The 72,089-nt window shown below is 36.4% G+C and overlaps 1 protein-coding gene and 1 long non-coding RNA gene across 2 annotated transcripts; both read left to right on the top strand.

Annotated features, from left to right (window-relative positions):
• The first annotated feature begins 4,907 nt into the window (after positions 1-4,907).
• LOC113345334 lies at positions 4,908-6,584 on the top strand. The gene is made up of 3 exons (XR_003358082.1): positions 4,908-5,284; positions 5,704-5,908; positions 6,370-6,584. It is a non-coding gene; the product is annotated as an uncharacterized LOC113345334 (long non-coding RNA).
• A 19,494-nt stretch (positions 6,585-26,078) lies between these two features.
• On the top strand, positions 26,079-29,182 carry LOC113345539 (aquaporin NIP2-1-like). Its single transcript, XM_026589301.1, has 5 exons — positions 26,079-26,473; positions 26,584-26,808; positions 27,682-27,876; positions 28,620-28,681; positions 28,761-29,182. The coding sequence occupies exons 1-5, from the start codon at positions 26,237-26,239 to the stop codon at positions 29,020-29,022; spliced, it is 981 nt and encodes a 326-aa protein (XP_026445086.1). The 5' UTR covers positions 26,079-26,236; the 3' UTR covers positions 29,023-29,182.
• The last annotated feature ends 42,907 nt before the right edge of the window (positions 29,183-72,089 follow it).

The raw sequence follows: 72,089 nt of genomic DNA, 5'->3' as shown, positions 1-72,089 counted from the left end.
CGTTTACTGAGCTTCCCCCGTCTAATAGGTGAGTCCAGCCACTGGTAGTGTTAGGACCAAGGGATCGTTATGATCTTCCATATCTTCTTCGATATCTTCAGCATCGATTCTTCGTGCTCATCCATTCTTCGTGCTCATCCACCTCTACGCCATCAATCTTATATAATTCGCAGTGGTCTTCGAACTGCTTCCGTAGCCTCTTTCCTATCTGTGCTGTGAGTGAGGGCCCTGCGACTTCAGAACACGAGATGGTGTTGATTGTGCGGTTCCCCTCTGGAAGTTGGACTGGCTTGGTCCGTTTGGATCTATCCTCGGCGACCTCCTTTCGTATGTAATGTTGGAGTTCGCCAGCATTAATCAGTTTTTGGATCATTATTTTGAGGTTTTTACATTTCTCGGTCTGGTGTCCATTGAAGCAGTGATATTCACAGTAATCTTTAGACTTCTCGGTTCTTGGGGGCTGTTTTCTCTTAGACCACGACCACTCCAAATTTTCCCTTCCTTTGGTCTCTCGCAAGATCCGAGCATAGCTAGCATTGAGCTTCGTGTAAACTTGATCTTCGAATTTTTGATCATCTTTTCGTCGTTCATCCCTTCGTTCCTTCCTATCTTCGTGAGGCCGTTCCACTGAGCTATTCCTTTTGGCCCCACTGGTTTGTTCTGCGGAATTGGTACGGTGAGACCTCTGTGGGTATGCCCTCGGGTTTTCACGCTGGATTTCTTCAAGATGAGCGTGCTTTTCAATAATTATTCGAAGATTTCCTTCTGTCTTAGGCACGCTTCCATGAATCTCAACAAATAGTGGACTCATTCGGTCTAATCCCCACTTGTAGCAGTTGATACTCACCACTGGGTCCACACTTCCTATGGCTTGGCAGATCTTGTGCCATCTGTTAGTGTATTCCCTCATGTTTTCCTTGTAGCCAATTGCCAGCGAAAAGAGCTTATCCATTCCGGTGTTAACAGCCTTGTTGTACATGTAAGTTCTTAAGAACTTTTCTGCGAGTTGATCGTAGGAGTGGATGGAGTCAGGCGGCAAATTATCAAACCAAGACAATGCCGATCACTTCAGGCTTGATGGGAAGTATCTACAGAGTACGGCGTCGTTCTGACTCCATATGGCTAAGACACGGTTATAGTACCGAATATGTGCAGCGGGATCACTGGATCCGTCATAGCATTCGAAGGTCGGGACAGGGCACTTCAGCGGAATAGGGGTGTTGGCCAGGCGATGGGTTAGGGGCGTCGAGTTAGCCTCTCTCATGACCTCGTCTAACCTTCCCCCGCCTTGTCTAGTTTTTAACTGCTTGATCTCATCCATCATTTCATCACGCAGCTCTTCCATCGCGCGGTGGTGCCCTACGCTCTTCTGCTCGTGATAGTCTGACTCTCCATCATTATAATCCAGGTCGGATGCGCTACTTCCCCTATCCGCGTCTCCATTAGCTGCTACGATGACTCTTCGGTCTCGATTAGGTTCTGGTGTCTTTGAATTTGCTTCACCAAGTTGTTGGCTGGTCTTCGTGCTTAGGGCAATCCGGTCTTTTAAATCTTGATTTTCTCTGGCCAGCAAAGCTACGGCATCTGCGTAAACCTGCTGGCTCTTCTTTAATTCTTCAAGCTCAGCCATCAATCAATGTGATTGGTTTGACCCCTGATTAGGAGTCCCAGCTCGTGCTACTACGGCCATGGTGCCGCCTTCTTCTACGGTTTGCACTAAAGGTGGTAGAGGTTCAGCTTCGATTGTTGGCATTTCCAAATCAGGCTGAGTGCCCATCTGCGGTGTTAGAGCCGCCGGCACAGTTTGATTCTGATCGTTTGTTGATGGCATTCCGAAGGTTGGCGGGTGCGCGGGTTGATGTGTTCTGGATTCATCCACCCTTTCTTTTGGTTGATGAAATTGATTCGTAGCCAAAGATTTGCTGGTTTCTGCAGCCGTACTGTACTTTGTCGCCGCTGCTCTGAGAGCCGCGGCTGCAACGGAGTTAGCGTTCATAGGCGAAGTGATTTCCGCAGTATCCTTCCTCTGACTAGTCATTTTGGCTTTGTCTCCTTTCTGCTTGCTTCGGGTGGTGACCGGGGTTGTCCTTGGTGCTTCCTTTGACGAGGCTTTGGATTTTCCTTCTTCCTGTGTCTTTTCCATCGTGGGTCCTTTTGTTGCTTTCTTTCTGCACAAGGGAATTTCAAACAGCGAGAAACAGAAATGTCCGTGCGGATCGGGTTAGTTCGCGAAATACCTTACTCCAAGATGGGGAAAAACTGCCCGAGGGCCACAGAGAAAACTTTGGGGAGGCTCATTTGATTAAAACATATGAGTTAAAATACATGGGTTAAGGTCTTATTAAAAGTGCGGATCCATTGAAAATACGTGAAAACGCGTGAAGATCCCTTGGAAGATGCATGTAGATCCTTTGAAAATGTACGAAAACCCACCGAAAAGACAGGTCCGTACGAGATCTAAAAAATGTAAATCCATGGATCTAAGCAATAAATCTTTTAACCAGTTTAAACTGCTTCGATAGATACTGCCGTAGCTATTGAAGATAATGGGTGTGTTTTTGAATATAGTAAAGTTAACAAAAAATAAATACTGCTAGAGCTAATGAAGCCGAGCAATCATATGCTAGTTTAAGATGAAATCAAAGGATAAGATAAATCTTTTACCGGGACGAAGTCCCTGTTTCTAGCGCCAAATTGTGAACATGTAAATCACGAAGGAATCTATATGTTCACAAACAATGTTCACATTCTATACACATGCTCGCACTGATGAGACAATTGCATTAATTCCTTGGCTCAAAACCTTCGGGTTTATCATAGCCTCATCTAATATCATCACCAGAGGCGTTCACATAGAGGAAGATAAAGGAAACGAAGTGTAAAAGTAAAACTCGTGGATTATGAAATGAATGTAAAGTGCTGAAGTGTAAATAAGACTGAGATTTACGTGGTTCAGCACTAAGGCCTACATCCACGGGGTTGTCGTTTTCACTATGCATTTGATGATTACAGAGGTAATCGAATGACTTTGGAGTTTACATAGATCTGCGAATTGTAAAAGGTAAACTTACACTAACAATTCTTCTCTCTCGACTTCTCTCTAAACCTTTTCTCTCTTTTTCGATCCCCCTCTCTTTTGGTGGAGGGGGGTATTTATAGGGTTAGAGTGTGGGACCCGTTTCTGAGGGCCATTGGAACCTTATCTTCTTGTGCTTTGTGTCCATCACGCAGAGGTCTTCGTTCATTGCTTGATCACGCAGAGTCATCCTCGTTCGTTCCACGGGTTGATCGACACGTACACTGCTCAGAGTGTTTAATGCGGGTAGTTGAGACGCATGCTCGTGTCAGACAAGTGTCTTCTGCCCCTGTCACGTCCATGTCAGTCAACCTTCTCTTCACCGTTGATCTTGGCTTCTTTTGGGATGAGATAAAGTAACTCTTCGAGAGTTATTTGGTGCTCCGCAGTACACCGTGCTTTTGGTACATCTTATAACTTCTGCCCTTGGATTTGTTCGGGCAAAGATCCGACATTGACGGATGGGCTTCTGGCTGTGGGCGTGTGTCATCATGTTTTGATGACTTGGTCCGCATGCTCTCCAGTGTCTTCTACATACACGTGTTTGATGATGAAATATGCACACACTTTATTTAGCATGCAAATGTCAATTGGATGATTCACTTGAAGTCGTAGGAGAAAGCTGATGAGAATCAATTGTTCATCTCAAGATTAAATCATTGAAATCTATTGGAAAGATAAGTTTATTCTCTCCTCTTATTTTAATTCGTCTCTGTTTGTTTGAGTTATATATCGATTCCGGAATGTAATTTCAGGAAAAAAAAATTGGTTCATAAAAACCTAAAACAATTGATTTCAATGAGAATCTATTTACTGACTCTTAATCGGAGCTCAAATCTGTAGCAGTTTGATTATTATTCTCGTTTTGAGTAAATAATGTCATCAATTTGTTTTTAGAACTTATCTCTGAAAATCTTAATTTGATTCGATTTTTGACCTAAATCGAACATATATTTGTTCTTGAATGATTGTACTTGCTCCGATCAAAAGATTGCTTGCAGAAAAACAATAAGGTTTTTAACTTTAGATTTGTAATTACTAACTGAGAAAATCTGGTTCTCTGTTTCCTTAAGTTATTAATCAAGGTCGATGCAGTTTTCCAATTTTGTAAGGTGATCACTTGACTGGTATCCCTTGTAAGTTGTACTTTATTGCCTAGATGTGTTAAAAAAGGAAGCCATTTTTAGATGAATGGATTCATATGAATGGGAATTAGGTTGGTTGGGAGTTTGTGGTGTTTCTAACTCTACTCATCCTTGAATGGATTCAAATGAAATTGGAAATCATTTGTATGCATGATTTGATTGAGGTTAATTCTAAATTAGTGAATGTTAAGAGACTAAGAAAATTCACACCAGATATTTGATTTCGAAGTTTTTTATTTGTGCAAATGGTAAAGATGGTTCACTTTTTTGTGCTGAAATTTACAGTTTTTTAATGTGTGATTAGGTGGTTCTTGCTGCTTCCATTGTTAGTAATCTGGTAAAGGTGAGATTGCTTTTATTTGGCTAACTGTTAATTAGTATTCTATAATGAGCTGATACCATTTGAGTTACACTTGTTAAAACTGATGGTGTTTTTTTTTCAGTCCTTGTCTCAAGGCAGTTTGTGGATATGACTCGTATAACAATTGAAGGCTTACTTGATGCATTTCCCAAGTTGGTTGGTATAGGAAAACAACATACATTTGGTGAGATTGAAAATGTCAAATATATCTACTAACCAATGGGTGCTCTTTATTTGCTACTTGTAACAAACAAACAGAGCAACATAGTGGAAGATTTGGAAACTCTGCGAATGCTTTCCAAAATCATATCCTTTTTGGCCTGTCTATGTGCGCAGCTGTGTCAATGTTTATAATTTTATTTTTTTGTTTAGGCTCCTAGAAAACAGTAAACATGCTATCTAATCTTTCTTTTGATGAAAAGCTGATAAAGATTGCACAACTTGTTTCCTTAATTCTATTCAGGTTCCCGAATATTGCCCCGCTGTAGATGTAGAAGGAATTTTCCAGTCAGGGTTTGAGTTGATAATTTTTGCTTTTGATGAAGTAATTTGTCTCGGGCACAAAGAAACCGTTATTATTTCACAGGTTGAACAATATTGTGAGATGGAAAGTAAGAAAACTTGCATAAGCTGTTAAGGCAGAGTATCGACGACACCAAGGATGTTATGAAGCGTGAAGCTAGTGAGATTGAAAAAATCAAGGTATAATATAAACATTGGATCCACATATTAAGATCTGTTGTGCTTGTCATGTTTATGCAATCTTCTTCAAGTTACTCATTTGTATTCCTTTAGTTTTACAGTAATGTGGTAACATTTCATGTCCATATGCATCTTGAGAGGGGCAGGGAAGGGACGGAGGGCTTGGTTCTATGCAGTCACATCCAAACATCAACAAAGAACTATTTTCGAATGAAAACATACTAGGCCTGAAAGATAAAAAATAGACCGTTTCCAACCTGTCCACCTGTGATGCGGGTGTTAGTCTCTTGAGGTGGAGACTGCTGAGTACTGACGAGTCTTTAGTGCCCCTGACCAATGAGTTTTGATTCTGGAAACCATTAGTAGTTAAGTAATTTTTTTATTCTGGTACGTGTTATTAAACTATGTTGTGTTTGCAGTCAACTGCTGGCCGTCTGTATGTGGAGGTGACAGTTATGTTAGCATGGAATATGAGGCATCAATGATGCTTGATTTGCACAATCTTGTGATCTCGGTCCCCCTTCCTGCACTTCAAGATACACCAAATGTGAGCCAGGTTGATGGTGATTGGAGGCAATTGGTTCTTTTTTTGTTGGAAGTACTGTGCCAGCAACAATAAAAGTGGTACATCTCAACCCCTCTATTGTTTTTTCTACTTGAGTTGCGGCTGGAAAATTTGCCGATCTTAAAGTTGCATCTCCTTTATACTGATTCTTCTAAATGAAATCTTTTGTATAACATGAGAATAACTTGTAGATACCTAATTGAGATAACTAAAGTGATTTAAGTTAATCTGAAATGTTGATGGCTTGAGCTTGTAGTTTGTGTTGAGCACTGAAATTGGTGTCAATGATTTCACTGTTGAGTCGTTGACCCACTTGTCAGTAGCACTAGGCAGTATATATGCTTGTACATCCAAATAAGGGGAAAATAATCCTTGTCAGTATTTTGATTTGTGGAACCTTTTTATTTACTACTCGTGTGTATTCAGTGGAAGTAATCTTTCATCTTGCCCTCGCATTTTGCCATTTTGCAGAGAGTCTTGAGTTTGAGTTGCTAACTAGTCGTTTTCTCCTCTCTCGCAGAGAATTGCAGTGCTGAGGCTCAACTTACCGAGTCGAAGAAAGAGAAAGACTAACTGAAGGATACCAGCATTGATCGCAGCTGCTTGAGACATCTGTTGTCTTTTGTTGTTTTTTTTTTCCTTGGATGTTGTCTCCTTTCTTTAATGTTACTTGAAAAAAGAACACTCGTGAGATTGGGTTATTATAATATATGATGATTTGTTTTGAATTTAAAATGTTCTTAGTTTTTTAGATGACTTTTATTTACAGTTAAAGCAATGAGAGAACTTTTTATACGATTGAAAATGTATACTGGCAATTGAATATTAAAATTTATTGACAAGTAAACCCCATCAAGCATTTTGGACACTTAAAGTTCGTCGTTTACGGTTGATTGTTATTGACAGTAGACAGGTTTACCATCATTTAAGGTTTTTGACACCTTAAATAACGACAGGAAATCTGACAGGCAGGGTCTGTCAATAATCTCTATTATTGACAGATCTGTCCCGTCGGAAATGGTTCATTCTGGCGTAGTGTGTCAGCTTAATGACATGTCATCCCATGTGTCACGTCAACACGTGTCAGCGTCATCTTCTGCCATGTCAGCAATCGACTTTCACACGCATAGTGCCACATCAGCCCATCTGGTTCCACATCAGTAATTTTGTCCAATCAGCATGGACATGTCAGCCGCCATATCAGCAACTGTGAATATCTTTTTTCCACGTCTGCGATAGCACACACGCATCGTGTAAATCTTGTTTCGTCAACAACTTTTTCGTTTTAAGTCCGAATTGAGTGATTTTTGGCTCGTTTGAATCGTCTTTCAATGACCTACAACCTAGAAGCAAAAGTTTCCATGTTCAAGAAACTTTGTATGCACTTGAGACAACGACATGATCGAGTTCGAGGTTCGTGGATAATGACATGATCAAATTCAAAGTTCGTATAATTTTTTGCTTGAGGTTTGTTAGCAATATGATCAATTGAAGATAAGCAAAGAAAGAAAAGTTTTCAGTACGACGAAAGGGTCCGGAACCGAGGGACACGCCACACCAAGACAACATTTTAAGGGTGATTCGGAAAAAAAAATCACGATGGACACAGAAATAGGGATGGCAGCGGAAAAGATACTTGATCATGAGCCCACAACCATCTAACAAGTGAGGATCGAATATAATAGATCTATTTATCATTTCACCTGGGGGTGTCTTTGCAATGTGGAAATAATTCCTGCATATATTGGGGGCGGCTAAAGTGTCGCCAAGCAGGCAATCGAAAGCAACTTGTTTAAAGAAGTCGAATAATAGAAGACATCCGTTTTAGTATCATTTCAAGTAATGGGGGAGACTAGGGTTGAACGAACAAACGCCCGGGGAGGTAATTCCTCACAAATTGTTACATTATAAATAGAGTTTATAATCACAATTGAGAACACTTTTGCATGTATTTATTATAGAAATACTTGCAATGTTTTTCTAAAAAAGAGAAAATCACAAACAAAGTGTTTTGCGTGTCAAGGAAATAGTTGCAATGTTTTTCTAGAAAAGGGAAAAACAAAGATGAAGTATTTTGATAGAAGTACTTCAAGAATAAGAGTAGAAATGTTTCAGTAAAAGATGAAACAAAAGGAGAAAACGAAAAGCGTCTGGTAAAGGAGCTGGAGCGAAAGAAAGGAAATGTATGACAAAAAGCTAGAGACAGTCAACCTGTACACCAGAGATTGTCGTACATTCATTATTCGTAGACACAAGGAGGTTGAGTTGGCAAGTTCTAGTCCAGTACGGGAGCATATTGGAAATCAATGTGCCTAGCAAGATCCGGGGCAACTTGCATTCGAGTGAGTTATGTTCTCGAAGTCGAAATTGATTTATTAATATAATCCAGACGCCGAATATTCATATAAAATGAAAAATATTCTTGATTGTTCTTCTATTAAGGCTAAGTCTTATGGGCTAGATTGGAGGTGCTAGATTAGCACTTAAGTGTTGCAATTCAAAAAAAAAAAGTGTGGCAAAAAAGTTAACACTAGTTATTTCTCCTACCAGTTGCTAGCATGTGAACTAGCATGCTATATATTTTCACTGAATGATTCAGCGCTGGGAAAAGTACCTTTCGGGGAACGAAACATCGCTAGGAAGAATATTCCAACGCTACATCATTCAGCGCTTGACCTTTTTTTTTGTACTTTTTACTCCATCAGTATCAGTAATTAAATTTTATAGTGTTTGCATTCTTTGTTTTCTCACACTCATGTTACACCACCAGATAGGTATATTTTCAAATTTTGAATTTTGAAAAGTTTGACAATTTTTTCCAACGGTTGTTTGTTTCCAAATTTTAAAATTTGGCAAACTAAGAAATTGTTTCATTACATTGAAAAACAATGTTACAATGTTTTTTGAAATTAAAAATATATTGAAATTAAAATTCTACTTCTAAAACTTAAAAAAGTACATTAAAATTAAAATTCTACTTCTAAAAATTAAAAAAGTACATTGAAATTGAAATCCTACTTCTAAATTAACTTCTAATTCAAACTTAAAAATGAACTTCTAATAACTTAAATTATCACTCATATTTTAGGGGATTGGTTCTAAGCCATTGCGAACCAAAATCTCGTTCCTCCATTTCTTGTAAAGGGGTATCTCCCATTCTTCTACTTCATTCAAATTTTGGCGTAGGATCTTCAAGTCCGATTCTCTTTGTTGGATTTGTGCCAAGATTGTAGTGTTTTACATATTTTTATTAAGGAACTCTTCCTCGGTTTCATACTTTGAAATCCTTTGTGCTTGTGCATTTTCAAGAAGTTGTATGAGCTTGTCCATTTTATCATCTGCTCTCTCTGATGCTTTAGCCTCATGAGCCTTTTTCATAGTCTTATCTCTTCCTGTACTTCTAACATCATCCGTTTGTTCGAAATAGCGTCTTCTACGCGATATGTCTGAGGTATCAGAACTTTGAGTAGATGGAGAGTTACCAAACCTTGCCATATCCTCCAAATCCTCATCCATAGTTACCGGAGTGGAAGTACTAGGTTGAGTTGCTTGAGTAGGTTGAGTTGCTTGACTAGGTACATTATCATTATTCACCTCTGGATTATAATCTGGTTAATAGGTCTTTAGGAGCTGGAAAACCGATTCATGTATCCAACGTTTGCCACTTGCTTCTTCATAATTATGTCTTCCAAAGCGGTACTGTGGAAAAAAATGGAAAAAAATGTATTAGTGTATTATGAATGAAATATATTTGGAAGAAAAAAAAACATCAATTTTTTTTGCGGTACTTACATAATCTTGTTCATTCACTCCCGAAGGTCTATTGCGTAATTAAGGTCTTACGAACGAAATATATTTCCTCACTTCGCCTCTCAACGTGTTACACCTTGATTGCAATGCCTTCTTTTCCCCATTCCTACCTTCCGGCCATCTTTTAACGTACTCTAGGATAATTCTCTTCCAAAGTTGTGAACCTTTTTTTATCTTTTCCTCTAATCGAATCATTACTTGCTATCATCGGAAAAAAAAACCCCTAAAGTTTCACAATCTTACCCAAATCGATTTCGTGGACGGATTCGCTCCAAACCAATCTCAAATGATTCCAATGGTGTTGTTGTTCAAACCCACGGTGCGATTTGTGACGAAAATCCCTATCCTGCTTGATCTACTACATGCATTTTGGAGGGTTTTGGGGGTGAGGAAGAAATGAAATGAGGAAGAAGAAGAAGAATGTCGACCTTCTGTTGGGTTAGATCGATTTATGCAACGCTAAATGGTGCAGCTTTAAGCGCGGCATGGTTCTGCGCTTTGATTGAGTTGACTGTTCAAGCGCGGGATGGTTCAGCGAAAGGTAGTAACGCCGAATGGTTCAACGCTTGGCGATGTTTTGTTTCAGCGACTAGCATGCTAGACTAGCACTCTCATAAGACTTAAGTGGTTTTGCTAGCTGACGTGGATTGTTAATCTAGGTGCTAGACTAGCACCCCATAAGACTAAGCCTAAACAAATAAAAAAACTAATAAAGTGAAGCGTTTTTCTATCAAAAAGAAAAACTAAGGAAACAAATTTTCAGGCAGAATCAAATAATTTTGGCAATATCCTATAAGAAATGTGAGCTAAGAAATGAAAGTAAGCATCCTGCCTCGCTACGGGATAGTCGTCAGTAAACTAAATGCGTTGGGTACAAAAGACTTTGGAGTTAAAGTTTTTATAGGATTCTTGCGAAATGTTTCGAAGTAAGGGGAGTAGCCAACATAACATTGAGTAGTTAGTTTGATGGAACAAGTTAATTATCCCACAATGGCACGTGTCCCTCGACACACAAACATCACTCAACAAAACATTTTGGTAAAATTCCGTCTCTCACGTAAAATACACGTGGACTCGCTAAAAAGAAGTGCGTAATATTTCAGATGTGAAATATTTTGGTACTTAAATATTGAAGCAAGACAGCCTTGGTCATATATTGTGGTTTAAAGCTAATATTGTATTTTCCTTAATCCATCAACAAGTTGAGAATTAAGAGGGGGCGACGTTTGTACCCCATTAAAATGGTGCATGTGTGTACCGCACAAGCTATTGCATAGCGGTGAAACACCGTTTATTGAAGAAACCTATTTTGTTTATTATGGAAATTCGGTGGCATATTAAAGAAACCAATTCTGGCTTATTGAGGAAGCGCAGCTGGACTTATTAGAAAAGCCCGGTGGTTTATTAAATAAACCAAACTCTGGCTTATTGAGGAAGCCCAACCGGACTTAATTATTAAGGAAGCCCGGTGGATTATTAAAGAAACCCAAGGATTGTTAAAGAAGCCTAGTTTACTTATTTTAGAATCCCAGAAGATTTATTAAAGAAACCAATGGATTGTTATAGAAGCACGGTCTAGCTTATGATAGAAGCCCAAAAGACTTATTTTGGAAATCATTTTGAGATAGACACAAATCTTGGAAGATATATGAATTTTCCACGATAGATACAAGTCTTAATAGATAGACATGGATCTTTCAAGATAGACACGAATCTGGTGAAAATATACAAGGATTTTTCAAAATAGACTCTAATCTTGTCAAGATATACAAGAATCTTTCAAGATAAACATAAATCTGTGAAAGATAGGCATGGATATTTTGAAGGATAGATACATATATTAAAGGATATGCACAATTCTAGGTGGTTATTTTGGATAACTACAAATCTAGGGTTAACTACAACTAGGTTTGATTTTTTCCTATAAATAAAGGCCAAAATCCAACTCAAGGGACATGGAATTCTAGGTTTACTAACCATTCAAGAATTATTGTAATCATCATATCAATGAATTTTTGCCCTCCGGGATTCCATGTGTGGATGTAGCCACAACTTGCTGAACCACGTTAAATTCTCGTTCCTTTTATTTTTCTTCAAATTGCTGTCTAACCCTAATTTCGCATCATCATCATCATCGATCAATCAAGTTTTGTGCCTAAAAGTAATTTTTGGTAGAAACAATTACGATCCTCATTTTTCACCTTTGCCAATTTTTTGTCAAAAAGGGGGAGAATTAGTAAGTTTTATCCTATTAAATAGGGTTTATGGATCACTGTAAGAGGGACTGGATTTATAGTCAGAGTTTCTACGTATTATGCAAAAGATATAAGTATTGACTAAGGGGGAGAAACATAGCATCTCAGTATTACTTCGAAGTTGTGGTACAATTGAACTTTGAGGAAGGTAATAATACTACGTTTCTGTATAACAACCATTGAGTTGATTTTTATCATTCATAGAAGTCTCGCAAGAGTATCCTCATAAGTTGTTATCGCGTATCTTTAACAACAACGGTTCTCACTTGAAGTTGCATAAAACCATTGAAGAACTTGAAGTACGATGAATTCATGACGATGTTGAAGAACAAAGGAAACTAAGCATGATGGATTTTGTAGCTGAAAGGTTTATTTATTTTGAGTCCATATGTATTGATAGTTTTGTCATTAAATTGGCAAAATGGGAGATTGTTAGAGCACTGCTCGGTCGAACTCACAAGTTTTGGTATCTCAAGCTTGTTGTTAACTTTGTTTACACCAAAACTATATCTTGATTTTAGGCTACATTTAGTCAAAGACATTTGGAGAACTTCATCAATAAAAGGTATGTGAATACTGAACCATTCTATTTACTCACATGATCACCATTCCATCTCTTTCATACTAAGTCGTATGACTAATGAAATTTAAACAATGCACAAAATGAGTTTATAGTCAAGCTTGTCTTGTTGACATCTCAAAATATGATTCAAGCAATAGTCATATATTCATTGACTTGATGAATTTACTTAAAAATAATTTATTGTTTATGAACTAAGTTATCATTCAAGTTGATCATTTGAAGTCGGTGTCACTGTAGTACAATGGTAAAGTCATTAGGTGATGATATCAGTGACCTGAGTTCGAGCACCAAATTCTTTACCGATAAAAAAAAAGTTGATCATTTGAAAATTGCCCGAGCAATGATATTTGTCATTGATGTCATTTTGGAATGTTTCGAATTGAATATAAGAGAGATATAGAACTACTAAAAATCTGGATACAAGATGGGACACACACCGGCATAACTGTAATGGTTTCAGATCAGTGGTACACATACCCAGTACATGTTTCAGTGGAGCTATAGTTCAGTAATATTTCATGGCACATGTACCCAGTAAGCATACCAAAACAATCTAAGTTCATGAATTGGCATATGGTACACGTAACCAGTACATATACCAAAACAACGTGAGTTCGGAAACTAGATTACCGCACACGTGCCCCGTATGCGTACCAAAATAGTTTGTTTGGAAAATTTCCTTAAGGGTACATGTACCTTGGTAGTAAGGATTTATAGATCAGATTAGTACACATACCCGTATGTATACCATCCCTGTATAATATTTCAAATACATTCAAACTATTTTCTATGATGCGTTTGGCATTTGATTAACTCTCTAAACACCTCTGAGACATATTTGATCACTTAATTACTTGTGATTGTCCATCGATATTAAATTCTAAAGTGCTAATGAATATGGCTAAGCTTATGGTTCAAATGGTTAACCGACCATGAACAATCATTACACACGATTTGGTTACAACTAACCATACTGTATATTTCTACTATGTGATTTCAAGTCGGATTCTTCACATGCTTACGTGAAACCCTAACCAGTGTTTCATCTAAATAAATAAAGTGTTAGCTTGATTCCCAAGCTACCTTAGATTGAATCTTAAGCGACCTTATATCTTGAAAGTCTTTAATAGAGAGACTCAAACAACTGGAAAACTCAATCTTCGACACTTTTGTTTGTACTAGTTGTACGATAGATTCTACCTATATTAACCCAGCTTTCCTCTGAGAAACGTAATTAGGTTTATGACTTAAAGACTTCACTTAGGGATTCATGAATCCAGGTCCACCTATATTTTACCTTGATAGTTCGTGTATCCTGATCTTGCTTTTTTATTATCGAGGTTTTCGTAATCTTTTTTAGGCGAGATAGATAGAAATCACAAATTTCTCTTCGTCTCAAACTTTGTGATTCCATGTATATGATAATGATTCCTAAATGATCTTGTCTAAGATTGTTCTTATGAGGTGGTTAATAATCTAGGACACTCTTCGGGAGTCATAAGTACCAGATTTATAAGGTTTGGTATCTTCGCTACTGCAAACAGATTTCCGCACGGAAATCAAATTGGCTTATCGGTTAGAGGCGGATTGGTATATCAAGTCTTCACTTAAGTTGAAGAAACTCTTAGGATGTAAAGCATGTTAGATAATTAGGGAATCAACTACGTAGAACTTTGCGAGGTTCAAGAGACGTCAGTGTTAGAGTACTGCTCGGTCAAACTCGCAATTATTGCTATCTCAAGCTTGTTTGTCAATATTAGTGATCAAAACTATAAGTCTTGATTTCTAGTATACTTACAGCGATGTCTCGGACTAGGATAGATTGTGTAGTTGAGCATAGACTTCACGTCGTTCATCAATTCAAGACGAAGAACTACTAAGTAGATCTTATGGAACTTCATCAACAAAAGATATGTGGAGACTGAAACTCATCTATCACTTGGAAAGTCTATTTCTACTCTATTTCCTATATTGAGACAAAAGTCGTATTGCTATATAGTATTCGATTATACACATTTGATATTTCGAGATGAGTTTAACTCGCTTACATATTTCTTGAAGTATTTGTTGGTAAGCTGTCGCTTCGACCAAGTTCATCTTATATTCTTGACGAAAGTCAAAAGATGATCATGTGAAAATCGCCGAGTAACATCTTATATGATTTGTGTAATACAATCATTTGTTTTAGACTTGGAATGTTTCGTAATGATTATTTCAATAACTTGAAAATTGCTTTGATGCTAGTAGTTCGTGAAAACAACTATTGTCATCCTCTAAGAATGTTTCAATGATTGAAATGGAGTTTAGAACACTTAACCATTATTGGATTATAGATATAGTATGTGTACTTGCATATATGTTTATCCAAGACCGGTATAGTATGCATACCCGTATGCGTACTGGCGAGGTCAGGTAAAGTCTGGGAGCCTCGGTATGCGTACTCGTAGGCGTAGTGACGAACTCAGTTGAAGTCCGGGAACTATAGTATGCGTACCCATACGCGTACTGATTTCAACATATGTTTTGGATGTGTGATAGTATGCGTACCCGTACGCGTACTGTCGGACGCAGTCCAAGTCCGGCTACTTAAGTATGCGTACCAATTTGTCCTAAACTTTACTTTGAACACATGTAATTTGGAAGTTGTCTGTAACTTCCTGTCTTTTTATTTTCTTTATTTTCTTTGTATCCTTGAGGGTGGTACAAACCTTTTGTGCCCTCACCTTTTTTGATCAATCAATTCTTCTTTACCGATCAAAAAAAAAGAGTGGGTTAAAGTTCTAGAATCGGTTGTGACATGAACTAATACATTTATATAATAACGAACGCAATCTTTGCAAACTGTGGGTATAATGTTCATGAATTGATTCGAGTGAATCAAACCGATTTTGCTTCAATTGTGTTCTTGTATACTTCTATGAGAATATCGAAATTGAACAACTCTATAACTAGTTTCATTTGAGTCATTTGAAATTGTTGTGGTTAAGATGAATAAGGTTGATATGAAAGTGTCCATATGGCTAACTTCGGTTAACTATTGTTGAACCAACCTATTGTACACGTTTAGGTACGGTTACCCATATCTAAATGAAGGTACATTTCTTTTATGTGAAACAAGCTAAGTTCGATCTAACAATTTAAAGATATTAGTTTGAATCTAATTAGGTTTTCGTCTAACGATGAATATTGATTGATTTGTTCCAAAGCTATCTACCCTGATTTGAAGACTATATAAAGGAGAAGTCTAGCAACTGGGAAACCTAATGCCCACACCTCATGTGTGATATTAGTTGCGACCAAAGTGGACTCTCCTTTAACCTTAGGTTTTCTCCAAAACCCTGTAGGTTAACGACTTAAAGACTTCATTGGCATTGTGAAGTCAGACCTAACTATTTTCTCTGTAGTTGTGTGTTCTGATCTTACTTCTTCTATCGTGATTGAGTATTATCTTTTCTAAGATTTTCTTGAGATTTATCTCCGATATTTAAGATTAAAAGAAGTCACAACATCTTCGTCTCATCGTTTGTGATTCCGCAATATCTTGTTTAGATTCCATATGATTATGATTATTGTGAGGCGATTGATAATACTTGGTTGTTCTTCGGGAATATAAGTCTGGTTTATCAATTGGTTCCTGTGCACCTTGATTTATCATAAGACAGAACAAAACTCATAGGTATTTCTGTGGGAGACAGATTTATCTATTTCAATAGACTTTTATATGTGAGACAGATTGGTTTATCAAGTCTTCGACTTTGGGTCGTAGCAACTCTTAGTTGTGGGTGAGATCAGCTAAGGGAATTAAGTGCGTAGAATCCTGATGGGGTTCAGAGATGTTAGGTGCGCAACTGTACCTTGATCAGTGTGAGATTGGTTAGGGCTCAACTACATTCCAGTCCGAAGTTCATTGGTAGTAGGTTAGTGTCTGTAGCGTCTTAATACAGTGTGGTGTTCGAAGATGGATTGGGTCCTGTGGTTTTTCTGCATTTGCAGTTTCCTCGTTAACAAAATTTCTGGTGTCTGTGTTATTTTTTTCCGTATTATATTTGTTTATATAATAAAAATATCACAGGCTATGCGTTAAGATCAATCAGTTCTTGAATCCGGACTTTGGGTTGTTGATTGAATTAATTGACACTTGAACATTGGTCTTTCGTACCGTTTAAGTTGTTTCACATAATAATCAGGCTCACAAATTTCTATCTGTTTGATTTGCTTATTACATTGTGACACAGAGATATAAACTCTTTGATATACTTTCCTAAAGATTGAGTCTGACTGTCTAGTTGATTCTCTTGAAGGTATATTGGAGTTTGCCCATATAGATTGATAAACAAAAAATTTGGAGTGGTTGTTAGACCCCCGATTTTTCAGTTGGTATCAGAGCAGGCAAATACGTTTAAGACCCACAATAGCAGGAAGAATTGAATTTTCCCCCGCCTTAAAAGAACCCATCGACCTACTTCAACTTTATTTGACGTATTTGTCTAAAAGTTTTACACTATCATACTATTATACATTGTTGTATAACATTTCCCAATCAATCATCACATTTCCCAATGATAACAACGGTAATTGTTATCATGTGTATGTATATATACATGATTAAAAAAGAAGTTATAAAAAAAATGGTGACTGGCTTACTACATATTTATGGCTCCCTAGTTTCTGGATATGAAGGCTTCGCAACATATTCAATATGATAAGCTTTACGACCCTGTAAAGAAGGAAATAATATATGTTAATAAACTTAACCAGAGTTAGAAAAGGATATTGGGGTGAATTCTTCCACAGAAAAACATGTGGAGATCATGTATTATTTATATGGAGAGGTTCGTCTCATCTTGTTACAGAGTGGTTGCACAAATAAAAACTAACAGCAAAATAATAGATACTAGGAAGAACTAGTTGTACGCCTGTATTGTCGTGCAGTTATAGTCTTAGCTGACTAGCCAAGTGAGATAGTCTTCAGGACGACTGAGTTATTGTTGATTGCTTAACACCTTCCCTCAAGTTGTATGTGAGTGACCGAATGTGCAACTTGGAGCGTAGAAGCTTAAATCTTGATGCAAATAGACCCATGGTAAATATATCGGTCAATTGATCCCTTGAGCTTATGAAACGAACTTGCAGCTGCTTCTGTGCGACTCTCTCCCGCACAAAATGGTAGTCTATCTCTATATGCTTAGTACGAGCATGGAAAACTGGATTTTCCGTAAGATATGTCGCCCCGAGGTTGTCACACCATAGCGTGGGTGTTGATATGATGATGCCAAGTTCCTGAAGCAATGATTGAATCCAGATTATCTCAGAAGTTGCAATAGCCACACCTCGATACTCGGCTTCAGTACTCGACTTAGAGACCATCTTCTGTTTTCCATCACTCGAAGAAATCAGATTCCCACCAAAATAAATACAATAATCACTCGTCGAAACGACGATCATCTAGACTGCCATCCCAGTTTGCATCTGAATACGCATGTGGAGAGAAATCTTGTGAGGTACTTAGATGAAAACCATAGTCCACTGTAGTTTTTAGATATATGATAATCCTCTTGACACGTTCCCAATGTTCAATATATGGGTCATGTTTATATTGACATACTTTGTTGAAAGCTATAGAGATGTCCGGTTTAGTAAGATGCAAGTATTGTAACGCACCTACAACACTTCGATATAGAGAAGGATCCTTGAATCTTTCAGTACCATCCTTTCGAATTTTTTTATTTGCAGCAAGAGGAGTAGTCACACGTTTCACACCATCCATTTTAGTACGCTTCAAAAGATCAGTGACATACTTTCGCTGAGTGAGAACAAGTCCTTTGTCATTCCTGAGAACCTCAACACCCACGAAGAAGGATAAATCTCCCATATCCTTTAGCGCAAACTCCGAACCAAGAGACTTTATGAGCTGTTGTATATTGGCAGTATCGAAACCCGTGAAAATTATGTCATCTACATATACAAGTACATACGTGATACAGTCTAAAGTTTTTAAGATAAACAACGAGCTATCAGCAATAGAACCATTGAAGCCAAGTTTAAGCAGGTAGTTACTTAACCTCGAAAACCAAGCACGCCGAGCCTGTTTGAGGCCATACAACGATTTATGCAGCTTACAAACATGGTTTGGATAGTTTGGATCAACATACCCAGCAGGATGCTTCATGTATACCTCTTTCTCCAAGTTTCCATGCAAGAAGGCATTTTCAACGTCTAACTATTTTAATGGCCAATTGTTCATGAAAGCAATAGACAACACAAGACGGATAGTGCACGGTTTTATCACAGGGATAAAAGTATCTCCATAATCAACACCTTCTTGCTGATTGAAGCCTTTGGCAACCAAGCGAGCTTTGAATTGATTGATGCTGCCATCTGGATTTTGTTTGACACGTAAGACCCACTTTGATCATACGACATTCATTCATTCTTCATACGGTACCAAAGAATATGTACCATTCCGAATGAGTGCATTAATATGCACATCTATAGCTTTTCTCCATTTAGGGTTTTTGCAGGCCATAAAGTAGCAAGTTGGTTCCATGAAATCTTCCTCCATGAGGGGATGTTTTGAGGCAGTTAAACACATCTTTTGGATGGGTTTAGTAATACCAGATTTTGCTCGAGTCGTCATTGGATGAACCACGGTTGGTGCTTGATCTGGTTGTTCATTAGCTTGACCTGTTGATGTTGCTGTATTGTTAGACGATGTAGATCCAATGGATGAATCATGTTCTGGTCCATCGAACAATGGTATAGGAGAGACACTAAGATCTGGAGATGCTGGAGCAGTCGATACCAATGGTGAATTTACATCATCCCTTTAACTCTGTGCTGGAGTAGTTATTCGAGCATGTTCTTGATGTACATGTGAATTACAACGTAGAAAAGGATGTGAACTTAAAACACTTGTGCTTGTGGGTACACTACCTAGACAAGACAATGGAGACTGCTGCTGCCGAGAAGACTGGAATGGGAAGGAGTTTTCCTCAAATCGTACATGAAGATATATATATATATATATACATATAACCTGTTGGTTTCTTGGTGCAAACACATATAACCTTTGTGTTAACTGCTATATCCTATGAAGACACAGGGTAGAGATATAGGTTCAAGCTTATTTGCATTATATGGCCTAAGACAGGGATAAGCCAGGCAGCCAAAAACTCGTAAGAAAGAGTAATTTGGAGATTTCTGAAAGAGAAGCTCAAGCGATGTTTTGGATTCTGAAATAGATTTAGGAAGACTGTTGATCAAGCAACAGGTCGTTGTAAAAGCATCAGCCCAAAAAGAACGTGGCATGTGGGCATAAAACAAAAGTGCTAAGCCAGACTCGGTAACATGACGAATTCTACGTTCTGCTAGGCCATTATGAGGTGAAGTGCGTGGACATGAGAATCTATGTTGTATACCCGCGTCATTGAGATAACACGTGAATTTCTTATACTATAAGGCATTATCAGACTGAAATACTTTGATTTTATGACCTGTGAGATTCTCTAACTGTTTGTGAAATAGAATAAACGTTTTTAGAGCATCAGACCTTTGAACAAGAGGAAATATCCAAGTATAATGTGAAAAGACATCCATAATCAAAAGGTAATAACGAAATCCATATCTTGATAACTGTGGGAAGACCCAAATATCAGACACAACCAAGCTCAAAGGCTTGTCATAAACAATAGTACTAAGAGAGAAAGACAACTTCTTGATTTTACTGATGTGGAAAGAGTGATAGTAATCAAAGTTTTTATTTGTAACAGGAAGGGAAAATTGACGACAAATTTTGGAGACGGTACGCAACATGGGATGACCTAATCGTTGGTGCCAAAGTGGTAAACTAGACGCAACATGTGCCTGTTGGATTATCGAGCACATCAACTCCATCAAATACGTACATCCCATTCTTATTGAGTCCTCTCAGCAGTGGCAGCCCCGTGTGCTTGTCCTTGACAACAAAAAAAGATGTGTGAAATTCAAAGAATACTGCATTGTCTTTACAGAACTGGAACACTGACAGCAAATTACATTTGATCTCGGGTACATGATAAACATTATTTAAGCAAAAAGACATGGAATTGTATTTAAAATAGCTATTACCGATATGAGCAATATTCAAGGCATTACCATTACAAACTTGCACTTGTTCAGTGCCATCATATTCATGAAGGATAGTTAAATTTCTCATGTCAGCCGTCAAATGTTGTGTAACCCCAGTATCTGTAACCCATTGGTTGTCTTGCTGTCCTCTGTAACCCATTGGTTGTCTTGCTGTCCTCCTGGTAGAGTTATGTAGGCAGCTGGTTATCGTTGCTGATTGTTATTAGGTTTCTCATAACGAAACCAACATCTATCTGCTTGGTGATTTCGCTTCTTGCAAATCAATGACTAAATTAAAAACCAATTTCAACATACAAACAGAACTAAATCAACTATCCAAGAAACTAATGTTTACAAAAACTGATCAAAAAAAAATAGAAGATTCATAAAATTCTCACAAGATTTTCACTATATTAAGCATATCTAATATCCTCATGTTGATTTTTGCACACAAAGTTGACGCCATCCTTTGAAAATTACAATAAACGAACCAGAAAAGTGTCGATCCAAATCTTCTAAGAAATACATTTTCATATATCTTGATCAATCAACTTATTAAAAAGAACAAATAACAATAAAATTTCACAAGAAAATCAAAAGAAGTCAAAAATAATAAGAGAAATTGCCAGATCTCACCTAACGATGGTTTTCTATCAAGTAGTTGACAAGAGCGAAATACTCAAATTAATTGATTACGATTAATAAGTTACTACCAGTAGCAGAAGAAAATCAGATGAGTAAAATTCAAGAACTCAGAATCCTTCTCCCTAAAACGAGAAATCAAAGAACAAAAACTCAAATAGCCTCTACCTCTCGCGAAAAATCTCAGATCTAAAACTTTCAGACGCTCTCTCTCTCAATCTGATAAATGAACGGGATATTAAGGGTAATATGAAAAGTCTCATTTTTTGAATCGGGAAATGTTAGGATTTTATTAATTCTTTGGTCTGTCAAAAGTTATTTATTTTCTCTTTTATTGAGCCTATGTACTTGGCTCCTCTTGTTTTGATTCTAATTTTTTGTAACTCATTTTTTAGTTTTTTTCAATAAAATATGATTCAGAAAAAAAAAATATAATTGGACTAACTCGTCCAGATTTTGGACAAAACTGTTTATGCAGGGGAATTTTGGATCTCCTAGTACTAGGCTTAAGGAGGAATGATTTTTTGGGGACCATGGTTTTTTTGGGAGGACCATGGTTCTATTTTTAGTAAGACATTTAGAAGTAAATCTAGGTCACCCCTTATCTAGACATTTATATTAATACCTAAACTACCCTCCTGATTAATTTTGGGTAATGATTAGTGAAATCATTAGTGAAATGATTAAGCTAAATAAGTAGAATTATTGAGAGAGTAAAATTAAAGAAGATGAAGAAGAAAAACATGGAAAATATTTTTTTTTTTCAATTCACTAAGCTTGAGTATTCACGTGATGATAGCTCATCTGATTCTTCATCTCCATCCTCTCCTAGAGTATTTGTTAATCTTCACAATGATCTATATATGAGTTATTTCTTAGATGGTGAATGTATTCTTCCACAAACTCAATCTCAAGATGAAAATGATGGATTTTACCAACCACAACCGGAGGAAGAGTATTTGGGTACCCAAGTATGCTTCAAACTTAGATAATGGTGGTTGAATTGGTCCAAATATTCATAAAACTGTAAATTTTTATAAAAAATTCCTGCTAGGTTCAGGCAGTTCGTTTACCAAGTGTGAAGAACAGGTAACCGAATACGGAGTTCGGTTAATAAATGTCAAGAACATATAACCGAACACACAGTTCGGTTTCTTTCTTCAAACACGCAGGTAGCCGAACTTTAGTAATAAGATTTACAGAGGTATGTTCGGTTAGTTCGCAAACTTCAACGCAACCAAGTTCCCAGCCGAACTGCAGGTTAAAAGTAACCTAGTATTAGAAGTTCGGTTGGTTCGCAAACTTCAATATATTTTGCGAATCAACCGAACTGGGCTTATATATGCATATATGCAATTAGGCAAACATTTGGTTACTATGAAATTTATTTCTTGGCGATTTAGGTAGAGTTCGGTTACGAAGTTTCAAAGGTAGAGTTCAGTTACAAAGAAAACTTAACATTTTTGCGAACGAACGGAACTTTTGGCCTTCTCATTATTTTCGTAAACTAAAGTTCGGTGATATCCTTATTTTGCGAAGAAACCGAACTTATGGACTTGTGTTGTTCTAATACAAGGAGTTCGGTTAAAAGTATTTTTTGCGAATCAACCGAACTCTGAGTTCGGTTAAGAAAAATTTAATTCGTGATAACAGAATTTTTTGCTACGAAACCGAACGTTTTGCGACGTAACCGAACTTTTCTCTGAAAAGAAAACCTCCATTAAACCTCTCTGCAACTTCCATTTTCAACTCATTTTGATGATTACTTCTCATTTATTCAACCAAAAATGAATGACAAGTAATGGGTCTGTAAGAATATCTTTGCGAACGCAATTGATTGCTATATATATATAGAGGTGGTGGTAATCGGTGGTTGGTGGTGGTGGTGGTAATCGACGGTGGTGGGTGGTGGAGGTGGTGGTGGTAATCGGTGGTTGGCGGTGGTGATAATCGGAGGTGGTGGCGGTGGTGGTGGGAGGAGGTGGTGGTTATATATATAGGTGGTTAATAGGTTGGTTTTAAATTAAATTAGGTTAAGGGTAGGTTAGTCATTTCAACGCTTTAGGACACCCCTTATAACTATAGAGAGGGTGGCCTAATAAAACCATGGTCCCTAAAAAATCATTCTTAAGGAGGTAGGACTAGAGTGTCTAAAAGCCCAACAAATATGTGATTAAATGTTAATTTCCACCTTATAAAAGCATCTTATTACTCTATTTGCCTTCAATACCTGAAAACTAAGCTTTCCCCATCCGATCTAATCCAAATTTAACAGTAACAATTACCAATTTAATATAAGGTTTAATATGTTAACACGGTCTTTTAGTTTTCGATCAGCGAGTTATAACCCTAAAGGTGTCAGTATCCATCCATAAAAAACCCGCCAAAACAAAAGTAACATAAAACCCCCAAAAACAAAATTTTGATGAAACCAAAATTTGGTTTCATCATAAAATTTAACGAAACCAATTTTTGGTTTCATCATAAAATTTGATGAAACCAATTTTGAAATTTGGAATTTTTGTACCAATTTTTTAAAATTTAAATTTTTTACATCAATTTAGTTTAAAATGGAATTTTAATGAATCCCAACATTTGAGTGGAATTTTTGTACCACAAGTTTGGTCACCTCGAATTTTTACCACTAGTTTTGGTTAGTTTTACAATTTAATAATCTTGTTTTATCTGATTTGAGTAGAACACAGTTTTGTGTAGACCCCAGAACGAAAATTACCGTTGGGAAAGGGAGGAATGCGTACCCCCGTTAAGTTGAGGGTGCACAAAGTTACTTCGTTAACCAAATAATAAAGCACTGGCGGAGACCAAAATACAACCAAATTATGGAATAATGATGCCGTGGGGACCACTTGATACAAATTTAGCAATCAATTGCGTTCTCTCCAAAATCGAATTTTACTTATCTCTTTCTCTCGTAGACATGCATTTCCAAAAACCTACTGCACTTGGATTCACAAGGGCCACAACTTCCCTCATTTAACAAGTTCCATACTTTTGTGTTTATCTTTTCTCTCAACTGAATAGGCAATCGATATCAGTAAACCACCGAAGATGGATTTGGAGAAATCAAAGAAGAAATAATCACGATAATGAATGCTCGAAGAAGGAATTTCGTGATATGGAAAGCTCCCCACTGCGAGTGGAATTAATAACCAATGTATGTGGAAATAATTTTTAGTTAAGAATAATTAGACTAGTTAAACTGACGGATAGCAAACTAATGGATTTCGCAATCATATCGATGGAACTGAGTACAGAAAAAGAAAGAGCTACAAGTACACAAAATAACAACAACAGCAAGCTACACCATAGGTACTTACAATGGAAACTCAGACTTTAAAAGGTATTACAAAAAAGACGGGTTAAGGGACAGTACACTAGCTGTGTCCTGGCTGCAAAAATATATACTATCTCGGGGAAACCATATAGGAGAGATTGTGACAATTTGCGAGATATTACGGCGACAAAAAAGCACATTCATCACTGGGAAAGTAGTCAGAGGATGCTAGAAACTGCTTTGGCAATGGCCATCAGTTAATTTAAATTGGGTGTATTGATTCCTTTGACTTGGTGGTGCCTGGCTCATTATTCTTTACCTTAGAATTCCAACAGAAAATTCGCCAAGTTCATAGCTAGGTTTGCTACCCTATCTTGTGCTCGGGTCCAGTAAGCTGGTGGGGTTATATGCTTTTTAGCTTGTCCATGATAACATGCATACAGGTAAACAAAAACTGATATGTAGCGACTGAGAATAGTCCTGCATCATTGTATGGCATCCTAAGATCATACAGATTCGTGGGCAACCTTATCGTTGTGAGAGGGTTTTCAAGGTATGGACTTCAATATGGGTTTACGTTGAGGAATACTTGATGATACACGTACACAATCACCTTTAGAATGGATCGATGGTGATTACTTGTATTCCTCGTAAGTGATTTTTTCAAGGTTTATTTCCATTCTTTCCGTGTCAACTTACGAGAATAATATAAGAATATAATCCTAGATAATGATATCATTATTGGGTGATGATAAAATTATTGGGTGTTGATATTAGTGACCTGAACTCGAGACTTGTTATCACTAAAACCTTTACATGCGTATTGAGGTAGCTAGTCAAGCTCTCTGGCTCACTGCACGCAGGGCCGTCTTACAATAATTAGAGGTCCTATGCAAATTCGCTCATTAGGCTAGTTTTATTTATTTTTTTGGACAAAATTATATGTCTAGTGAGACCACCCGTTCACTACATGAAGATTTTCCCTTTCACTGTTGCTTTAAAGTATTGATAACATTTTTGCGCTCTAAATGTATTAAAAAAAAATCTCTCTAAATTTATTTCAAAAAAAAATAAATAAAAATATTTTCTCTATTAATCAATCTAAATTAGTAACATTTCTTTATTGATTTTGGGCCTTCTAAAAGTTCTGCCTAATCTCTAACACGGCCCTCTCTGCATGGTCACCTCAGTATCTTCAGTACGTGCATGTATCACTGGCTAGCGTTGGTGGGATGGTGATTAGTTTGTTTTTTCTTAACTTGCATTAGACATATTAGGGGATACTGCAATAGGCCTATAGGCTTTATTTTTTAAATAATGTTGTTTGAAAACGATTAATCTTGGACGGTTTTGAAGGTTAACTACTAATTAGCTAGCTAGTAAAATATAATAGCCGGGAGATAATAAAATTTAATTGAAGGGTTAGATACTAATTTCGATATTTATTTTTGGATTAGATGCTAAACAGAAACAACATTGAGTTGTGTATAAAGCAAAGTGGTACCGAGCTACTAGAATCACATTCTTCTCTGCTGCCTTGCTCATCCTCTTCCCTAACTATATATGCAGGTGGTGGAGTAACTGAAGATTAACATGTAATTAACTGCAAACTTCTCTAACCAATAGTACTTTCTTTTAGAAGTAGTTTGTGCGCGGCTGAGCTCTTCTTCTTGGAGTTGCCTCTCTTGTAAGAGAAATGGAGAGTGCAGATATTTATTCAGTAGAGCCCAAATACTACTCATCATCAGCTAATGATCATGAATATCATCAAAAAACCCAGATTATGATGACGACAAGGACTTCTTCAACAGTATCATCATCAATATTATGTCGACAAACTACAACTTTAACTCCATTAGCTTCTTTCGGGAAATTCTTCAGTTTCTTTCGTACTGTTTACGAAGAACATTATCCACCAGGCTTTCTGAAGAAGGTTAAAAATTTTCACCACCTCCGTTATTGTTAACGTAATATTCGAACTTCCACAATACTTATTCCTAAATTTGGATATATATATATATATATATATATATATATAAACAGGTAGTAGCAGAGATCGTAGCAACATTTCTGCTGGTTTTTGCAACTTGTGGCGCTGCAGCATTGAGTAATAGTGACGAACGTAGACTCTCCAAGTTAGGAGCTTCTATCGTCGGTGGGCTTATCGTAACAGTTATGATATATGCCGTGGGTCACGTTTCCGGTGCCCATATGAACCCTGCTGTCACATGCGCTTTCGCAGCCGTAAGGCACTTCCCTTGGAAACAGGTGATATATTTAAAAATAATTCATTTAGCTCGATCTTATAGATTTTACCGTGTTATTCATTTAGTGGTAGAGAGATTTAAAGGTACGTCACAACCAAGTTGCATAACCTAAGTTGTTATATATTAAAAATTTAAAACTTATGACAACTGATAGAGATAACGAAACTAAATCTTTGTGATCATCGTTAATGCCATGATTGATCAGTAAAATATCAAGTTCAATGTTATTCCGATTGATTAAATAAGTAATTAGTAACCGTGAGAGATTGGTAGGGCGGTTTGACGCCATGTTAGCTTTGTTAAACATGGATAACATATGGTACGTAGGTAATATATACGGAGGACATATTTTCAACAACCTCCAAGTTTGACGTACAATTTCATATCAAAACTATGTCATCCTTGAAATAATTACAACACACAGAATAATAAGTAAAGAATTTGATCAAACAAAACAAAACACTGTTTTTTTTTAAAAAAAAAAATTTAGCTTGACAAAATCAAAAATAATTAAATAGAAAAGACGTGTCTTCCCAATATTTGCTGTTCTAGCTAGCTCAGTAATAATAAACTTGATCTATTTATTCGTGAAAAATGAACCGAGTGTACCATGTGAGAGGGTGGTGAGGTCTATTCATGCCCCATCCCTATCCCAATATAGAGAGAGTGACATTTAGGTCGTTAGATCCCCTCTCGGTACACATGGAAACATTTTCATGGTGTGTATATCTATGATTGTTCCAAACTTCCAATATCCCAGCGTGTTAAATTTTTTTGAAGTTAAATGTAAAAAACCGCCATGCCATAAAACCTATCCAGCAAGCCTCTGTAGCTCTCTGCTCAGCTAATCGGTCTCCAATTTGTTTGTATGCAGGTGCCTATTTATGCTACAGCTCAGTTAATAGGAGCTTTGATTGCTTCTTTTACCCTCTTAAAGATACTGCACCCAATTAAAAATGTTGGAACTACTTCCCCTTCTGGAACTGATCTCCAGGCTTTGGTCATGGAAATTGTTGTCACATTTTCCATGATGCTTATCACTTCGGCCGTGGCTACCGATACTAAAGCAGTAATTATTTTCGCTTTCATTTTAGTTCATGAAATCATAAGAATCTCATTTTAGGTTTTTGTTTATTCTAGAAGATTTTTTGAAATGAATAACTCCATTTTCCAACCTGGTGAAATCTTTTCCATTTGCATTTTCAAAACTACAAACTGATTCATGGCGGTGAAAGTTTAGACAGTAAAAGTGACGGTAGTTGCAAGAGAGGAGCTCTTCTTTCGCTTAGACTTTTTTGCGCACCCACTTACACTTCTTACAAACCGGGTGTCGCCCAACCAAAAGAATCAGCAAAAGCAGACTCCCCCTATTTTGAAACTTGCATAAAGAACTGTTTTTGGCTTTTGCCAAAAAAAAAAGGACTTTCTATCCTGCTTGGCAACCAAAAGTAAAAGTCATTTTTGTGAACGAAAATGATAGATACACTTGGAAGTGTATGTACAGTGTGAGGGGAGGAATGGGTCCATTTCTGCCCATCCTATTCCAATGCAGAAAGAGTGACATTTGTACCTGAATCCCCTCTCGATGTATATTTTGAAGTGTATGTATCAAAACCCTTAAAACCCTTTTGTGAAAGTGGATGCAAAGTTTTTTACTTCACAAAAATAAACACCTTTTTGCTTTTAACTTTTGTCTCTATTAAACCACAATATTATTTTTTATTGTGGTATCCAAACGCCCCCTTAATTAGTTCGTAGATTGTTACTTATCGTCTTTTTCATGTTTTTCAAAAATCAAATATAATGTCACAGATCGGAGAATTAGCAGGAATAGCAGTTGGTTCAGCAGTATGCATCACTTCCATCTTAGCTGGGTAATATAGCTACCCTTACAATTATGAAACAGAGATGAACCTTAAAATCTAATCCTTAATTATGTTGGTTTTGAATTAGGCCGGTTTCAGGTGGATCAATGAACCCCGTGAGGACAATTGGTCCAGCCATTGCAAGCAAACATTACAAAGGATTATGGGTGTATTTTGTTGGACCGTTAATTGGGACGCTACTGGGTGCGTCGTTTTATAACATAATACGAGTCTCGGATAAGCCAGTCCATGCAATTTCGGCATCATCATCATTCAAAATTCGAAGGATGAGCAGCAATGCAGAAGAAAAACGTGAGATTGCACATGAAGATCCTCTTGAAACAATTTAGTTGATCTTTTAGTGTGTCTGTACCCAAGTATATGTGTGTATTTGCTTTGCGTTCACGTATCAAAGTAGAAACCCTTACTCGTCGTATCATATGTGCCTATCTACTTCATGTAAAAGCGGGCTTTAATAGGTATTAATAATAATAAGCGTGGATTTTACTACCTGGCTTCAATATGCCTCTGCCTCAGCCTTTGGTCTTCCTATTCCAAATGCATGTCCTTCAGCACTGGTTTGTGGTTATGACAAATATACACATCTGTCATACAAAAATATATGTGTTTTTGCCCATCCAATGGTTCTGAATCAATCTTTTTAAGCAATCGATGGCTCTCATTGCTTTAAAAGTCAAAGGAAGTGAAAGAGATAAATCGTGGCTCACACTGCACCCTCCTCCTATGCTCCCATCCAACGTCTCAAATTCAATTCTTCTCTCTTTATTTCATGCGTTACTCTTAGTAGCACAGACGTTAGGGCTCATAATCTTCTTCTCTGATATTAGGGTTTCCGATCTTCCCTCTTAGTAGAACAGTATAGTGCACCATTAGTTTCCGATCTTCTCATGAGTCTCATTCATATCCAGCAATCAATTTTTCATAGTACGTTACAATTGTTCGCCTACATAAACCCTAACAGAGGTCATCATCTACCCATGTTTCTTACACCTCCTCTCTCAAGAACGTTAGGTAACTGATAATTGCTTTTAAGTTTCCTAACTCTGATTTCGGGTTTCTCTTTCAATCACACATGCCATAGATCAAATATACATTTCCAAGTTATTTTCTTTGTTTTATTTCAGATGAAAATAGATGCCATCCATCTCAGGTAAATACTACTCCGTTTGAGCCTTGCACATTCATAATTTTACAAGTAAATTGCTTTGATTTATACTTTTGGTATCTTTTTAGTTCAGAAATTGTAACCTTTTCTTCAGTAATTTAATAATTCATGTCCAATGTCTATCTAATTTAACATTCTACTGTTTGTGTTGTCTACTCTTGATGTATGATTTTAAAGCAAAAAAAGAAGTCATACATATTTTGGTTGTTATATATCTTTACTGTACTTGGTTGATTTTGCATTTTAGATCTTGCAAGGATATCTTTTTTGTATAAACATCAATCCAGAAACACTAAGAGCATGGGGTATGGCATTTAGTTTGTCAATGAACTAAAATCCATGATTTTAGCTTACAAATCATGAGTTAATATTATACTTCGTTTTAATATCAACAATGATTTTACAATGACTAACTGTATAAGGGTTTCTTATGTGTCTTTGATAGACATGCTTGGCAGCGGTTGTCTAGGAGATTTTTGAACCAACATTGATGGCACAAATACTTAATTGCAGTGCCCAAATACTCTCAGAAAAATTAGTAGACATTTATACGCATAACTAACAGATAAATTTATCTGGGCGTTCGAGATTATGAAAGTATAATGATTGGAATTCACTGATTTGCAGAATAACTATTATGAGATTCATTATAAGCTTTCTTGATTTCTTTCTTCCTAAATTGCAATATGTATATATATTGTTTATCGCTTGCGAGATAGTAATACTAATTATGGAAAACGGTATATATATTTTCAGGTCGTGGAAATGGTAGGATATCATTGGGTTGGAAAAGGCTACAAGAGAGCTTCTGGAGGTATATACTGTGCATCTTTCCTTCTCTTTCAGTGCTCTCTTTTACTGATTAACTGCTTGATGACTAATCATGTCGTTATGATGATATTGAAATTTTTAAAGTACAAAAGAATATAAGAAACATCTCCTGCTTTTTAGAGTTAAGATCTTGGTCTTAGTTATTTACCTCATAGAAAGTAAGACGCACACCCTTTGAGCTTGATGCTATTAATTCCTACAGCTGTTTGAGAGGTTTAATTTTTGTTGGCTTATCAGAAGTATGTACCAATCACGAACTTGGTTGATCGATCTTCGTCTAGATTCCAATATTTGGGAGTGATTCTCTACTGCTTGCTAAGGGTAGAGTTTCAGAAATCCCTCTTCTGTGACACAAGCATGCACTCTACCTTGAAAAAAGTGAATTTTCAACTAAATGCATCTAAAAATCTGTCCAGCAGTTTGAAGAACAGGTATGACTCATTTGAGTTTCAAATTAGGTTTCTTATTTCTCTCTTCCAATATTTAACCACATATTGCTAATTCACAAATTTTCACTTTTGTTTTTGATTAGCTATTGATCAACCAATGGCGCAACAACATCATCCATCCACCGAAGTTTAGGTATGCAACTCTGAACTCTCAAGTATAAATTACTGTCCCTGTCTTTTTTATTAGATCAATTTCACTAGTCCTGTTTTGTTTATTTTTTTCGTATAATTGGACTTTAACATCTGTCTTTGTTGTGTGTTGCAGGGTGTTTATCCTACTGTTGATAGAATTATCTACAAGCACCGGACATCCATAATATTACTTTAGAGGAACATCCATAATATTGATTTAGAGGAAATTTAACTCTTTTAATGCTCTCTTTTACTTCTTTTTTTCTTTGCTACCTATTGTGCTTACCGTTGGTTACTTCAGGTTTATCTACGCGAGTAGGCTTGGTAAATTTTGATACGCCTGATCTGAGATGGAGGCATCCCATTTGGTTACTAATGCTTTTATTCTTAGTAGTTTGGTAGCGCTTTTCCATGTTTGATGACCATAGACCGGGGATGTAATCAACTTAGTCTCATGCATGTAATGCAATCACTTAAATACTGGAGTGTTGATAGGGGTGATTGTAATAAATGAATTTAGAAATATGAATAAGATGAGCATCCATACACAAACATAATGGTTAACTGCAATTCATAAGGAGAAGGAAATGGAAATGTAGGATGATATATAATTTAATGCTTATTGATTTTGATTTTGATTCTTATCTTGAGAAACTTAAATGTAAATTTTAGTTTATATTTCTACAATTAAAATTTAGTACATATTGGGTTGTTCGAATTATCTACAAGTACCGGACATTTATCTACAAGCACCGGACATCCATATTTTGGACATGTAAATTATTTCCACATGGCATTATTTGGTGTGTAATTCAACTGATTGCTATTTTGCATTCAGTTGACGTTCGTGGTTACATTTTGAAGAAAAGGATCCATGCGAGGGTTGAACATGTTCATATAGGTCTTTTTTTTTAGATTTTTTTTTTAGAAATGTTCATATAGGTCAAGGTGCAAAGAAGTGTTCAAGCTTAAGAAATTACAAAACGACAAGTAAATTGGGCTGTGCATTATTGAATGGGGATACAACTCCATTTCTGCTGCTCATGTTCTATTTTCTTTCAAAAATTATCAAATTATTTATAAAATCTATGACGTACTGTACTATTAAAAAAGGGCAACTTATAGAACCAGTATCACCTAAAAATCGAAGGTTCTCAAAAATCTTGGCACGCTTAAGTAAATAGTTTATGAAATGTCAAGCATATCACTAATTGATTAATTGGCTCATTTATTTCTTTTATTTGAAGGGCAACTCTACAGTCACCAAGTATTATCCCTCGAGTTATCCTGTACCATGTTAACTTTGTCATTCCGTGGCAATAAACTAAGAATATAACATTTAATGTGGGTGATATTTGTTCATATGAGTTGTTTATTTCTCAGAAAAAAGAAGAAAAAAAAACGCAACACACTGGCACAAGAACCAAAGCCCGGGTCGGTATGGCACGGGTCATATCCTAGTATATGTATATATAAGAATGGTTTTTTTTTATCATCAATATTTCGGTCCACAAGAAACGTTTACATAATGGTTTTAAAGAGAAACAAGTACATCATAACATGAAATAAATACAAAGAAAGATACAAAACATAAATAAATCGCGAAGAGAAAGAGAGATCTACCACGATAGCACCCAAATCTTGTAATCTGAGATTGGAGAGGAAATGGTCTTCGAAATTATAAATCGACCATTTTGATAGATTTTCTTCTTCGAAAAGAGATTTTCCTATGACAGAGGAGTGATATTCCCAAAAATTCTTCATGTGCAGCGAATAATCCGAACCTAGATTTATTTTTCTGATGAAGAAAAAATTGATTTTCGCCCGTGCCAAATCGGCGATGTACTTATATCAAGAAAACCAAACACGAACAAATCCGTAGAAAAAAACACTATAAAAGTGTAGATAAAATCGCCCAAATAACGAAGATAAAAATTGCTCTAATTGCGAAGAAATTATTGAAAACAATAAAAAAATAACTAAAAACAAGAAATCTTTGTTCGGATCTAGCCCCTAAAGGACTAGATTTGAGCAAAGGAAGAAGAAGAAGTTGATGGGATTTTCTCAAGTTTTTGAGAAGAGAGAGAAGAAAAATTGTAGTACTTGTCATACAAGAATGGGATATAAGGGTTATAAATGAATGTAATATCGCTATCTAGCATATGTATTTTATCTCCATAAATTATCATCCTTGCTTGTCATATTGACTTGCCTAGTTGGGTCGTCCTCTCAAACTAGTTTTTTTTCTTTCCAATGATTCTTGACGGACCGTGAGAAAAGGTCGATATTGAAAACCGCCTTTTTAAAGATGGGAAGGGTTTTCCCACGTGGATTAATATGGGTGGTTTGGGTCCCACTTATAGTAATGAGCATTTTTTTTCCATGTTTTTTCTAAGCATCCTCTCAAACTAGAAAAACTTAAAACCGAGAGATAAGGTCAAGAGAGAGAAGTCAAGTGAAAGTCAACTTAAGTCAACTGATATTTTCCTTTGATCCGTTGTTTTCTTCCTCTTTAATTTCTTCAAAACTGTTTGTCATCTCTTTATTTCTCTTCCTCTTGTCTGAATTTGTTTTCTGCGTATTTAATTAGTGCCTATTTACTGTTTTTGTTTACCCTAATTCAATTTTCTGTTTTCAATTTTTTTCTTACGGGTTTTTCTGATTATCTGTTTTTCCTATGGCAGATCTATATCTTTAATCTCTGTATGTCCAGTATCAGTGTTGCAGTAATGTCCCATCACATCAATTGGTGTTTATCAAGTTGGCAGCTTCAGAGTTGGCTACAGGTTATAGCAGTGGTGCATCAGTTTCAAGTTATTCTTACTTATCAACAACTTCAATCCTGCACTTATCTTCATCGGGGTTATCATCATAGCTATATGATATTCAAAATGGGTAACTTTTGTATCGATTCTCTTCTCTGTTTTCTAGCCATTTTATTCTATCTTATCTGGTTTATCAACACCTCATACCTTTTCTGTAGAATTTTTTCGACACCTCTTCCTTTCACTATCTATATAAATAGAACTCATCTAAGATATTTTAATCATACCCTTCTTAATCTTCAATCTTCTTTGATTACTCTCATGGCTAGAAATCATATTAGAATGGAAGAAACTTCAATTGATGAAGAACCTATTACTAGAAGGGTTGTTTCTCATTCTACTGATGTTATTTTCACTGGTATTAGAGACTGGAGATTCAGTTTAGCAGGCAAACTTTATGCAGCGGGTATTATGACATGGCAGGATGCGGAAAGAGCGGCTAAATTTATTTGGCCTCACCTTAGAAGAAACAAACAATGGTATGTGCAAGTAAGAACTCTGGATCCTAATATTTTCTCTATCAAATTTACTTCAGAAGATGATAAGAATGCAATTTTATTTGGTGGGGCTTGGAACTTTGATGGTTACTTGATAGTTCTAAAAGACTGGAATCTTACTATGGATTTTAATGACTTAGATTTTTCTGTCTCTCCTTTTTGGCTTGAATACAAGTACCTGCTTCCTGAATTTACTTATCCATATGTTCTTAGACTGTGTAGGTCTATTGTTGGAGAAGTCAGAGTTGTTGAGCCTGATGGTGTTAATGAACCTACCCCTTCTAAATATCGTGCTTTAGTGTTGATTGATGTAGCTACCCCTTTAATAACTGGTACACATAGGACTTAAAACATGTTCTTCTTTTGTGTGTGTATGATTGTGTTCTTTGTAATATTAGAATACTATTGTAGTTGTGTAAACTTAAAACTTACGCAGGTTTCGGCGCAACTGTTACGTCCAACACATTTTACCCTAATCCTTAATCCAACATATGTTGCACCATTTTGCGGTGGTGGGCGCAGCAAATTAACCATATATTATTACAAAAACGAAGAGAATTTGTAGGATCGTATATACGTGCATATGATGGTGAATTCTTCATCTTTTCCTAAGAGGATAAAAACGAAGGAAGATGGTTTACCAGAAGATGCCTTGTTTTCTATCTTTCAAAGACTATCGATCAAATTAATCTGTAAATTTAGGTGTCTTTCAAAGTTATGGCGTTATAATCTTTCTAATACTAAACTTATGCTAGAGAAATTCAAAACCATTGAAAATAAACAACCATGGGCGATCTTTTCAATCAACCATACGTCTACTCAATTTGTTGTTGGAAAACGATTAATAAAAAATAATTTTTTAAAGTTTTAATAAAAATTATAATTTATTGTTTTATTTTGTGAATGAAACTTTTTAGTCTCACATCGTGTAATTTCCAATTTTTAGTAGTTTTAAGAAACTATATAAACCTTTTAGTCCCACATCGGGGAGTTTTTCTTCTTAAGTTGTATTTGTCAATTATATAAAAAAATTCACTACTTTTGTAAAATCTATGGGAAAGGGGTTACTCTATATTTTAGAGGGACCCCTAAGGGAAAATATTTTATAGCGTTTCTTAAGAGTTCGCGATTTTCCTTAACGGTTTTTTCGGAGTTGCCAATCTCAAGTTGAGCATCTACTACATATGCTAGTAGTAGGGTGTTTTATCCTGGAGATATCTGTCCTGTGAGGGCTATAGCATCACTCTTGAGTGTAGTAGGGCGCTAATGTCTTAAGGGAAACGTGTTTAACACGTGACTCACTCTGTTTTTCCAAAGTTTTGCCTTGTTGCTGTTGTGGAGATATGAGAAGCTCGTTCGTTTCGTCAATCGATCACTTCCATTATAAAGGAGCTAAGTATCAATAACTTTTGCTTATTTGATTTTTATTTATTTTGATTATTGCACCCAACAATCTTAAGACATTATAATTTGTAATAATCGAAAATGGTTGGTTGGTTTGTGAATCATGGATGTTAATTGTGGAGTGAAAAACAAAAAACAATTTTTTAGTCATCTGTAGAGTTTCGAGATTATCTCTTAACCTAGAAAGAATTTCTCTGAACCCTTTTGACACAACGTATTAGACATCCGGATAGTTACCTATGTAAAATTTCAGAATTTTTGGAGTTGTAAAAGTATTTATTTGATATTTTACAAAACAGAGAAATGTTCCTGAAAAATTCAGACGGGCAAACTTTTGTTGTTAACTAAAGTATTTTGTACGGGGTAATCATGAGTTTTTTGATATGGTGGTTCAAATGAAGTTTGTAAATCTGGATATTATCTTCAAAACTCATATTTTATCTTCCGTTTCGGAACTAAGGTTTGTGAGATGTGGTGCATTAGGTGATTGGGAAATTACCGTGTCCGTGGTCAGAGTATGAACGAAGATTGTGACATGAAATTGAAAAGGAACATGTCTACCAGGCGCATGTGGATGAACACAAGTCTTCCAAAGCTGACAAAGGCGGGAATATCAAACACAACTCTAACCTAGTCTTCATAAGAAAGGTATGTTTCGTAAAACTGAATTCGGTGTTACTTTAATTAAGGGTGATTGTTATGTTTGTAAAATTTCGGGCCATACGGTAGTAAAGTGTAGACAACATAAAACCTTAATACGTAGAAAGTTAATGCTAATTTAGTTGAAACAAATTAGAACGAGTTCATTGACATGATGTCGGAAGTTATTTTAACAACCAATGTGAGAGACCAATAGGTGGACTCTGGAGCCACCAAGAATGTTTGTTGAAACAGAGACCTATTCACCTCCTATGAGAGGATAGGGGATGTCGAGAAACTCTTTTTGAGTAACTCATCTGCAATAGAGGTTGCATAAAAGGAAAAGGTCGAGCAGAAGCTCATATCTGTAATACTCTCACATTGAATGAAGTTTTCATGTTCCAAGCATATGAAAGAATCTTGTATCTTGTTCTATTGTAGATGAAAAAGATTTAAGATCTTAATTGAATATGGAAAACTTGTTGTAACAAGGCAGATATTTTTTAAGCAAGAGTTATAGGACTTTGGGTCTATATAAGCTTAACGGAAAAAACTGATGATGTGAACATAGTTGATTCTTGTGCTTTCTTTATGTGATTGATTGTTTTATGTGGTAAGCTTGTAACCGTAAACTTATAAGTCAATGCTTAACTGGATAGCATAGGCTGCGTACCCAAATTTAGTTTGGAATTTGAACACAAAAGTGAAATCTGTGAAGAATCAAATATGCTATAAAACCTTTTAGCACAAATGTTCAGAGTAATTCTAAGCCTTTAGAATTAATTCAGTTAGGCCTAGATGACATGAGTTCAACCCAAAATCACTATGGTAAAAGATGGTTTATAACTTCCATAGATGATTGTACGAGGTACTGTCTTGTATACTTGCTTAGGGATAAGGATTATGCCTTAGAATCCTTAAGATGTATAAACTTGAAGTTCAAAACCAATTAGAAGCCTTGAACATAACAACTGTATCCTTAAGAATATGATAATTGTCATGTTGATTAGTTCACGATTACCTGCGGCCTTGTGGGGGGAGGCAGTCATGTTAACTAGTGTATCCTGAATAGAGTACCCTTAAGGATCAGATGAAACTCCATATGATTTATTGAAAGGTAGATGACCTTCTTATGAATATGTCAAAGTGTGGGGGTGTTTGACTAAGATTGTCATTCCTCTTCCTAGAAGAACTAGATAGAAACCAAAAATGGTGATTGTGTCTTCATATAAGGTATGCTGAGTATACTTCTACATATATATTTTTGGTTGTGTGTTCTGATTTTTCATACTTTTGGTGTGATTTTTCTGACTTTGTTGTGAATACTATTACATGTTCAACACATCTCTTTGAACATGTTTATTCTTAAACCTATACCTCATTAGAGATGTGTTGTTGATCCCCTAGATTTATTTTCAAATAGTCAGAACTTATCTTAAAGGAATATTAAGTTAAGGTTGAGCCTAAGAGAAGTAAAACAATTAGACTTGAGACTTCTTATGAAGCCGACTTAATAACATGCCTAGCATAGTCTAAGCCCTGGACTTGTAAAGAAGCCTTGATATCTACTGAAACCCCATTCTGGTAAGAAGCTTCATTTAGTGAAATGGACTCAGTCCGTCGGAACCTGACTTGGGAGGTTTATAGTTTACCTCCAGAGAGTAAGACCATGAGATGTAAATAAGTCTTTAAGAGGAAACATTAGGTATATGGAAATGTAGAAAAATATTAGGCTAAGTTGGTAGCTAAAGGCTATAAACTAAAAGAAGGTGTATATTTCCTTGATTCTTATTCACATGTGACGAGATTTACTTACGTTGAGATGCTAATTGTTATTGCTGTCATAAACAAATTAGAGATACATCAGATGGATGTTAAGACAGCTTTTCTAAAATCGTGAAATTAGATAAAGAAATTTACATAGACCAACCTGAGGACTTTGTAGTGAAAGGTTATGATGACAAAGTTTGTAAGATGAACAAAATTTTGTATGGTTTATAAAATAAGCACGTAAACAGTGACATGGAAAATTTGATCATGTGATAATGTGTAGTGGATTTAAGTTAATGAATCTAACAAGTATATTTATAAGTAACTTGTTAAGGATGCCTGTGTGATTGTATGCTTGTATGTTGATGATATGATTATACTTGATACAAACATAGTTGTGATTAATTCCACTAAAAACTTGCGTTGAATGAGAACGTTGACTTGAAAGACTTAAGCCATGTTGATGTAATCTTAGGGATGAGGATTATAAAATAATCTAACATATGTAGTCTTAGTCATTCTCATTATTTTTAATTTGTGCTTAAGAGATACAATCAGTGTGATTGTAAGCCTTCTTGTACTCCGTATGATTATTCTTGTAGACTCAAGAAAAAAGGGTAATGGAGTATCTTAACTTGAATACTCAAGAGTTATAGGATGTCTGATGAATTTAATGAACTGTAAGAGTCCATACATTGCCTATATTGTGAGTAAGTTAAGTAGATATAATTATAGTCCAGAGCAATAGCATTCATATGCACTGAGTAGAGTATTATGGTACCTAAAATACTCTATTACCTTTTATTTAATTTATCAAAGGTATCTTGCTGTCCTTGAGGGACTTTGTGATGTAAACTGGATTGCTCAAACAAACATATATTGCTCAATTCATTATGGAATCTGAGAGTATTGAGTTAGATAAAGCACGAGAGGGAGCCGAGTGCCTAAGATGTTTTTTAGAAGACATTCCTCTCTGGCATAGGCCTGTGCCAGCTATATCTATACATTGCGTTAGCCAAGATATAATAGCTAAAGATGAAAATAACTAATCTCAATCGGCGTTATTTTCATTGATTGGATAAAGTCCAAGGAGAATATCGCACAATCTTTGACGAAAGGTTTATCCCAAGAGATAGTTAGAAATGCATCGAGGGGGAAGGGGCTTAAGCTCATGAATTAAACTTGCCATGAAGGATAATCAACCTTGTTGACTGGAGATCCCAAGATCAAGGTTTCGAATGAGAAAACTAATTTGTGGTGGGTAAAGGTAAACACTATCAGAGAATTTTATTCTCTGTCCCTTCCCTATGGTGTAGACGTGATAGTGTGACTGCATGTGAAGGATGACTTTTTAAGAAGTCTTAATGAGTTCTATAGTTTCAATTTAAGATTGAAGTGGGGTGTAGCAGTAACACTTTTTATGGAAACTCACCTATCTGAATGAGAAAATGGGCCGCTTCCTATGAGAGTATGAGCTTTGATTCTCGAGAGCATTCTGAGAAACAGGATATGTCCAGGGCCAAATTGGACAAAACGGCATGAGCTTGGAAGCAATCTTGGAGATATCACCCGTGGTTGTTATCACGAATTACATCAAATGCTAGAAGTTCAAGACATAGTTCACTGTCTCTAGAAAGTAATTCCGGTAATATCTCACTAAGCAAAGGTTCAAGAACTCATGGACACCTCTGCCTAAAATGGTATTTCCTGCGTTTTTTATGTGATTTTCGTTTTGATGGTTTTGGTATTACTGTAACTTAGGACCTAACGGTCACTGAGGGTTCACTAGTTCATGCTTTTTCACTTTGGTGAAAGATACCTATAGTCTCACCATGTGAGAACTAAAGATGAAAGCTCTCAATACTATTATGATTTATGAAATCCATAGTATGACCCTGGGGTCAACACACTTTTGTGTGAGGGAGAGGACGTAGAAATGACTAGTATGATTTCAACACTTGCACGATCAGTCTGTTTGGATCGTGAGGTTGGGATGTTGATTTACCAAGATCTATCTGTGTTTTCATGTTTTATTGAGTTTTCATTCATGTGGGGGATTGTTGGAAAACGATTAATAAAAAAATAAATTTTTAAAGTTTTAATAAAAAATTATAATTTATTGTTTTATTTTGTGAATGAAACTTTTTAGTCCCACATCGTGGAGTTTCCAATTTTTAGTAGTTTTAAGAAACTATATAAACCTTTTAGTCCCACATCGGGAGTTTTTCTTCTTAAGTTGTATTTGTCAATTATATAAATAAATTCACTACTTTTGTAAAATCTATGGGAAAGGGGTTGCTCTATATTTTAGAGGGACCCCTAAGGGAAAATATTTTATAGTGTTTCTTAAGAGTTCGCGATTTTCCTTAACGGTTTTTTCGGAGTTGCCAAGCTCAAGTTGAGCATCTACTACATATGCTAGTAGTAGGTGTAGTAGGGTGTTTGAGGAGTGCTAAAAAGTGCATATTTCTATATATTTTTCTTGGCATTTAACTCATCTTTTGTGCATTAATTCTAAATTTTATCCCATATTCTGTATTTTCTTAGTTTTCAAGAATAAATATTTTTATTAATTAATTTTGCATTTTTAGGTAATAAATAAAGTTTGGATGAATAGCGGAGCAGAAAAGAGCAGAAAAGCGGTGAAAAGCCGGGAGGAATTACACAAGGAAGCCGCGAAGAATGTTGTGCACAATACCAAAAGGCTAGAAGTGGGCTTGAAGAGGAAGAATTGTTCTTAAAGAAGACATGGGCTTGGCATACCCAATGCCCAAAACCCTCACCCAAGTCCATTTCCTATATCCATACCCGTTTCTCATGTAGCCGTCAGATTGGATCCATATCATCATCCAACGGTCGCCTCCTCTTCGTGCATCAAAGTCTGAAATTCCTGACCAACACTACAGCACCTAACTCCATCTGGCACCGTTAGTTTCGTTGTATATCTGCATCCAACGGTCGCTGCCAGCCTCTTCACTTTTAGCCGTTAGATCGATCCATCATCTCCACATTCCACGGCTCATCCTCGCTGTTCATCCAATTTGCTACAATCGCCCAATACCCGAGCACCCGATACCTATACCCTAACCCAAACACACCCTAACCCTAAAACTATCGACTTCACCTCCCTCACCTCCGTCTGCAACAGCCTCACCTTCACCACCTGCTCCGCCATCAGCCATGTCCGCCTCTGCCACCACCACAACTCTCACCAAAGACATCATAGCTCCTACCAACTGAAACCCACTCTTCCCCTACTCCTCTAGCTTTCTATAACATCAATTCCTCGATCTTTTCCTCTCACAGGAACCCTAGGTTATGGGTTGATGAAATAGATGAGCTAGAAAAGCAATTAGGGCATGGGAAGAACAAGAGAAGACGCAGGAGAGGAAATTGAAGTATGGGTCGACACTTTGGAGCAGTTATCAGAGATTAGGTGAGTCGATTTTGATTTCTATTTCACAACAGAAAACCCTAATTTTACAAATTGAAGATTTTTGGGAATTGTTGATTGTAACTAGAAATAGAAGAGTGGGTGAAGATAATTGAGTAAAATCAGAGTTGTTAGGTGAGTCAATTTTGGATATTTGGTAAACCCTAATTTCACTGATTTGGGGGATTTTTGGGTATTTTGCTTATATGTATAAATAGGTGTTAAGGGTTGTGAATTTGGGCATACCTGGACTAGCCAGTGTGTCATTAGGTTTAGGTTTAGTCTTTCTTTGTTTTCCAATTTCAATTTTTGCTTCACTGTTTAGTTCTTAGGTTTTGTTTAAATTTTAATATCTTTAATTCAGTTTCATCATGTGAATGTATTGTTCATGTTATGTTTGTGTTAATTAGCATGTTTGTATTGTTTCTACACATGATCATGTATTTTCCATGTTTAAACCTCAGAGAAGACAACTGAACCATGATGGTTAGCCATTAGGATAGTTTTTGTTGAACTCAAAATAGCTTAGGCTAGTTAGATTCCTAAAAACCCAACTGACTTGTGACTAGTGGTGCTGTAAGAAGACCACTAATGCTAGGGGTCAGTGGTGGCTCTAAGGGGTTAATCAGCTACATTAGTTAGTAATCCACTGCCTAGTTGACCTGTGATTGCCTGTTCCTTAAACAGACAGCCAATACTAGGGGTTAGCTAAGGCTGTAAGGTTAGTTAACTAGCCATATGACAAAAACTTAACCTAGGTGAACTAGCTAGGTGAAGAGAATTCTCATCCATCTCCATACACTTCATTCCCATCCACAATTTCTCTCCCATGTTCTGTTTTGGTTAAGTTTTTCTTATTCTTTGCCACTGCCTTTGGCTCACTGCCACTGAATTTTCTTTGTTTCTTTGGTTCTTTAGTTCACTGCCTTAGGCTCATTGCCTTGCTTCACTGTCACTAGCTCAGAACTATCTAGGAAACTTCAACTCACACACACCTAGTCCCTGTGGAATGATCCCTTGCTTACTTTCTATACTAAAACTTGGCCTTGTATACTTGCAAGTCTTTTGTGTGTCTTTTCCAATCCACACCAAGTTTTTGGCGCCGCTGCCGGGGACTTGGTTGTGTTGTGTTGAATTTTTCTTGGCTGTTTTTGCATGTTAGTTCATTTGTATCATTGCATACTCTTTTGCATATTGTTTCATTTTAGCATACTCATCATGCATTGCATTCTTGCATTTTAGGGTAACTTGGTGTTTTAGTAGCTGCTGTGTAGTGCAGCTGAATTTCTTAGCTTCTAGCAAGAAACTTACTTCTCTTTTTGAGCCAACAGGTGTTGCTGCTGCTGCTGCTTCCTGTTGCTGCTTTTCTTCCTTGCTGTCTGCTGCTGTTGCTGCCAAGGCAAGTGCTGGAGAAGCTGCTGCTGTGCCTGAGAGCCTCTTGCTGCTGAGGCTGCCCCTGAGTTGCTGCTGAACTGCCCCTCCTGAGACTTGCCTGCCAAGAACTGCTGCCTGAAGCCTTCCTGCTAACTGCTGTTGCCTTCTGCTCTGGCTCTGCTGTGGCCCTGTGAACCTGCAAAGCCTGCTGTTGTGCTGTTGCTGCTGCTGCTGATCTGCTCCTAGGCCTGACTGGGCTGTAAGCTGCTGCAGCTGATGAAAGACCAAAGCCCAACTGGGCCTTGAGTGTTGAAGCCAAATCTTAGGATGATCCAAAGCCCAACTGGGCTTTTGCAACCTAACTGAGCAGCTGGGCTGTGCTTAAGCAAGTAAGCCTAAACCCATTAAGAGAACCCAACCTGTGGGCTTCCATTTTTAATTTGTGGGCTTGTAATAATTTTTTCCATTTTTTTTTTGGCTTGTAATTTAACTTTTGGGTTTGTATTTGAGCTTAACTGTGGGATTGTCCCTATCAAAATTTTGGGTTTCAAAAACCCAAAAAACAACCTAAACAAGGTTAACTGAACCTACCAACTCAGCTGGGCTTCATTAGTTTCTGGGCTTGCTGAAGTCTTTAGTGGGCCGTGTACCCAAACTCTAGGCCGAAAGTTGGGCTCTGTTTCACAACAGTTCCCCAAACCCATTGCCTCACCAAAGCACAACCAAAACAGTGGGCTTATCCCCATAAAAACCAAATGTTTCCCATCAAAAACCAAATGTTTTTCATTCCCATAAAAACCAAATTTTTCCCAAAAATCCAAACCCATTAAAAACCAAATTTTGGGCTTTGTTACATAGTTACTTAGATTTTGAGCCCAATCATGTCTAGATCTTGGTCTACAATTGGGGAATACAACAAATCCCTTAGAGAACTTGCGTGTGGACATACTTCACATTATGAACCTCCCATAGACCATGATGTCAATAGTCATAGGAATTATTATGGACATTTTCAAAGTCCCGAGCCTCAATACATGAACCCTAATGACTATTCACACATGCATCATTCGTCACAACGTGAAAATGAACATTTTGCTAGTGCCTCACTCACACAATCATCTCTTGTGGATCAATTAGAAGCTCGAATCGCAGCTTTAGAAATGCAATCACATGAGGAATCTGTCACATCTAATTTTCTTAGGCAACCTGAAATCTATGCATGTCCCGCATGTGGTAGTTTAGACCACCCTGTTGAGAATTGTCATATTTTGCATAATTTTAGGCAATCTAGAGAAAATCCAAGGTATGAAATGCCCATAAATTGTGAGAATGGTAGTCATTGGGACCATAATCAATCCTTTGAGGGTTGCGATCAATCTTTTATAAACCCTAATGACCATGCACACATGTACCATTCACCACAATTTGAACATGAAGAATTTTGTACTCCCATGAATTTAGAATCCACCACAGAAGCTTTCAGACTCAGTGAGCAAAACTTTGATAGATCTACATCACGAATTCAGGCATGTTTAGATCAGATTTTGTTTCACCTACAAAAGGAGGAAATTCATGAGGAAATGTATGTTGTCCCTAATGAAGTGTCTAGTCCCATTCTTGTAAATGATGTTGAATATGAACCTAATTTAGAGGAACATGAATCGACTAATGACACCACCACTGTTAATGAGGACCAATATGCATGCTACCATGATGATGATTATAATGATTATGATGATATGTTAGAAGAACATGAAAATATTGTGGAACCTGTTGGTTCAATAACATATGGCTTCTCGCCCTCGACCTTCATGAATGTTGTTTTTTCTAATACTCATTGTAATTCATATGATTTTGATATTGACATGGGATTCGTACAATTATTCTGCGAAGATGAGCATGACATAGGAATAGTTGAATCTTCTGTAGACACTAATGCTAATATGCATGAAAATATATTTGATGTGTCTGATTCTCTACCTAGGTCACATTGTGATATTTCTCCTGATTTGCCGATGCATGAGAATAAATTTGTTGATGATGTTGATGACTCTGATTGTGATCTTGCCAATTTGTTTGATGATTGTGAGCATGTTGTGACACGTGTAGAAGACTTAGGAGATGTTGATGTGATTAGTAATGATGTGCCTATCGTCCTACATAAGTCACAATCTGATGGCCTTCCACCCAACCTAGATTTGGTTTGTACCAATATTGTAAAACCAATTTTTCTGAGAATGCCTAATCTAGGTTTGGAACTGTGTGCTTCCCAAGTCCTCTAGGACCATCTTGCATTTAAATATAATATCTTGGAGGAACCACAGTTGGAAATTGCATGTTTGCCCGTCCATAGCAAAGTACACTTTGAGTTAGATCTTGTGCATGATGAACCCCCAAAACTGCGCGATTTTGTTTTCAAAATTAGATCTTCTGTAAAATCCAGGTTTGGGGGTAGCTCATTTGGTTTCACAGCTTCACGTGCTTTTCTTTCATGTGTGAAGTTGTTGAAACCGCTACACTTTGTCTTTTGGGTTGATCCTCAACTCTTTAGACTTTTGGTGTATGGTGAATTTTTTGTATATAATCCAGTAGATAAATTTTAAAAATTTTTGGTTTCTTTTGTATATATTTTTGCTAATCCAATATTATCTAAGTTGAAAATGTTGGATTCTAGCCGGTGAATAATGAAGTTCGTTTATTTCTTTCGCCGAAATCGGGTATTCTCTTTCCTTTTTCTCTACTCAACATGATCCTCTTCATATGTTGTATTATAATTTTGTTCATATTTTGAAACATTGAGGACAATGTTTAGTTTAGGTATGGGGGTGAAAAGTAGATACTTCGATAATATGCTATAATTGAAAACGAACTCCTTCTTTTTGAAAAAAATGAAAAATGAAAATAAAAAATGAAAAAATGAAAAATCATAAAAATGGAGCTCATTTACCTTGAAATGTTGACTCTTGTGCATATATGTAATTTTTAGGAGTCTTAGTCTAGATATTTAGGCACCCTGATTCTAGCACAATTCACATCGTGATAAGAAATTTGCACGCGCACGATCTATCAATACATGTATAGCCTCGATCTTCAAGGTGTTTGATAGGAAGTCACGATTGCCAATCACTTTAGAATACTGAACGAAACTTGACTAGCTTGTTCTTTGGTTGGTTGGGATAGAAGGTGGAGGTTACATTAAGAAAGACAACCATCGAATTTAACTGGGTGCATCAAAAAGGGCTACCTCTTGCGAAGTGTCATGTAATTTTTTTGTTTCTTTTTCCTTATGTATCAAAAGTGTTTCCTTCTTCAAAAAAAAAAAAAACGATGTATATATTCAGAAAAAAAATATCAGAAAAATACAAAAAAACCAAGTATTTATCAATTCCATCATCTCTTGTTCCAAAAATAAAAAGAGAGTAGTCAATGTAAATAAGAGTCATGTAAATAGTCATTTTGTTGTTTCATTGTAATAAGCAAGGAGGGTGTATGCCATTGATGTACAACGCGAGTAATTGTGAAATACCTCCAACTCATTCACAATTCTCGTAAAGTCCGGATAGCTAGCTATATTTCGACCTTGGTTCTTAGCCTGAGAAACTATCTCTTGGTGATTAGTAGTCATAACTTCAGATCTTTCTTTACACATGTGTAGATACACTTTACACTCTTATCACATGTCTTTTTTTGTTATCAGTGCTAGGATTGTGCCTTTGATAGCTAGATTGACATCTCCATTTTGCTGTGAGCTTCTACTGTCTTGCACATGTCACATTTGATGGAATCTGAGCTTATATTTTGACCTAGAACTTTGCAGGTACGTTCTAAGCAAACCTTCACGAGACTTCACTCGTCCCCTAGGGACACTTAGTGGTTTAAAAGGCTTAGTGCATACGCTAAATGCATTCGAGAGACCAGCGACAGTGGTATAGGTAGGATTTCCTTAGTTTTGTTTTACTTGAGGACAAGTAAAATTCAGGTTTGGGGGTATTTGATGAGTGCTAAAAAGTGCATATTTCTATATATTTTTCTTGGCATTTAACTCATCTTTTGTGCATTAATTCTACATTTTATCCCATATTCTGTATTTTCTTTGTTTTCAAGAATAAATATTTTTATTAATTAATTTTGCATTTTTAGGTAATAAATAAAATTTGGATGAATAGCGGAGCGGAAAAGAGCAGAAAAGCAGTGAAAAGCCGGGAGGAATTACACAAGGAAGCCGCGAAGAATGTTGTGCACAAGACCAAAAGGCTAGAAGTGGGCTTGAAGAGGAAGAATTGTTCTTAAAGAAGATATGGGCTTGGCATACCCAATGCCCAAAACCCTCACCCAAGTCCATTTCCTATATCCATACCCATTTCTCATGTAGCCGTCAGATTGGATCCATATCATCATCCAACGGTCGCCTCCTCTTCGTGCATCAAAGTCTGAAATTCCTGACCAACACTACAACACCTAACTCCATCTGGCACCGTTAGTTTCGTTGTATATCTGCATCCAACGGTCGCTGCCAGCCTCTTCAATTTTAGCCGTTAGATCGATCCATCATCTCCACATTCCACGGCTCATCCTCGCTGTTCATCCAATTTGCTACAACCGCCCAATACCCGAGCACCCGATACCTATACCCTAACCCAAACACACCCTAACCCTAAAACTATCGACTTCACCTCCCTCACCTCCGTCTGCAACAGCCTCACCTTCACCACCTGCTCCGCCATCAGTCATGTCCGCCTCTGCCACCACCACAACTCTCACCAAAGACATCATAGCTCCTACCAACTGAAACCCACTCTTCCCCTACTCCTCTAGCTTTCTATAACATCAATTCCTCGATCTTTTCCTCTCACAGGAACCCTAGGTTAGGGGTTGATGAAATAGATGAGCTAGAAAAGCAATTAGGGCATGGGAAGAACAAGAGAAGATGCAGGAGAGGAAATTGAAGTATGGGTCGACACTTTGGAGCAGTTATCAGAGATTAGGTGAGTCGATTTTGATTTCTATTTCACAACAGAAAACCCTAATTTTACAAATTGAAGATTTTTGGGAATTGTTGATTGTAACTAGAAATAGAAGAGTGGGTGAAGATAATTGAGTAAAATCAGAGTTGTTAGGTGAGTCAATTTTGGATATTTGGTAAACCCTAATTTCACTGATTTGGGGGATTTTTGGGTATTTTGCTTATATGTATAAATAGGTGTTAAGGGTTGTGAATTTGGGCATACCTGGACTAGCCAGTGTGTCATTAGGTTTAGGTTTAGTCTTTCTTTGTTTTCCAATTTCAATTTTTGCTTCACTGTTTAGTTCTTAGGTTTTGTTTAAATTTTAATATCTTTAATTCAGTTTCATCATGTGAATGTATTGTTCATGTTATGTTTGTGTTAATTAGCATGTTTGTATTGTTTCTACACATGATCATGTATTTTCCATGTTTAAACCTCAGAGAAGACAACTGAACCATGATGGTTAGCCATTAGGATAGTTTTTGTTGAACTCAAAATAGCTTAGGCTAGTTAGATTCCTAAAAACCCAACTGACTTGTGATTAGTGGTGCTGTAAGAAGACCACTAATGCTAGGGGTCAGTGGTGGCTCTAAGGGGTTAATCAGCTACATTAGTTAGTAATCCACTGCCTAGTTGACCTGTGATTGCCTGTGCCTTAAACAGACAGCCAATACTAGGGGTTAGCTAAGGCTGTAAGGTTAGTTAACTAGCCATATGACAAAAACTTAACCTAGGTGAACTAGCTAGGTGAAGGGAATTCTCATCCATCTCCATACACTTCATTCCCATCCACAATTTCTCTCCCATGTTCTGTTTTGGTTAAGTTTTTCTTATTCTTTGCCACTGCCTTTGGCTCACTGCCACTGAATTTTCTTTGTTTCTTTGGTTCTTTAGTTCACTGCCTTAGGCTCATTGCCTTGCTTCACTGTCACTAGCTCAGAACTATCTAGGAAACTTCAACTCACACACACCTAGTCCCTGTGGAATGATCCCTTGCTTACTTTCTATACTAAAACTTGGCCTTGTATACTTGCAAGTCTTTTGTGTGTCTTTTCCAATCCACACCAGTGTTTTATCCTGGAGATATCCGTCCTGTGAGGGCTATAGCATCAATGTTGAGTGTAGCCGGGCGCTAATGTCTTAAGGGCAACGTGTTGAACACGTGACTCACTCTGTTTTTCCAAAGTTTTGCCTTGTTGTTGTTGTGGAGATATGAGAAGCTCGTTCGTTTCGTCAATCGATCACTTCCATTATAAAGGAGCTAAGTATCAATAACTTTTGCTTATTTGATTTTTTCCTTATTTTGATTATTACATCCAACATTTGTATCATCTTGCAAGGATTTATCTGGTTACGATGGGTTTTCCTTTAGTTTCCTTATTTCTGAATCATACAGATTCATTGCAGAATATCCTAAGGTTTATGTTTTAGCTTCAAGCAACGGTTTAGTTCTTTGTTCTGTTGTACATGATAATACTGGCTTCAGACGTTATGTTGTCTGTAATCCGATTACAAAACAAAGTATGTCACTCCCTCTACCACCGAATAAGAATAATAGTGTTGGTGAGTTTTCATATAGTTTAGTTTGGGACGCGCCAAAGATTGCTTGGATGAGTGGAGAACATGTAAACTTGAATACAGACGAGGAGGTACTCGGGAAAATTTAATTACTCATGATGGAGTCGTCTACTGGATTGAAGAAAAAAATACAAACAAGGTTGTTGCTTATGATCTTAAGATTAATAATAACTATGAATGCGACGTACTCAATGTGCCAATCCTAGATCGTCAACGTGCTTCTAATGAGTGTCTTGGGGTGTCTGGAGATTTTATTTGTTGCGGACACATTCGGAAGAACGTTTTGAGAATTTGGGTAAGTAAGGAGGAGGATGACTCTATTGAAGAAGATGAAGAGGATGAAGAGGATTATACAGAATGTGGTTGGAGGTGGACGCATGACATTGAGATAGAACCAAATTTATATTTTGATGATCAGTTTTCTCTACTAGCTTTCACTCCTGTGGATCTGATGTTGTCATCTTGTCTCACGGTGACAAAGTTTTTGCTTTCAACCTCAAAACGAAAGAACCAAACCTTAAAGATTTCGTACGTGTTCCTTCTAGAAAAAGGGAAAAGAAGAAGTGTGTTTCTGCTAGCAAAAAATCTTTTGATCAGCATGGGAAGTCATAATTTTTGCATAGCCTATGTGTTCCTTCTAGCAAAAACTCTTAATCAACATGAGAAATCAGAATTTCTACATAGCCTCCTGGGTGTTCGTTCTATTAGGAGATCTAGAACTAGGGAGACTAAACATTACTCACCGATTATAGTAACACCGACGCTGACAACCATATCCAAGGCAAGAAGATAACTCAATCCGCAAACCATGATAGTTTGTTCATATATTTACATTGTCGAAGATGAAGATTACTCTTTATAATCAAATATAACAAATTTGTCCCTTTTTTTGATGATCAATTATTTTTATTTTTGGTTGTTAAGTTTTCTGACGCAAATTGCCACGTTTCTGCTTTTAACTATTTTGTGTAAGTGTTTTCTTTGCCTAAGCTACTGATAGTGATGCAAATGATTACAAATCTGTTATGTGGATAACATAGATGTACGAGGGGATACATAAGATAAACAAACTTAAACAGACGCACATAAATCACCAAACTCGCATTAAATTTTGACTAAACACAGCTTGATAAAAACCAATTCAAATCCTGACTGCAGTGAGTTAAATAGTTCAAATTTCATTCAATAATGTTGCAGTCTCCTTTGCAAAACAATGATTTGTTTCTCGGTAATGTAGAAGAATGGCACTATAACTTGCCAAACTGGTTAGAATCATCTCTAACAGTTTGATGCCACAGCAATGTAGAACTTTCTTATTAATTGAATTTCCTTTCACAAAATAAAAAACAAAAATAGGCATGCTTCTGGTCCTTCACATTTAGAGAAACTTTTACCTATAAATAAAAATAGGCATGCCATACGCTAATGGAATACACAGACTATGGGTGCATATGAGATGTGCCCGCTCTAAGATGAATGTAGCACGCTAATCGACTATATTATATATACTAGTTGCTCACCCGTGCGATGCACGGGTCTTTTTTTCGTTCATGAAATAAATATTGGGTCATGTTTCATATTTATTTTATTTAAAAAGAATATCATTAAAGAACTAATAAAAATTAGATAAACTCATGATTTCAAAATCGATAAAATATGTTATAAATAATAAAAATCCAATGCAATCGAAAAGAATATATAAATAAGTGGATGGTTTGCACTACATCTTCTTCAAAGCTTATAATCTTTATTCCAGATTCATAGATCGATAAATTAAAAAATTATATGGTTCCAATATTTCTTGAAATTTTGATATTCTTTAAATTTTTGGAAATCATACCTTATTTCTTTTTATATAGTCCTGTCTCTTTTAGTCCATCCAATCATAGTCTCATCCAGTTCTTTGAATTTTGTTTTATAAATTATTTGAATTCGACCATGTCATCTGATTTTGTTGGCATTTTGTTAAGGTAAAATGGATGTCGAGCATTAATTTTCTTTGATAACATAAAATAAATTAGAATTATAATAAGATAGAGATATTAGATCTAAAATATGTTATTTTGTAAATCATGTATTAGTATTTTGGTATCGAATTGAATGGAGTGAACCATTATATGTGTGAATTCATGTATATTTAAAAAAATATATATTTTTTCAAGAATTAAGATTCAAATAAGCAACAAAAAATTTGGATTCAACTCAAGTAGTTAGAGTGACTCAAATAAATTGAGTTAATGTATTTTTGTATACGTACTTACCTTGGAACTCTAGGACGAACCCCCAAAAGAGAAGAAAACCTCAAGCCATATGTACTAATTAATACAATGTACGAATGCCATTAAATTGTAGGATTAATCATATATTATAGAGTGAATTATTTATGAATCGAGTGTTTTGGTATGTTCGGGTGTGTATAAGGGATAACTCTTAATTTTCGGCACAATTTTTGAGTTCTTAGAAAATATACCTTTTAAAAAAATTACAAAGAGTAATATCAAAGAGTACGATACCAACTTGCAAGAAAATGAAAAGTTCTAATGAATTTGTAAATACATGAGCAAGGAACCAATGACAGACATGCATGGCGATGTGAAAAAGATTATATAATAAGGATATTATCCACTAATGAATTATGTTGCATATAACTTAAAGTCTGTTAATTATATATAAATTATTAATCTTATCAAAGAGTCCTACCCGATCTATCAAGCTAAATAACTTAGCACAATGCGAGGATGCAAGCATTATACTGTAAACAGAAGCTGGACACGTTTTTGAAACAGATCAAAATAGAATGGAAGACAGATTTTTTGAAACAGGGGAAGTATTAAATTTGATCGATAAAGATACTTTTTTAAACATCTTCACTCATACAGTTATATCACACAACTCACAATATATTTGTCAATGAATAGCTATCAGGGAACTTAATATGATGGATAATCTTTCGTGGCTCCTGAATACGATTGTTGATATATTTTAAGTGCACTTATTCAATTTGGGGGGATTCACTTAATAGAAAATGACCACGATATTTATTACAAACAGAAAAAAAGGGGAAAACTGTAAAAAAAGAAGAAGAAAAACAAAAAAGAAAAAGAAAAAAAAGGTGGAATTGCGACAAATGGTAACAAATCGATAATAAGGATGGTATCATTGTAATCGCGCCAGTCGCGACAACGAAGGACCTATGAATTAATGGTGTCTATTTTCTCTTTGGTGTTGTGATTGAAGTTCCCAATGTCTTACCTTACTAATTTAAAATGCAAAAATTCTAGACAAACAACATTTTAGACAACACTTAAAACAACCCTCTCACATAACTTCTAATTGTAGGGCCCAAAGTTGGACCCCTGCTAATTCCATGTGAAGAGGTTGTCTTAGTGTTGTCTAGAATGTTGTATATCTAGAATTGCTTTTTAAAATGATTTAACTTAATAATTTCAAGAAAAATGTTAATAATAATGAAGATACATTATGGCCTCAAAGCTTACAGTTCAAAGATGGTCTCTTCCTTGGGGTCTATTAACTAATGAGTTCAAAAAAAAAAAAAAACTTGAAAACATTGGAGCGTGTTTATCCACTGTATGCAACAAACGACTTTTTATTTTATTTTTTATTGGATATACACAACAAACGATGGATTTATAGCTAAAACTCAAGTGTCGAAAATTAAGTTTATCATGATTAGTAAACCAACGTAAATAAAGAACAGTATACTGATACTATCTCAGCTAACTACCTAGTTATTCATAAGGCCACCAAGTTGTCTTGCCTTTCCAACATTTGCTCGCTCCAGTATTCAAGAAGTTCAAGAAAACATATCATTCAGCAGAAGTAGCCAGGAAAAGGAAACTCAGCTACATGTACACATGTATTGCAAACCCAAAATTCAGCATCGATGGCATCTCAAACTCTACAAAAACCGTTACATAAAAGTGCAATTCCACTACCTAAATTGATTCTCCAACAGGGTGATTAGACAATCTCCTCCATCCCATTAATACAGAGATTTACCATGAAGCACATACCAGTGCATGAAATCACATACATTAGAACTTTCAGGTGAGCACCATTGATTGTTTTGGTTAAAGTATTATAGCATGCAGTTCAAGACATAAACGAACAATAAAAGAAATAAAATGGGATGGCCATTTCTTTTTAAATGGTGGCCGAGGCATACACCACTGGAATGCAAACAAATCAATACACCAGCACTATATCATCCACATAAATAAGAACATAATACATGGTTAAAGAACAACTAAAAAACAAATTTAGCGGTTTCGATAACCAAATAAAAACATACAAACCTTTCAACAATCAATATTATGTCGTTACTCGGAATCAGATTTATGTTCACCATAAGCGTCGAGTCTTTATCAATTAAAAAAGAAAAGAAAAACACAATCAAAAGAATTAATAACAATATCACAAAATAAAGGTAAACAAACAAAACCGATTACAATTTAGGGAAGTTTAAGGCCAGAGATGGTGAACCTTTCTTCAAACTAAAAATCTGGTTCCATGAAAAATGATATGCATCTGCTAAAAAGTACGGCCATGGTCAATCGATTACGCAAGATTCATTTCAATGGCATGAGGTTCTAAGTGCAATTAAAGATGCTAAATGAATCTTGTTAAGAAATTTTTTTTACCTCCATCTATATTCTTCAAACTTGCATGTGCATGCTATTTTGTTCACCACTGTGAAATATGTGCACCACTAAATATAGTAATAATCACAAAATTAAATTATACAGAAAGGGTTTGGAATGCTTACGTTAATCTCCGTCTAAAAGGAGCATGTCAATGCTCGTAAGTTTATTTGTTGACAAACAAATTCATCTCATTCTTCTTTGTTGGTTGATTGACTTACGTGATAAGTAATATTACCTAGAATCAATCAAACATTTATATCAGAAAGAGATGTACCAGTTTCTTGATGTCATTAGAATTCTTTCCATATATATATATATATATATATATATATATATATATTAGAAAATTCTCATTGATTTACAATTATCACCCGTAATCGTAATAATCTATTATTTCTGCAAAACAAACATCATAGCTGATCAGACAACAAAGTAATGAATCGAAAAGAAAAAAGGCATTAGAAAAGAAAAAGCAATGTCAATACTATGGGATTTGGCTTATGTGAAATGCTTTATATAAATAGAAATCAACCCAAGAACAAAAAAATTTGTATATGAAAATAACATTAAGTAGGTAAGAGACAAAGAGATTTACCAAGCGCTTCATGCTATCATATTTTCCCTGCGAAAATTATATGGAAGTTAGGAACACTTTTGAGCATACCTGCATCTATCAATAAAACCTCAAACAATAATAAGAAGAAAAAAAAACTAAGAAAACCCTAGAAGAAAGAAGCAAGGTGCAAACAAATGGGATGTCTTTGCTCGAGTCATTTATATAACAAATCCCAGAAAAAAAAAAAAAAAAGAAAAAAAAAAAAGGAAAAAAAAAATTAGTAACAAAATCCAAAAATATTGGCAATTTATATCTTTTTAGATAACAACATTTATTTGTTCCATTATTTTTGGAAACGCGGTCATTTATGTGAATTACCGATTTCCATTAAAGTTTTCCCTTTTTTATGATAGAAAATATGTACTTAAGATTTTGGATTCGTCTATGGATAGAATTATTCTATTTTAGTAAATTTTCTTTTACAGAAAAATAGCGCAATAAAACTTTTCACGTTTAGAGTTTTCAAAAATAAAAAATCTTCCATATACACTAGAGAAAAACTTTTGAGATTCTTCTAGAATATATCTAGAATTTTGTTACTTTTGTCTCTATTTTTTATTTTATGGAATGAGCGATATTAAGAAAAATATATCGAAATTTAAAAATATTGAAATTCTCTCATGATTGTCTTCTATACTTTTCTATTAATATTGTTTTGCTTTATATCAACTTCAAGCACTCCATGATTTTATATTAATGTTCTTTTTTTTTTGGTTGTTGGACAGGATCAACAATCAATTATTATGTGCAAGAAGGAAGCATGTTCGATTTGCATGTAAGTATATACAATTCTATAGGATCATGATTTTAATCACTGATTTAAATTTGATCAAAAACCTCTTTTAATTTGATCATGATTTCAATTATAGTTAGTTTAAACCTCTTTTATTGGCCGAAATTTTGAATGATGGGGTCAGAATCAACCAGAAGCTCCGGTCAATGACAGCGCTCGAAAAAAACTCTATTTTTATATAGAGAATATACTTCTATATAGTTCTGGTCCTTCACGTATAGAAAAACTTGATCACCAAGTATAAGTATTTCCTAGACCAAAATCAGGAAACCGATATTTCCTTACGGTATGTATATATATATATATGACCCGATGACACCAAAACCCTAACCTAAGAAAGCTGAACGGAGAAAAAAGAAGAGGAAGAGGAAGAGGAATGGGGGAGTTGTATCAAAGACACAAGTATACGATGATTTCTTGGAATGGGAGATATTGAGTAGACTTCCTGTGAAATCACTCATGACGTTGGCAATCTATGATTCGGAAAGACCAGATCTTTATCGGTTTACACACATCACGATCCATAACAACAACAACAAGAAGAAGAAAACGCACTTCTTTTGTACTTATTGGCAACCCTTTTCCTTCCTATGACCCGCTTATTTTGTTATCGCTAGAGTTGTTGCTACCTTCTAATGAAGAAGAATGTGTAGAAGAAGTAGGCACTATCTGTCAATGGGAACCACCTATTCATAAAGAGCATCGCGCGCATGTTTGCACTCTTAATGGGTTGATTTTTTTCATGGACGAAGAAGGTTCATGTGCTAGTGTGTATAACTGCAGTACCAGAGAATCGACGACATGGATCGAATCAATAATTAAACACCAAGAAGATAAATATTTTAACAACTCATTCAAAGTAAAAGAATTGATGTTTCTAAAGCATGAACTTGGATATGATTCTGTGACAAAGAAATACAAAGTGCTTGCAGTGTGGAAATTACGCGATGATCTGGTTTGTGAGGTATTACGTGATGATCTGGTTTGTGAGGTCTTGACTGTAGGACAGAATTCATGGAGAAGGATTGATGGCTTCCCATCTAATTCAATCTACAATGCAAGTTCTGTAACTTCTGTTTATATGAATGGTTCCATTTATTTCCTTTGTAATCATGATAATGGTTTTGCAAAAACTATTATTGAATTTAATGTTGGTAGTGAAAAGTTCAGAACTGTAGAAACACTACGTTCTAGCCAGCGGGTGTTTCCGATGGATTTTAATGGCCGTTTATGCATGCTAAGTTACGATGCTAAAGACAAGGAATATAGACCTACAAAGATGCGTATATTATATGATCATGGTGAGGATGTTCAAGACAAGAAAAGCAAGATGATGACTAATTCTACAAGCTGTACTGGTAGCAGTAATTATCGCTGGGTTGATAAGACCTTATCATTACCGCATCACGTACAACTGCATTCACCTCGGCACATTCCAGAGACGAACTTGTTCATCATAAGATCGATTACAAAAGGTTTCTTATTCTACCATGACAACCAGCAGAATAAATGTTATAGCTTTAGCAAGATCAACAGTGAAATTTCCGCGGCATTGACCGATGAGAAGGGCCTGCAACGCTACGGTTTCCAGTTCAGCACTTTCACTCCGAATCTTTTGCCTGTAAATTGAGTGGTAATAGCAGGCAAATCTTTCTTAGTTTGTCGGTTAATTTGCTTCTAATGAAAAGATTATAAACTCACTGTCATTCCAATGTTTCATTGCCCAAAGGCGCGTTTTCATAATATTTGTGTTCACTTCTGCATCATTTTCGTCGTATCTATCGTATCCAAAGCTAGTTATTCCCATCGGTTGGTTAACTTAGTGATCACAGTAAAAAGTTGAAAAATGGCTGGATATACACATTAACAACTGTTGTGCCTAAGATTAAACTATTAACAACTTTCGTTTGGTTCCCTCGTTAGTGGCGGAGCCGGACATTGAAAATGAGGAGGACTAAAACAAAAACTTATATAAAATGTGCGCACTAGGTGGGCTAAATTTTGAAGTTAGGTGGACTAAATGTAAAATGTCCTATGAAATTAAGGGCTTTTTTATGGTTTTGCAAATTTTAGGGGGGGCTAGAGTCAGGGTTAGTCAACCCTTGGCTCCGCCCCTGCTGGCAATTGAGCATATCATCTTCATTGAACAGAAGCTTTGAATGCCCCTAATACTAGTTTGCCATATGCCCTAAAATAGGGTTCAAACCAGGTTCTTTTTTTAAAAAGTGGGGTGGTTCACCTCAGCGGCATCTAGCATATACAACCGGCATGTACAACATTGTAGTTAGGTTCCCAACACGTATCTAACACTAATCCTTAATCAAATAAATACTGTACCGTTTTACGGTGTTCCTATTATTATCACAAAGACGTATAGAGAAGTACGTCATGATGATTTCTTCATTTTTTTCTAAGAGGATGAAAACGAAGGAAGATGGTATACCAGAAGATGTCTTGTTTGATATCTTTCAAAGACTACCGCTCAAATCAATCTGCAAGTTTAGGTGTCTTTCAAAGATATAGCGTTCTAATCTATCTAGCCATAAACTTATGCTGGAAAAATTCAAAACCCTCGAAAATAAACAACCATGGGCAATCTTTGCAAACAACCATACGTCTACACAGTTTTTATCATCTTGCAGGGAGTTATCTGGTTACGATGGGTACTCCTTTCGTTTCCTTATTACTGAATCATACAAAATAGATGCAGAATATCCTAAAGTTTATATTTTAGTTTCCAGCAATGATTTAGTTCTTTGTTCTGTTGTGCATGATGATACCAGCATAGGACGTTATGTTGTCTGTAACCCGATTACAAAAGAAAGTTTGTCACTCCCTCCGCCGAAGACGAATGAAAGCGTTGTTGAGTTTTCATATAGTTTGGCTTGCGACACGCCTTCCGAGAGTGTTTTCAAAGTCATGTGTTTAGGGAGTAATACCCGCAAGGTTGAAATCTACTTCTCGAATTTGGTTGAGTGGAGAACATATACACTGGAATACAATGAAGGAGGTGCCCAAGGAAATTTCATTACTCATGAAAGAGTCGTCTATTGGATTGAAGAAGATAATATCAACAAGGTTGTTGCTTATGATCTTAATAAGATTAATAACGATGAACGTGACAGGCGCCGTGAATGCGATGTACTACTCAATGTGCCAATCTTAGATCGTCATCTTGATAATTAACGTGTTTCTAGTGAGTGTGTTGGGGTCTCTGGAGATTATATTTGTTATGGACACATTCGGGAGAACTTTTTGAGAACTTGGGTACGTAAAGAGGATGACGATGACTCTATTGATGAGGATTCTGAAATGGATTTTACAGACTCACAATTTGGTTGGGGCTATTGGGATGAGATTGATATGGTACCAAAAAGGTATTGGACTGGGCAGTTTTCATTACTGGCTTTCAGTCCTACGTATCCTGATGTTGTCATCTTGGCTCATGGTGACAAAATTTTTGCTTTCAACGTCAAAAAGGAAAAACCAGAACTTAAAGATTTCGTATGTGTTCCCTCTAGAAGAAAAGAAAAGAAGTGTGTCCCTTATAGAAAAAAACATGGGAAGTCGGAATTTCTACATAGCCTATGTGTTCCTTCTAGCGAAAATTCTTTTAATCAACATGAAAAGTCAGAATTTCCACATAGCCTAATAGGTGTTTTTTCTAGCAAAATATCTTCGGGGACTAAACATTACTCACCGGTTATAGTAACGCCAACGCTGACAACCATCTCCAAGGCAAGAAGATAAAACTCAATCCATGCAGGTAGCGATTGTGAAGGTCATTAGGCGGATTTTTTCTTTCCTTTTTTTAATTAAATTTTTATTTTTATTTTGACCGTGATTTTAGTTTTAATTTATCTCTTTTAGTTTATCTTGGGTTCGAATAGATTTCAACTTAATGGTTTTTTTCTTTTTATTAGCTAAAAGCCTTGTATGTTTTTTATCATTTTTAGTTTTGTTTGTCAAGTTTTCTTTTACTTTTAGTTATTTTTGGTGGCAGTGTTTCTTTTCTTTGTCTAAGCTCCTGATAGTGATACAAATATATTGAGAATGTGTCTGAGACTAATTAGGAAGGTCTCAGATGTACACGTCTCTTAGAACATAAACTAGGAAAGTCTGAGACTGATATGGAATGTGTTTATATTAGGAAAGTCTAGGAAAGACTTATTCTAGGAAACCGAGACTGATATGGAATGTATTTCTATTAGGACTCTATTATGTGGTCGCACATATATATATCCTTGTAATCAGTTTTGAAGAGACATGAAATAATATACACAAAATTCTTAACATGGCATCAAGAGCCAGTTTCGAAAAAAAAAAAAAAACTAAAGATGGTTAACGAAATTGAATCATCCAAAGGAAAGACGGTGGAATATGATGTACAAAAGAAGAACCCTGTATATTACCTAGGTTCGAGTGATGGACCAGGAAATATCATCACGCCAATAACTTTGAGAGGAAATAATTATGATGAATGGGCTAGAGCCATAAGAAGATCGTTAATAGCCAAAAGAAAATTTGGTTTTATTGATGGAACAGTTACAAGACCTGAAGATCCGGATCAGTTGGAAGAATGGATAGCAATGCAATCAATGCTGGTCTCATGGATCAGTAACACGCTGGAGTTATCAGTGAGATCAACTCTGGGAGATTATGAGGATGCAAGTTTATTATGGGCACACTTGAAGAGAAGATTTTGCGTTGTTAGTGGAACAAGAATATGCCAACTAAAAGCATCTTTAAGTGACTGCAAACAGAAGAAAACGGAGGAAGTTGCTATATATTTTGGAAGATTGAACAAAATATGGGATGAGATTGTGACTTATATGAAGATACCCCAATGCAAGTGTGGAAAGTGCACCTGTAATATTGCATCTCAGGTAAGTTTGTTGAGAGAAGAAGATTTATTGCATTATTTTCTGATTGGGTTAGATTCTGTATACAGCTCTTTGCGTGAACAATTGCTTGCAAGAGAACCATTGCCGTCTGTGGATGTTGCATATCAAACAATTGTGAACTCAGAACGCCTGAAAATTGGAGATGGAGTTGTGACTACAGAGATGCAAGAGAATGTTATGGCTTTTAAGGTGCAATCTGATCAACGCCTACTTAATAGTGCTTATGATCCCAACAAGTACTGCAAAACTTGCAGCAGACAAGGACACTCTGATGATGGCTGTTTTAAGATTATTGGATATCCAGAATGGTGGGGAGACAGACCAAAGAATGGAAGAGGAGGAAGAACTGGAGGAAGAGGACGTACTGGAAGAGGAGGTAGAGGACAAGGAGGAAATCCTGTTCGTGCTCATAACCTGCATATTTCGGCAGCAAAGGAGAGTGCTGGTGCTGGTATGTCATCAGCTGATGGAACGGGTCTAGTAGGAGTTACAGCAGCACAAGTTCAAGAGGTGATGGAGTTTTTAAACTCAAGAAAGTCTGGTTCTCATCTACAAGGTAAAAAGAATAAAACATCCTGGATTGTTGACACAGGTGCAACAAATCATGTTACGTATAAACTTCTTAACATGAGGAGTGTATGAGATATTAGGGCATGTTCAGTTGGATTGCCTAATGGAAAATATGCATACTCTGAGAAAATTGGAACCGTGATTCTCCCTGGTGGATTGAAACTTGAAAACGTGCTTTATGTACCACAGATAACCTGTAACCTAATTTCAGTCACACAACTTATTGATGAGATGAGTTGTATTATTCAATGTACTAACAAATTATGTCTTATACAGGACCGGTCTACGAGGAGGATGATTGGAGTGGCTGAGAGACAAGGTGGACTATATATTTTCTGTGGTGTGCCGCATGTTGAAGTTATGGCTGTGCATGAAGATTCATATGAGTTGTGGCATCAGCGTATGGGACATCCTTCAGAAAAAGTTTTGCAGAAATTGCAAGGTGTGAGTAGATTAATTAAGAAGAATAATGATGCTTGTGATATTTGTCCCCAGGCAAAGCATCGTAGAAGCAGTTTTGCTAGTAGTTTGAGTAAATCGAATTGTATTTTTGATTTAGTTCATATAGATTTATGGGGTCCTTATAAGATCCATTCATCATGTGGAGCACAATATTTTCTAACAATAGTTGATGATTTTTCAAGAGGTGTTTGGATTTATTTAATTCGGAATAAAACAGAAGTTGAATCAATATTTCGTGAATTTGTTGCTCTTGTGAAGCGTCAATTTAACAAGGATATTAAAATTGTTAGAAGTGATAATGGAACGGAATTTAATGCATTACGTGGGTATTTTAAGACTAGTGGAATAGTCTTTGAGACGTCTTGTGTAGGTACTCCACAACAGAATGAAAGAGTTGAGAGAAAACATCAACATATAATGAATGTGGCACGGGCTTTGAGATTTCAAGCAAGCTTGCCGAAACGGTTTTGGGGAGAGTGTGCATTGACAGCGGCGTACTTGATCAATCGTACTCCTACACCTATCCTAAATAATAAAACACCATATGAAGTATTGTTTGGAAAACCACCTCTATATAAACAGTTGAAGGTCTTTGGATGTTTGTGTTATGTATATTATCAAAGTAGCAAAGGAGATAAGTTTGCTAGTCGAGGAAGAAGGTGTGTGTTTCTAGGATATCCATTCGGTAAGAAGGCATGACAAGTGTACGATCTCGACACAAGAAGGTTTATAGTGTCTAGAGATGTAAAATTCTATGAGACACAATTTCCATATAAGACCGAGTTGGATGGAACTAGAACTCATATAACGACTGATGTCGCTGGCACTACACATGAGACAGATCGTGTTGGTGAAGAATGGAGTGATGATAGTGATGAAGATTCAGTAATAGCTGGCGGAGAAGAAGGTGCAGAAATACAATGACAGACAGATGCAGATGTCGTTGTACAGACTGCAACGCCTGGTGGAAATGTTGCAGTTCAGACTGCGACATCTGCAGAAACTGCAGCAGAACAGACTGCGACATCTGCAGAAACTGCAGCAGAACAGACTGCGACATATGCTGAAGATAACGCTGTTAAGCACAAGTCTACGGCATCAGAAATTAAGGCAGATGTAAATGGTGATGGACAACCCACAAATACCGTTGCTGTGGACAACGATTTGGGTAAGGGCAAGCGTCAGAAGATCCCATCAAGTAGGCTGAAAGGTTTTGTGATGCACACCATTCGAGAAAATAGTCCATCTCACTCTCAATCATCACAGTCATCATCCTCAGGTACACCTTATCCTTTGACATATTATGTTAGTTGTGACAGGTTTTCTGACATGCATAAAAATTATATTGCTGCATTGTCGGCAAAGTCTGAGCCGAAAAATTTCAGAGAGGCAATGACACATCCAGGTTGGAGGAAAGCAATAGCGGAAGAAATACGGGCCTTAGAAGAACAAGGCACATGGGATATCACCGAATTTCCACCTGGTAAGAAGGCTCTAGGAAGTAAGTGGATATATACGGAAAAATATGATGAAAATGGTACTTTGGTACGTTTAAAAGCAAGACTTGTGATTTTTGGAAATCATCAAGTTGAAGGTTTGGATTACAATGAGACGTTTGCACCAGTGGCAAAGATGACAACTGTTCGTATGTTTTTGGTTGTTGCTGCGGCTAAGCAATGAGATGTGCATCAGATGGATGTGCATAATGCATTCCTACATGGAGATTTGGAAGAGGAAGTATATATGAAAATACCACCTGGATTTGCTAAGGGTAATCCTAATATGGTGTGTAAAATGAAGAAATCATTGTATGGACTAAAACAAGCACCGCGGTGTTGGTTTGCGAAGCTGTCCACTGCATTGAAGAATTATGGGTTTCGGAAATCGTACTCAGATTATTCTCTCTTTACTATGCTAAAGGGAAAGATGCAACTTAATGTGCTGGTGTATGTTGATGATTTGATTATTGCAGGAAATGATCTGGTTGCGCTTACACAATTTAAAGCATACTTGGGTCAATGTTTTAAGATGAAAGATTTAGGAAAGTTAAAATACTTCCTAGGATTGGAAGTGGCACGTAGTAAAAAGGGTTTCTCCATATGCCAAAGAAAATATGCGTTGGATATTATAATGGAAACAGGTTTATTGGGTGCGAAACCTGCAGAATTTCCTATGGAGACAAATCATCGTCTTGCCTTAGCAACAGGAGATTTGCTTTGTGATGTAGAGAAATATAGAAGATTGGTTGGGCGTTTAATATATTTATCCGTCACCAGACCAGATCTTGCTTACTCAGTGCATATCTTATCTCAGTTTATGCAGCGACCTAGACTGGAGCATTGGGAAGCAGCACTTCGTGTGGTTAGATATTTGAAAAAGAATCCTGGACAAGGAATTCTGTTGCGCTCTGATAGTAGTTTCAAATTGAGAGGTTGGTGTGATTCGGATTGGGCAAGTTGTCCTATAACTATACGCTCACTGACGGGTTGGTTTGTTCTTTTTGGTGATTCACCAGTATCTTGGAAGACTAAGAAGCAACAAACTGTGTCTCGTAGCTCGGCTGAAGCAGAATATCGTTCCATGGCGGCGGCTACATGTGAATTAAAATGGTTGAAACAATTACTCCGAGATTTGGGAGTTCACCATACACAAGCAATGAGTCTTCCCTTGTGATAGTCAATCAGCGTTATATATTGCGAAGAACCCTGTGTTTCATGAAAGAACGAAACACATTGAAGTGGACTGTCATCTAGTCAGGGATGCGATAATAAGGAAGATTATTTCACCTTCCTATACTCCTACCACAATACAGTTGGCGGATATATTCACAAAGTCGTTGGGGAAAGCTCAGTTTCATGGTCTATTTTCCAAGATGGGCATTTGTGACCTGCATGCTCCGTCTTGAGGGGGGGTATTGAGAATGTGTCTGAGACTAATTAGGAAGGTCTCAGATGTACACGTCTCTTAGAACATAAACTAGGAAAGTCTGAGACTGATATGGAATGTGTTTATACTAGGAAAGTCTAGGAAAGACTTATTCTAGGAAACCGAGACTGATATGAAATGTATTTCTATTAGGACTTTATTATGTGGTCGCACATATATATATCCTTGTAATCAGTTTTGAAGAGACATGAAATAATATACACAAAATTCTTAACAAAATATGTGACATGTATATATGTGTGTAATAGGAATACAATGTTACATACATGTATGTGGGGATATATAGGATAAACAAAATCAAACAGACGCACATATATCACACTAATTTATCAAACGCACACGTAATTTTTAGCGTACTGAGATACAACTACAAGGATTAGATCAAAATAACTAGCAGCAAGCTGCTTTCTCTCTGCAATCATTGTGGAGTGCTCACAGAAAGTTCGTTGCAATCTGCAGACAATGGTGGTACTCTGGATAAAGCATCAACAACCACATTGCCTTTACTCTTCTTGTATTGGATGATATAATCAAATCCCATGAACTTGACTAGCCACTTCTGTTGTAAGGTAGTAGAAAGTTTCTGATCCATCAGATACTGTAAACTTTGGTGATCAGTTTTGATAATGAATTTACTGTGAGAAAGGGTAATATCTCAATTTTTGCATAGCCATGAAAATGGCTAAGAATTCTCTTTCGTAGGTGGATAGAGCCAAAGCTTTTGTACCCAAGGCTTTACTGAAAAATGACAATGGCCTGCCTTCTTGCATGAGTACTGCTCCCACTCCTCTGTCACAAGCATCAGTTTCAAGAATGAACTGCTTTGAAAAGTCAGGTAGGGCCAATAATGGATCCATTGTCAATGCATTTTTGAGTGTAGTGAAAGCTTCATGTGCTGATGGAGACCAATGGAATGCATCTTTCTTAAGCATATCAGTAAGAGGTTTAGAGATAGTACCATAGCCCTTAATAAATCTTCTATCGTAACCTGTGAGGCCCAATAATTCCCTCAACTGTTTCAAGTTGGCAGGTAATGGCCAAGTGGTCATAGCAACAATTTTATCAGAGTCAGCAGCTACCCGCTCTGCAGAGATGAGATGTCCCAAATAGTCTAGCTGAGTCTGAGCAAAAACACATTTAGACAATTTGGCAAATAATGAGTGTTGCCTGAGTAGGGAGAAAACCTGTTGTAAGTGCAGAATATGCTCTTCCATGGATTTTCTATAAATGAGTATATCATCAAAAAAACAAGCACAAATTTCCTTAAAAATGGATGAAATACTTCATTCATCGGAGCTTGGAAGGTAGCAGGTGCATTGGTGAGACCAAAAGGCATCACCTTAAACTCATGATGTCCATGATAAGTTCTAAAAGATGTTTTATGAATGTCAGGACCAAAACTCTGATTTGATGATAGCCATACGTTAAGTCTATTTTAGAGAAGATAACTGCTCCTTTGAGTTCATCCAATAGCTCATCAATAATGGTATGGGAAATTTATCCTTAATGGTTAACTCATTTAATTTTCTATAATCTATACAAAATATCCATGTGCCATCTTTCTTCTTCACTAGGAGAATGGGAGAAGCAAATGGGTTGTTACTATTTTGAATAAGCCCTGCATAAATCATCTCTTGGACCAATTGTTTTACCACAGATTTATGAATGTAAGGTCATTTATAAGGTCTCTGTGAAGTAGGTGTAGAGTTTGGCTTGAGTGGAATTTTATGGTCCAAGGTTCTGGAAGAGGGAAGTGTATTAGGTTCTGCAAAGATAACAGAAAATGTATCCAATACATCACTAATTGGAGAGGGAATAGGTGGAGAAGGTGAAGCAAAAACATCAAAGAATTGGCCAATTAGTGTTGGGGTATTGTCTTTGATAAACTTTTTTAAGGAAGAACCTTCAATAAGATGAAGATGAGGTTTAGAAGAACTTCCCTGAAGTGTAATATAGCTTCCATGATGAATAAAGGAAATCTTCAACTGAGCAAAGTTGAATGTGACATCTCACAACTGTTGTAACCAATCAGCTCCTAAGACCATGTCATATCCCCCTTAAATCAGTGGATAACTGATGCCCCTGCATTTCCCAATGAATGTTCTGACAAAGACCAGGACTAGTAATGTTGTCACCATTTGCTACTGTCACCACCATGTTCCCTGTGGGAGATGCATGAATGTGCAGCTTCTTGACAATATTGGAGTCAATGAAACTATGGGTACTACCAGTATCCACTAGAACCATAATAGGATGTTTTTGCAGATGACCTGAAATTTTAATTGTATCATGAACCACATGTACTATTAAAGCATGTAAGGATATCTCAATATTAGAGTCACTAATAGTTGGCGAAGAAACAGTGGAGTCAGTAGGGGACAATGTTGTTGAGTCCTCCATCTCATCATCAGTTATGACCATAAATAGTTGTTGTGTCTAGCACCTGTGGCCCTGTTTATAGAACTCATCACAATTATAACATAACCCCTTGTTTTTTCTGACTTGCATTTGGGCATGAGTAAGTCTCTTGATAGGTGGTAAGTAATTGTCAGTGGAAGTACTTGGTGGAGAAGTTTGGTGGGTCACAATTGGATTTGAAGAAGTAAGTTGTTTATTGTAGGTGGTATGATGAGAGAACATGGTTTAACAGTGGAGGGTGGATGAGACACAGATAATGGTGTTGGAACAAAAGGCCTAGAGAATGTTTTTGGGGATTTTGGGTGGTGAATCAAAGAAGCTTGTTGCAGTCTTGCTAAGAGAAAAGCCTCAGTTGATGTTTCTGGTTTAAACATTTGCACAGTAGCGTGTATATCCTCCTTTAACCCACTAATGAAGCTGAGGGTATAAAAACTCTCAAGTAAGGTAGGATTATTAACTACCATAAACCCCTTATGTGCTCCCATTTATCAAAATAGTCTTCTAGGGTTGTAGTTTGAGTCAGTTTATTAAAACTTCCCACATAATTATCATTAGTAATATCTTCAAAACGAATACATAAATCTCTAACAAAAGTATCCCAACGAATAGTTCCCTTACCTTGCTGATAGTTCATCAACCATGATCGAAATGAATTGCAGCCATGTCCACACGTTCCTCATCCGGAAATTTGTGAAACGCAAAATATCTTTCACACTTGAAGGCCCAACCACGAGGGTTAGAACCATTAAATCTTGGAAAATCTACCTTGGGAGTGCGAGATAACTTATTGTGGGGAGCAGATAAGTGCTTGATAACTTGATGAAATCCATTGAAGGATTTTATTTCAAGATTCAGCATCATCACCCTGATTTGGATCTGGTGGTAGATCGGATTGCGGGGGTATAGCTTTTTCAAGGAGATTTCGAATGAAAACAAGTTGTGATTCCACATTAGCAACTGATTATTTCAAAGAAGTGATATCGGATCCAGTATTGGTAATGGATTGGGTGTGTTGATTCACCGTAACAGTGAGATCTACAACGGATTGTTTGGTAGCCATGGTTACAGGTTCAAGGAAGGAAGTCAGATACCAATTGTAGTGTACTGAGACATAGCTACAAGGATTAGATCAATATAACTAGCAGCAAGCTGCTTTCTCTCTGCAAGTAGAGCCTAAACCTTCAAAATTTGAAAGCAAATAAATTTTCATTGATGAATTGTAGGGTCTTACGATGATTATTGGTTATATAATCACTAATATGAGAAGAAGGATTACAACGGTCTAGATTACATCAATCGACCAAAAGAGAGATAACACTGAAAATCGAGGAAATAGATTTCCTACACAGCTGCGGACAGTTGACTTCTTGAGCTAACTCTCCTTGGTATAAGTCAGGTACATGACATAATTTTGACTAAACACAGCTTGATTAACTAAATCATGATGATTCAGTGGAGTCTCGAGGGAAGTCCATTCAGCCATCCGAAGAATTTGGGATCTCATGTCTTGAAGTTGTAAACAAGCTGTGCTGTACGTTATTTATCGGGTCCTTATTTATTTGATTTCAACGAATGGGGTTTATTGCATGATGATTCTTTTGCTAGCTACAGGGATGTTGCTTTTTCAAGGGAATGAAATAAATGTGAAACTCAAGATGATGAGAATACAGTTAGGTGCCTTTCTACATCGTGAACATAATTATCGAAGACTAGTTATTTCAACAAACCTTTCCGGTAAAGGAGTATGTACTGTGGTTAATTGGTCATCACATTTTAATTTCTGTTCCTTGCATGAAATGTCTTGGGCCCAAAGTTCATCGAATTCAACGATTTTTTGGGCACCACTGGATTTTCTTTTTTTTTTCTTTGGTAGACCATTGTTTTTTTGGGAAAGATATTTGAAGTCAAACTAAGTTACCTCTTATCCATATATTTATCTTAATATTAAAATTACCTTTTTCAATTAAATTAGTGTAATGATTAGTTGAATCATTAGTTAAAATAATTAATGATTAGTGTAAAATTAAATCAAAAAGAAAATTAAATTAAATTAAATTAAATCAATATATAGGTTTTCAGAGAAAAGTTCGATTAGAGAAAAAAATTGCGACGTAACCAAACCTTAGTTCGGTTAGGGAAAAAAAATTGCGACGTTACCAAACCTTATTAGTTCGGTTAGGAAAAAAAAATTACGACGTTACTAAACCTTAGTTCGATTAAGAAAAAAAAATTGCGATGTTACCAAACCCTAGTTCCGTTAGGAAAAAGAATTTGTGACGTTACCAAACCTTAGTTCGGTTAGGAATTTTTTTTTGCGACGTAACCGAACTTTTTTCTGAAAGCAAAAAACTCCATTAAAACTAAGTTCGGCCACCTGCGCTTTCATGGACATTAGCCGAACTGTTGTATACGGAAAAAGTTCGGTTAGGAAATATATTTTTTGCGAAACAGCCGAACTGTTCTTCATGTTCTTCATTTCCAGCAAGTTCGGCTAGTTCGACAAAGTTTTTCCACAAAATTCCTAACTGAACATACTACTGTAACTTCCATTTTCAATCTATTTTGATGACTACTGCTCAAAATTTTCAATCAAAAACGAAGTAGAAGTAATGGGTTTGTAGGAAAATACTTATGGACGAGTTTGTTTACAAAAGATTGATAATCGACAATAAAAATTCAATGAATCGACGACGATGAAAATTTGATGATTTTGATTAGATTTGTATATGATCAGGTTTAGATGATCATAAATTGACGAAGAAGAAAAGAAGAAAAATTGTAGAATAGAAGAAGAAAAAGTGGTAGAGTTATAAGTTAAAGGGTAAACTAGTCATCTCCACCTTTTAAGACACCCCTTATAACTATAGGACAGGTGGCCTAATCAAATCATGGTCCAAAAAAAAACATTGGTGTCCAAAAAATCGTTCATTGAAAAACATTGCCCAATGAACTGCCAGGCCCAAATTTCCCAAAGAATCAGTGAAAGCATTTTTAAGTTTTTAACGGTATAGTGACTCAGGGGATGAGCATTTAACTCGGATTCTGTGAATTTGACCGAGACCATCGGTATTTTTGAGGGTTGATGCCTGAAACATATACTAATAGGTTAAAAATCGTTCGGATTTTTGGAATCCAACGGATTACGGAGTGGTCCCGGATGAAATTTAAAATCCGTTTGACATCCAGACTCATTAGTATATATTTTTCCTTTTTATTTTTGAAAGTTAAACATCTTATATTAAACAGACATGAGAATTACACAGAGGTAACATCTCTATTGGTTGTCCTTATTTCAGTTGTATGTCCTGAAATTTGGGAACTCTTTAACATAAGCGAATCTTCAAAATTTTGAAAAAAAACAACATTTGAAAGTAGAGACTGACTATCTAAAACAAGTAAAGAGAAAAGATAAATTGGCATTGCGATCCATTATTGCTTATGAGAACCATGTTTCCTTTCCTCCTTTGCCAACCTATCTGCTACTTAATTACCTTTCCTATGGTTAAATAAGAAACACAAAAAATTAGAACATGTCTTAAGAATTCTTATGGATTCATTAATAATTGCCTAATTCCTCCATTGAACTGTTTTACTAATTCTTTTGGCGAAACTGTTTATTCTCTGACAATCCCCTTCAATCCAAAAGTCTCGAAAGTTCATGTATTTTCCCCACTTTCCTGCCTCCAAGAGATTTAAAGCTTATAGGATTGTCCGAGATCTAGCTGAGACAGTTGTAAAAAAACAGGGTCTAACAACCACACCCAATATATCGTTCGGCAATCTATATGGACTAACTCCAATATAATTCCAACATAATCAACTAGACAGTCAAACTCAATCAAGGAAATACATCCGAAAGTTATATCTCAATTTCTCAATACAATCTGCAATCGAAAAGATAGGAATCGGTGATCCCGATTGATAGGAAAAATAACTTGAACGGTATCGAAAACCATCGTTCAAGTGTCAATCAATTTCAATCAACAACCAAAGGTTGGATTTACCAATTGACTGAACTACGTACAACCTGTGATATTTCAATTATATAAACAAATATAATGCGGAAAAGAAATAACACAGGCCCCAGAAGTTTTGTTAACGAGGAAACTGCAAATGCAGAAAAACCCCGGGACCTAGTCCAGTTTCAAACACCATACTGTATTAATCCGCTATAGACACTAGCCTACTACAAGTTAACTTCGTACCGGAATGTATTTTAGCCCTAACCAAGTCTCACACCTATTAAGGTACAATCGCGTTCCTTATGCCTCTGAATCCCAATAAGACTCTACGCACTTGATTCCCTTAGTTGATCTCACCCAAAACTAAGAGTTGCTACGACCCAAAGTCGAAGACTTGATAAACAAATTTGTCTCCCAGAGAAGAGTCTATTCAGATAGAGAGATCTGTCTCCCACGGAAATACCTACGAAATTTTTGTTTTGTATTTTGATAAATCAAGGTGAACAGGAACCAGTTGATAATCCAGTCTTATATTCCCGAAGAATAGCCTAGAAATATCAATCACCTCACAATAACTTAACTATATGGTAGTAGAACAAGTTATTGTGGAATCACAAAGAATGAGACGAAGTGCTTTGTGATTACTTTTTATATCTTACTTATCGAAGATAAATCTCGATCCAATCTTAGAGAAGATAGTACTCGATACGATAGAACAAGTAAGATCAGAACACACAACTGCATAGAAAATAGTTGGGTCTGGCTTCAGAATCCCAATGAAGTCTTCAACTTGTTAACCTATAATGGTTTTAAGAAAAACCTAGGTTAAAGGAGAACCGACCCTGGTACGCAACTAGTATCACTCAGGAGGTGTGGGGATTAGATTTTCCAGTTGCTAGAGTTCTCCCTTATATAGTCTTCAAATCAGGGTTTGATAGCTTTGAAACAAAGCAATCAA

Source organism: Papaver somniferum, unplaced genomic scaffold (genome assembly GCF_003573695.1).
Source record: "Papaver somniferum cultivar HN1 unplaced genomic scaffold, ASM357369v1 unplaced-scaffold_81, whole genome shotgun sequence".
Classification (NCBI taxonomy): domain Eukaryota; kingdom Viridiplantae; phylum Streptophyta; class Magnoliopsida; order Ranunculales; family Papaveraceae; genus Papaver; species Papaver somniferum.
Note: the sequence above shows the minus strand (reverse complement) of the source record. Positions and strands in the feature narration are given on the sequence as shown.

Bases quoted from the DNA above. Each gene is read 5' to 3' on its own strand.
- LOC113345539 (XM_026589301.1), top strand. From the start codon at position 26,237: ATGGAGAGTGCAGATATTTATTCAGTAGAGCCCAAATACTACTCATCA. The intron at 27,877-28,619 runs GTAATTATTTTC...ATAATGTCACAG, and splicing joins TGGCTACCGATACTAAAGCA to ATCGGAGAATTAGCAGGAAT. The intron at 28,682-28,760 runs GTAATATAGCTA...GTTTTGAATTAG, and splicing joins ATCACTTCCATCTTAGCTGG to GCCGGTTTCAGGTGGATCAA.